Genomic DNA, 72,089 nt, shown 5'->3' on the forward strand with positions numbered 1-72,089 from the left:
ATCTTCTGTTCTTGGTGCCATTTCGTATCGCTAGAGCGAACTACTCATTTCTCAATTTAAAAAAAAAAATGATCTCCCACAAAGATAACGTGTCCCGCGTGAAGATTCCAAATCTTCTAACGCCAAGACAATCGCGCTACGCATGCAAGCTTAATAATGGGGTTCGGTCCTTTCCACAGTGTAACAGCTGACGCATCAAGAGTCGCTGTGGCCGCACGGCTGGCCGTTGCCTGTGTGGCGTCCCTGGCCGCTGACTGGCCCGGCCTGCCGCTGCGCCGTCCGTCGCAGCGGCAGGCCGGATTCTGTCTGGCCAGCCCTTTATTGCTGCGTCTTCTTGCACAGCCAATAGCCACATTCCGGTAGCCAGAAGCGGGAGAATATACTGCTCAAACGCGACTCAACTGCGCATGCGCATGAGCCCGCTCATAACTGCTAAATCGAATCTAATGTAAACAGTTGTGACTTCACGCTCGTCGGAGATAATTTGTTATTATGAAGTATTGCATAGTCTTGCTAAAGCCTTTGACTTTTTGCTGTTGGCAGACCATCGCATGAGCACTGCGTGTCGTTGTATATGGCGCATTTACTTTGCAATTTAAGTTATTTTCGTTTTTTTTTCTCTCGTTTATGTTTTATTGTTGAAGTATAAAGCTGCAGTAGCGGGATACAGTAATATCCTTTGTTAGAGTATCGCTTCTTACCAGTCAAAATTACAAAAATTTAACTGAAAACTAAAACAATGAAAAATTCCCGGGTTTTTCCCATATCTCCCAGTTGTCCCGGGTCGTATACACTCTGCGGCCACAAAGGACCTCTACAAAGACTTCACGGTTTAACATTAACACAGGAAGTAGTCAGATACATATGTACAAGCATATATTCAACAACCTGCCAGTGCATATAGATTGTATATAATGAGGCAGCGTTTAATACTGATTTAAAGAATTTTTTGTTGGGCAACAGCTTCTACTGTATAGCAGAGTATCTTCACAAACTCTAAATTTAAATGTTTTAGGTTATTTTATAATTAGAATTACCACTGTGATATAAGTCTTTCGTAATGTTAAGCCATTTCATTGAATTGTACTTAAATAAAATAAAATTTACACCTTTGGCTTTTTTTCACATCCCCCTATCGATGGAATCCACAGAATAGGACTAATGTGATGTAATGCTCTCAGTTGTTCTGATTCAGCTTGAGCTATTGCCAGATTGGATTTCACTGTCACGATCAGATGGACCTTTTACATAATTGAAAGACTATACTCTATGAATAAGCTCAATTAAGCATATATTGCACTTATAATTATCTTTGAATCATAAATTCTCATAAAGTGTTAATTCAGCAACAGTGAGCAGTAGGAAAACTGTTAAAGTAGAAAACCACATATGTTGCAGAGAACTCTTCAAAGATCTTTGTAAAATCCTATGAAAATGAGGGGGCATCAAATAACTGTAAACATATATTTGAAATTTTGTCCTTTGTTACTACTCTTTCCAATGCACAGTATTTTGTTTAAAAACCATGTTACAAGTGTAAACAAGCATGAAATACAGAGTAGATAGCTTCTGCACGGCTGTCTGTGCAGAGACAGTCACACTTTCTTGCTAATTTGTTTCTCAGTTTCTTTGCTAGCACAACAGAGAGTTTTCCTTTAGAGGAAATGACATATTTTCTGCATCAGCTCTGTTATCACCAAAGTTAATTTTAGTTTATTTCAGGAGCTACTAAAGCCAACATGTTCTCAGATTTGCAGACAGGTCTGCAGAACTTCAGATTCTTCCAGGGACCAGAAGTTTCCTTAACATTAAGGCATCTGTTCAGAGGACTTGAAACCTGGGAAGATCAGCAGTGATTTGCAGCCCACTCTGAAATATAACTCAAGGAAGAATTACCACACCTTATGGCAGAAGAAAATTGGAGTCCACCAAGATAGGTAGTTTATGAATATTACAATCTGTGGTAACACAGCTAATTAAAACACAAAAAATAACCTGAAATTAGACTCCCATTTTGTGCATCTTTCATTACCACTGTGGTACATGAAAGGAACCTCTGAGAAGATAACGATCTGTGATCAGGATGATAAAAGCAATCGGGCTTATCCTGGGCAAGGTCAGAATATGATTCAAAATAATATGACGGCTGATCCTTTCACATCAGAAACATATATACATGAGCAGCCACAGTTAACAATTGTATCTATTAACATAGAAGGCATAACACCAGCTAAAGAAGAATTCTACGAGAACTATGCAGTCAGCACCAGTGCCATATACTGCGCATACAGGAGACACATAGCAGTTGTGACATGCGCAGACCAAAAATAGATGGAATGTGTCTCGCCATCAAAAGACAACACGATAAATATGGAAGTGCTATCTTTGTTCATCCAGATCTTATCCACAGGATTCATGGAGGGAAACAACATTGAAATTCTCACTCTAGAAACAGTTAATTGTACCATTACATCGTTTTATAAACCACCTGGTGCTGAATTAATTGTTAACAAACCACCCAATTTTCTAAATAAATGTGTGCAGATTGTGATCGGCAATTTCCGCAGCCATAGTACTGTTTGGGGCTATGATCATGAAGATGGGAATGGGACAGTAGTACAAATATGGGCAGAAGCAAGTCACCTGAATTTAATCCATGATGCAAAACTGCCTGGATTTTTTAACGGCGGCAGGGGGAGGCAAGCTTACAATCCTGACCTAATTTTTGGTAGCAGCAGTATCAGCCAACAAAGTGTAAAATCTGTCTGCTCCCCAATATCCAACTCGCAGCAGAGACCAATAGTGTGTCAATTATTTGCTGCTGCCAGACCTCAGAAGGTATCTTTTCAGAGTAGGTTTAATTTTAAGAATACTGATTGGTCAAGATTTGCAGAAATTCTGGACATCGAAGTATCTTATATAGAACCAATACCCGAATGTTATGACACCTTCATGGTGTCTGTAAAGAGATGTTCGATAATTTCTATCCCTCGTAGCTATTGAATATCTTATATCCCTGGGCTTACTTCAGACCAAGCCACACTACTAGTGGAGTCAGCTGTAGACACACATACACATACACTCTCACACACACACAGCTCTCTGAGACTGCAGACGTGTGTGCAAGTTGCGTTTACATATATGTGTGTGGGGGGAGGGGGGGCGCGCGTGCATGCCCATGTGTGTATGGGTACTGCTGTCAAAGGCCTTAATGGCCTATCACGACTCAGCATCTCCGCTATATGGTGAGTAGCAACTTTCCTTCTTTGGTATTGTTAATGTTGATTATCAATGTTTACTACAACTTAAAACATATAAATCACTGTACAATTGAAGTGCAACTACTCACAGAGGTCCAGTGTGGGTTGTAATCATAGTATGTCAGAAACGTGGTAGACATTCTAGTGTTTTAAAGTGGAACCAATTCACACCGGAAAAAAACTGGTTCTAATTTTGCTCACCAGGTGCAAATCAAGCAAGAAAGATACATAGAAATGTTTCCATACGTAATGCATTATTGACAGTATGTGCACGGAAAAGGCCAAAGAAGTGTGAAAGGCATAATGTTGATTTAATTTTCAAGCACTGCTTACACAATTTGTTCAATATGAGCACCAATATGTGCTGACCAAAATCTGAAGTCATTTTTTTCCAGCATAAATATGTTCTGAATTAACGCATCAGCATAACTACCAAACTTCGGTGTCATGTAACTAAAGTCTACACTGGACCTTCATGAGTGGCTGCACTGTAATTATAACCAACCCGTATTATGGAAAACAGCACACAATTTACAGAAAAAAATTGAAGATGGAGAAATGTGAGGATATAATGTCACATAGAGGAAGGTGTAAGTAGATGAGTGACGAACACTAACTTCACTTAACGAAGGTTTTTCAGCACTTGTACAAGAGCATGGAGCGAACTGCCTCCAGCCAGAACACATAGGGTATATATACAGCTACAGAACATTCCAGTACAATGCTTCTTGCCATTTGTGGATACTTCTAGAATGTACTCAAACCGAATTTAGAAATTAAAATTTTTCAGTTCAGGTGAGTTTTGAACTCACAACCCTAAATGCAACAGTCTAGTATCATAACCACTTTCTTTTTTTTATTCATTTTGTTCCATGTTGGTCGTAGCGTTTGGTCTGCGTGGACGTCACAAGACTTCCGTTCAAGTTGATCGTTGATTCTTTGCCTCAGTTTTTTTATTACAGAGAGCATGCAGCCCTCTGACTGAATACGCTGAGCTACCGTGCCGGCGCCACTAGACTATGGTGACTGCACCACTTAGCTTGTTCTGCGACAGTATTTTATTCAGAAAACTGAAAAGGGGACAAATAAACAGAACACTTATGTCTACCAAAGATGTACAACAGCAAACAGATGAGTTTATTCAGATCTCAATTTTGTCTTTTAACAGGATAAATTTAAAATAATAATAATAATAATAATAACTGCTTGGGGAAAGACAATGACATGCCACAAAATATAAATTTTGTCCAGGAGAGTGCATTGTAAGCTGTGATTGCCTGTCTAGGTACATATACCAAAAATCATGTGTATGTCAAAAATGTGGCTTGTCACTATCTAGCTCCAAGCCCATCTCACATACCGTTCAGATATGTCACTCACCAGAATCTAATCACTGCAGGCAGAAAGTCTTAACTTAAATGTCAGTGCAATAATCACACCTGATTAGGCATGTTTCAAGTCAACTGTCAGTTAATTTTACAATAAAACCACAAACAACTTAACAGCACTGTGATCTGTAATGTGTCTCACTGCACATTGAGTTTCCTCTTAAAAAAGCACCAACTTGCTTCCACTAATTTAGCAGAGACCTGACTTAGAGTATAAATACATCCAGCCACTGTGTTGATTCTACCTGACATAAAATATGGGAGAATGGAACATTACAAGTGTCATTTTCAGACCAGTATAAGGATGATGATGGCCCATATCCAAGCATAAATCTAACTGTTGCATCACTTTCCTTGTATCATTCACTTTCAAAACAATATCTTGATACCAGAAAGAATCATACATACAAGTAACATAGCAGTTAGCATGTACATGAACTTCAGGCATCAACAGCACACTTTGAGAGGAGCCAAAAGTAGCACTGAATCTGGTGTCACAGCTTAAGCATTGGACTCCAATCGCAGTTGCTGAAAGTGGAAAGAACTAGTGCATGAATCTGGTTCCAGGAACAGTTCTTGCAGATGAAAAATGTGCAGAAAGACAACTAGAAACTTCCACTAGCTCCTAGTTTGAAACAAAGAAAACTGACACTTATTTCAGGTTTTCTTGACAAAATTGAAAAACTTGTCCAGCGCTATTTGTCCATGAATAGTTCTTTGCAGACTTGCTTTTGTAACAAGCCTTTTCAAATTGCCACCAATTCTGTCACAGGGAGGTTTACTGTGTCTAGTTGCAAAAAATGACCAAATACATTTAGTTTTGAAGTCATGTTCACGATAGCATATGTTCAAAAATTCTTGCAGTTTTTGTGCTTTTCAGCACAACCATCTGTGAAAAATTCAGTGTCGCTTACAGGCAATTCAAGTTCTTGTTTCAAGAACTCCAATACAGTCTTCTGTGTTTGATGAGCCATGGCTACATCATGCTCCAAATCATCAAAAATAATGTAGAAGCTTTTAGATAGCAAACTTTGGTCTTTCTTATAGCATGCACAAGCTGTGTGAAGAATACAACTGCCATTATTCCAGAGATAACCTTGTGCTTCTCCTTGGACAACAAAGCTGAAATTTTCACTGAAGCCCATCAACATTAAAACAGGCCATTCTTGAAGAGTTTATTTTGTCATTTTCAAATAATTACACTAAGATTTTAGGCTGAAGGAATGAGGTGCAAGTTTCTCATCTTTTGTACCATACCAGCAGTTCACAAATTTCTGACAGTGTATTTGCTTGGAGAATCAAATTAATCCTATCTGCTGAAATCCACTGGCTTTATTAAACTCTTTCATCAGGCTTAAAATATTCTACCTGATTTTGCAGGCATTCCTGAAGTAGGGATGTAGGACAACATTTGTCACAGAGATGAAGCACACAGGTTCTGTGATTAATGTTGCAAGTTATTACTCCTATAGATCTTTATAGGTTTATTTTATTTATTTATTTTTAAACGATTAATGGCATGTAGCAGAAACTGAACCTTTTGATAAATAGCACACAGACATACAGAATGAGTACCAGATGCTCCTGGTAGTACTCACTTTTTTGGCCGAAGGTGAGCAAATGTAGAAATCTCTACTTTCTTTTCACGAAATCTCTGTTTCTAGAGAAAGTACAGTTCAGTTAAACTACTTTAACTCCTGCCCTTCAGTTAACTCAGAAATAGTTGTCAGGGAACCATCACATTCATCTGCAATGTAACATCTCTGACAACATTCTCTACATGAGCATCCTTTCATTATTTAACCTAGAAAAAACTGGAATGCTATAGTTTTAATTTAGTGAAATAATACTTCAGTAATTTTTTCAGTCTGTTAATGAAGGCTTTGGAAGGAAATAAAATTATGTATATTTACAATATTGCTCAAATCTGTCAATAAACTCACTAATGTATAGTGATATCATGAGCATGCATGACTTTCTCAGTACAAAGAACACTTAACAGAGGAAATGTTGTCAATCCAATGAAAATAAATGCAACATAAATATACTGTAAATTTAAAACAACAAAAAAATCCCCTCAACTTCACAGCTGGGGTGTATTTTTATTATTACTATTATTGTTGATGACTGTCTATTGTTGGTAGATATTTTCCTCTAATGAAACAATTTCACAACAAGAAAATATTTCCAATATTTCCAGAATACAGAAAGCTTTATGTACATCCACCCATCTCTCTCAAAAATTGATTGCTTTTCATTGCAACAAAATATAGCAGTGAAAATAAATCAATTTTTGACAAAATGATATAACTGGATAGGTATAAGATCTACTCACCAAGCGGTGGCAGAACACACACATAAAAGGAGGTTGGAATTAGGCAAGCTTTTGGAGTCAGTGGATCCTCATTCTGGAAGAAGGGGAAGGAAGAGGGGCGTAGGAAATAACTTACCTTCTCATCCCATCTGGTAAGTCTTCCCTGACCTGCGGTTCTGGGTGAGTTTCCTGAAATCTACCCCTTTTCTTAGACATCTCCGGCCCTTTTCCTTTGCCCCTCTTCCTTCTCCTTCAACCCTTCTGCCTGGAGGAGGAGGAGGCACTGGCTCCGAAATCTTGCCAGTTGTAACCTCCTTTTTTGCATGTGTTCTGCCATTGCTTGGTGAGTAGATTTTTTATCTATCCAACTCTATACACACAGACTTCTGCTTTCTTGACTCATGACAACAGAATGTAAATAAACTGCACTAAACTGATAGGAGGAAAAAAAAAAAAGGCAGTCATTGTCTTTCAGTACATACGTTGCAGAGGAACTTGTGTGGGAAATTTTTATGTAAAACTGGAAAGTTTTGACAGTTAAATATTTTTTTAAAGTCAGCAGTTGATAACATTATGTAAAAACCATAACAAATAATATCAGAATGCGAGTGGACTACTGATTTCATTATATGTTACCCATAAATGGTTTACTGCACTCAACTGCGGGCCGGTGTGGCCGAGCGCTTCTAGGCGCTACAGTCTGGAACCGCGCGACCACTACGGTCGCAGGTTCGAATCCTGCCTCGGGCATGGATGTCCTTAAGTTAGTTAGGTTTCAGTAGTTATAAGTTCTAGGGGACTGATGACGTCAGAAGTTAAGTCCCGTAGTGCTCAGAGTCATTTGAACCATTTTGCAGTCAACTGTTTATTTACTGGGGCATTTTCAGTATAGCTTTTTATTTCTTCAAAACAGTTTTATTTCTTTTGGTGTCTACATTGGTTCCTAATGATACTGTGAAAGTTTGAACAAAATATGAAGGTGGGAAATTGGAGAAAAAACATTAATTTGTAGACAAGGGTTTTTATGTCATCTTTATAGAGACAAGATGTAAGACAAAAGAAATGAATGTCTCTTACGAATGCAGCTTTCAACAACCACACTACTCTCTTTCAAAAAATCAATATTCTACTAAATTATAGGAACTATAACAGTATGTTCTCAATGACAGGTAAAGAATTCTAAAATATGTTTACAAAACCCCCTAACTTACACTTATTATAGCACTGCAATAATTTAACCAAATTCAGTAACATTTTGGAATGTGTCATAGTGGTTCCTAAACTTTCGTCAGACAAAATTTGTAAGTTTTCTGTGGGGGTAATGTTTCATTTTCTTAAATTTCCAGATGATTTGACATGGAATGAGCCACACAACAAAATAATTGTCACACATTTTAGCTTTTGGCCAAAAGGCCTTGTTCTGAAGAGGAAAACACCCACACATTCACAGAAGCACAATTCACACACAAATGACCAGTATCTCTGCCCACTGTGGCCAGGCCGAGTAGTAACTGCAGCTGATGGGAGCAGCAATCCTGTGTGAGTGATAGAGTCGAGGAGAAGGCATGGGGCAAGTAGGAGAAGGATGGGGAAAGTTGTACTGCTCTTTGTGGGTGTGTTGGTGGTATCTGTGTTATGCTTGAGTAGGAGCAATGAAGGGGATAGTCACAGGGAGGACAGGGATTATCCATGTGCTGGCGAAACATTGAATTTGACAGTTCAAATTCCTTAAGATAGGCTGGCTATACTGCAATAGTGATGTTGCAACAGCAGTCACTAGACATGTAACAGCTGATACAGTTTTCCATTTCATCTCGTAAATCTAACCTATACAGCAATAACAGTTCGTATAGAATTCATTTCCGAGATGCTACCACAGTGACAGCATATAAATGGCCTCAAATGCTTCCAATAATGAAACAAAGTTATACAGAAAATAAGCATTCGATGATGACCAATACCTTGAAAACAATGCAATACATAGTTTACAAAACAAACAATATCTAAGATTGTAATTTTTTCACTCTAAGTTTTAAAATGACAATAACGCAATAAATAACCAACTTTCATAACTTTTCATGCATGAATTTACAATAACAACAGTACAATTCAATCCAGCTCATCATCATCACAAGTGTCAATATCAGTGCCAAAACCATCTTCACTGCATTCATCACCATGACAAATCATTAGCTGTAATGGTCACTGATGACCTCTTCCATCGCCTGTGCTGCTTGAATAACTTTTGTGACATGCCTGACACTTTTCTTCTATGAGACTTTATGCAACAGCCGTTCCACCTCTGTCATTGTAAACGATGTTCTGCTCTTTATGTGCATCACTATATTTCTCCATACTACTAAATGTGGTTGAAATGGTAGCGATTTGGTGGCAGCCTTGTTACAGTACCACGCTGCTCCTTGACTATTTGATCTACTACATACGTATGCGCCATAGGCTTAGTTTCTTTAAAAGAGAATATAAAAGAATCTTTGTCACACTAATAACTGCAGTAATATTTTGCGCTTGCAACCATAGCACCATAACTTCTTTGCAATTGCAGGTTTTTTTTAAATATCACTGGATCATATGGAGCATTGTCCATTATAATTGTTGTAGGGATGGGAAACTCTTTTATAAGACTCTTGAACCACTCAGCAAATTGTGTGTGGTCCATGCCTTTGTGGTAATCACATGTCTTTTTGAACCGAACAACAAGAAATCCATCAGGGCCAAAATCAATGGAAGAGTCTGCATGGCCCACCATTAATGTAGCTCCTCTTCCCATTAGTTGATGATTGCTACTGCTATGCCTGTTCCTTCGGACATGCATGCATGTTTGAAGGAACTTTGCATTGTAATTCTGAATAACACAGGCACTGCAATATTGCAGCTACTGCTTAGAGTGCCATCTATCCAGCATTTACTGACAGAATCCCTGGCATTTACCCACATTTCTTTCAGCTATACTGTGGAATGAGTGTCTTTGCCCACAGTATACTGCAAGAAAATGCTTTGAACCATAACAAAAAGCTTCTTTTCCAACAGGACTTTGAGCTCATCTAGCATTTTGTAATGGGAACCCATACTTTTGAGCACCATTTTTAAGTGACATTTTCCCCACACCTGAAAAGTCAACTTTGTTTTAAAATCACTAATAACTTTGCTAGGATAGGATAATCTTTCCTGCTGCAGGAAGCATAAACATGCCTATTAATTGCATCAGTCTGGAAAGACAGAAGTTGGTGACAGAGACTATTTTTTCTTCTTTCCAGTGGCCCCTAAAAATATATTATCTGATCCAGACAGCTCAAAATAATTACAGCTCATGTATATATCTCTCAACTTTTGCAATGACACTACCTTACTTCTGTTCCCGCACTAATTCCAAAAGTTTTTGATGTTTGTTCCACAACTTTATTGTCAGCAATTGATGGCTGTCCATGAATATTTATATATTCTTTCTCCTGCTCACAAAACTCTATAGAGTTCTCCATAGCAACTCCAACGCCTGACCGTTTAGCAGCACACCTCGCCATGAAAGAATGTCACTAGGCCAATGATGTCAGTGGCAATTTTCATGTGTCAGAGCTTTGCACATTCCATGTATCAGAGCTTTGCATATTCCACCTATTAGAGCTTTCTAACCCAGTGGAACAAAGCACAGTACTTACAAGCACACGGTAGAAACCATACACAACACATAATTGTTTATATTCAAACAAAACAAGGCCAGTGACACAGGAGCTTCAACATAACAGCATGTCATGACCGACAGTGATTACGGCGCTGCGACTGATTTGCACCTCAAACCTAGTGTCTCTCATTCTTCACTAGGTAAACTGTTACTCTTTCAACATCAAATGCATATGTCAAGTGCAAATGTTTCAGAGGGCTGGGTGTAGCGAAGGTTAAGGCCAGGGGGGTTACAGGAGAGTTGTCACCTGCGCAACTCAGAAAAGGAAGTGTAGGTACGAAGGATTCAGATGGCACATACTATGAAGCATTCAATGAAGTGAAGCACATTTTGTTGGGCAGCATGTTCTGTGACTGGGTGGTCTAGCTGTCTCTTGGCCACTGTATGTCAGTGGCCATTCATGTGGACAGACAGCTTGTTAGTCATAAGTAGCACAATGGTTGCAGCTCAGTTTGCAGATCACATGCTGGTTTCACACTTCACCCTGCCTTGGTGATATGGGAGATGCCTGTGATTGGACTGAAATATATGGTGGTGATGGGAGGATGTATGGGAGAGGTCTTGCATCTAAGTCTACTGCACAGATGTGAGGAATAAGGAATATCCCACACACTATCCTTCCCTTCCTCCCACAGTCGTATTCTGCCACCTACCAAATGTATGTGATACCCCTGTCCATGCCCACTCCTAACCCCTTGCCTTCTGGCTCACATCACTGCACTTAGATGCAAGACCCATCCCATACATCCTCCCACCATCATCTATTCACTGCAATATATGCCATGTTCCTGTAAGCCCCCATGCCCTCAACCTTCGGTAGTCCTTGTCCTCCGCTTACCTATTCCCTTCCCTGCTCCCACTCCAGCAGTACAAAACCCACCCACCAGTCCTTTTACTTGTATAATATCCGGCAAGAATCACCAATAAAATATCTTGTAAACATATTCTTATTTTACTGTGTGACAGTTTCCTAAAGTTTTTGTTCTTCTAATGCTCTACATGTTCCAAGTTATTACAGGGGGAGGGGGGGGGGGCTGACTTGCAGTAATTCAACCACACAAGGTAATACTGACCTTACAACTTATCTTGGAAGGTAGGTTGAGGAAGGGCAAAGTTACATTTATAGCATTAGTAGATTTAGAGAAAGCTTTTGACAATGTTGACTGGACTACATTCTCTCCAATTTTGAAGGTAGCTGCTGCAAAATATAAAGGTTACTTTAAACTGTTATAGAAACCAGACTGCAGTTGTAAGAGCTGAAGGACATGCAAGGGAAGCAGTGGTTCAGAAGGGAGTAATACAGGGTTGTAGACTATACCCGATGTTATTTGATCTGTACACTGAGGAAGCAGTAAAGGAAATCAAGGTGAAATTTGGAAAGTAATTAAAGTTCAAGTAGAAGATCCTGAGATTTGATGATGACATTGTAATTTTGCCAGAGACTGCAAAGAACTTGGAAGATCGGTGAATGAAATGGATCGGGTCTTGAAAAGAGATTATAAGATTAAGATGAACTTCAACAGAAGTAAAACAAGGGTAATAGAATGTAGTCGAAGTAAATCAGGCAATGCTGACGGAATTAGACTATGAAATGAAATGTAAAAGTAGTAGAAGAGTTTTGCTATTTACATAGAAAATAATTGATGATGGCTGAAGTAGAGAGGTTATAAAATGCAGGCAGGATATAGCATTTCCAAGAATGAGGAATTTGTTAACATCTCATATGAATTAAGTGTAGATGTAGAAGTGTTAGAAACACTTTTCCAAACGTATTTGTCTGGAGTGTAGCCACATATATAAAGAAGTAAACCCTCGGATAATATGTAGTTCAGACAAGAAAAGGACAAAAGCTTTTGAAACGTAATGCTCAAGAATATTACATGTTGTTGGTTTTATACACCGATGAGAGACTGAACTGGAAGATACACATTGATAGTCTGCTGAAACAGTTAGGTTCAGTTGCTTATCCTATTCGGGTTACTGCACATTTTGGTGATAAATATAGGTAAATTAGCTTGCTATGCCTACTTTTATTCAATGCTTTTGTGGGGCATCATATTTTAGGGTAATTCACCATTAAGGAAAAATGCATTAATCGCACAAAAGTGTGTAATCAGAATAATAGCTGGAGCCCAGACACAATAATCTTGTAGGATTTATTAAGTAACTATGGAGAGAGAGAGAGAGAGAGAGAGAGAGAGAGAGAGAGAGAGAGAGAGAGAGAGAGAGAGAGGAGGAGGAGGAGATACTGAGAATATCCGTAGTTACTTAATATCCTGCAAGATGATCTTGTCTGGGCTAGAGCTATTATTCTGATTACACGCTTTTGTGCAGTACATATTTGTTTCCTTAATGGTGAATTAACCCAAAATATGATGCCATACAAAAGCAATGAATAAAAGTAGGCATAGCGAGCTAATTTACATATACATTTATCACCAAAATTTGCAATAACCCAACTGTTTCAGCAGACCATCAGCGTGTGTCTTCCCGTTCAATCTCTCATCAGTGTATAAAAGCAAAAATATAGAATATTCTTGAGCATTCTCCTGTAGCACTACATTTCAAAAGCATCTGTTCTTTTCTTGTCTGAACTTTTTTTGATAAAATAATGTAATTGGATGGATAATCCAATCAATTTTTTTCTTTTCCAATCATTTTTCCTTATCATATAGATCACCCACTCATTACCTCTTATTAGCGAATTTTATACACTTTTTCTGATTTTCTGAATTTTTCCATGGTTTTCTTCCATTTTTTTTATCTTTTCCACCTTCTGCTTATTTATTTATTTTCGCCACTCCTACAATTTCTAACTCTTCAAATCGTCCTCTCTTGCCAAGATGAATCCCATTTCATATTACATCTAAAACATGTTTTTGCACTATCAAATCTAAGGTCCCACATGCTGTTTCTTGAAACCTGCTTGTCCCTTAGAGTCACTCACAAATGTCTGACATTGAAAGTCCTACTCTACTTCAGACTCTTTTACAGTTTCAAATACAGCAATCTCTTGCTCTTACCCATCTAATCTGCGATCTATGTGTCTCATCAGCCAATTTCCACTTCACCAGACTTCTCTCCGCCTACAAAACCCTTCAGTTATCTGTTCCTATTCCTCGCATCCACATTGCTTCAAAACCTTCCTCAGGTCCCTACAACATAACCCTAACTTGTCCTCTGCAGAACTTCAGACTCTACATTCCCTAAAGCTGATGACTGCATCATTATCCTCCGAGCAGACTTGACTGACAGGAGTATGCCAGTAAAGGTCTACGTCAGCTGCCTTAACACCTCTACATACAGCAACTGCCATCAAGATCCCATCCCTGTGATTCAAACTGACCTGCAGTCCCTCCTTAAAACCACAGGCCCCTCACAAGGACTAACACCTCAATCCATAGAACTTCTCACTCCACCCAAACCACGCACCCCCACCTTTTCCCTTCTTCCTAAGATCCTCAAACCCTATCATTCTGGCCATCCTATAGTTGCTTGCTTCAAAGCACCCACCGAAAGTATATCTGCCTTAGTAAATCAGCACCTGCAACCCATAGTACAAAGACTCCTCTCCTATATCAAAGATACCAACCATTTCCTAGATCGTGTGAAATCCATACCCGTCCACTCCCACCAGACACCTTGCTTGTCACCACTAATGCCACCTCCCTCTACACCAACATCCCCCATGCTGCTGAACATTTCCTCAGTAAGTGCCCGCCTGATTCCAAAGCTATGACATCCTTCCTACTCACCTAAATCAACTTTATACTTCACCTTTGAGGGGCAGACAAACAAACAGATCAGGGGTATAGCCATGCAAACCAGGATGGCTCCTTCCTATGCCAACCTTTTCATGGGTCACTTGGAGGGGGCTTTCTTGGGATCCGTAAGTCTTCAGCCCCTGGTTTGGTTTAGATACATTGATGACGTCTTTACCATATGGACTCACGGTGAGGCTGATGTGTTAAAATTCCTGGAATCTCTGAATATCTACTCCCAATTAAATTTCACATTGTCCTATTCCAATGTTGATCTCGTCCTCACTGAAGGCCAGCTACACACTTCTGTCCACATTAAACCTACTAACAAACAACAGTACTTACATTTTGACAGTTGCCATCCATTCCCTCCCATACAGTCTTGGCATTTGAGACAAATTTATTTGTTTGGATGCAGACTCTTTACAGTAATACACTACCATTCTCACCTCAGCTTTCACTGTACATAATTACTCCATCAGTCTAGATCGGAAGCAGATTTCCCAGGCCACCACATCCAATCCTTGTACTGCTGATCCCTCCAAAAAACAGCTTCGGAGAACATCACTGGTGACTCAGTAATGTATTAAGCAGCTACTTCGACAGGGCCATGACTTCATAAAATCATGCCCTGAAATGAGATCCATTGTGTCTGAAATTTTACCCACCAACCTAGAATAGCTCTTCATCACCCAATCTCCACAACATTCTTGTCAGACATTATGCTCCTTCTGCACCCATCTCCCTCCCCTTTGGCACCTACCACTGTGACTGTCCCAACTGCAAGACTTGCCCTATGCACCCTGCTACCACCACCTATAGCAGCCCAGTAACTGGTAAAACATATACTATCAAAGGGAGATCCACCTGTGAAACGATACGTCATATACCAGCTGCTCTGTCAACACTGTTTGGCCTTTCATTGGCATGACTGCCACCAAATTATCAATTAGGATGAATGAGCATAGGCAGAGGGTGTATACTGACAACACGCAATATTCTGTTGCACAGTACATTCTACAACATTACAATCATGACCTCGGCACCTGTTTCACCATATGCGCCATCTGGATTCTTCCCCCAGACAGCAATTTCTCAGAAGGCCACAGATGGGAACTAGTGCTACATGTCCTTGGTTCTCACCACCGACCTGGTCTTAATTTACATTAATTTCTTCCATTTCAGCATTCTTCACAGTAACTACTCTTTTCTTTACTCTGTTTTAGTTTTCTTCATTTTCATTGTCTTAACCATCTATTTTTCACTATCCCCTTCCACCTCTGTTATGTACAATGCTCTTACCTTTTCACTCTTATTAACTCATGCATAATGTTTAAGAGTAATTCCTGCCTTGCATATTACCATTTTCCATCTTTAAGCTCTCAGGTTTTCAAATCTTTCCTTCTCATCCTGTGCAGTAAGTCTCTCCTGACCCGCAGTTCCGTGAGACTTTCCTGAAATCTACCCCTTTGCCTAGACCTCTCCAGTCCTTTTTCTTCACCCCTCTTCCTTCCCCTTCAACCCTTCTGCCTGAAGAAGGAGCAACTGGCTCCGAAAGCTTGCCTAATTACAACCTTCTTTTATGAGTATGTTCTGTCGCCACTCATGAAATTTGTTATTGATAACCCACCCTAATACAAAAGCAAAAGCAATGTGCATAACTGCAACACTAGGAGAAAGGCTGATATTCACTGCTTTGGGTAAAGTCCAACTCTAGCACAAAAAGGGTTTAATTATGCTGACAAAAAAATCTTTGGTCACTTAACAAACAGCATCGCAAGTCTGACAGATAGATAAAAACAAATTAAAAGAATTTCTGTATGACAACTTTCAGATATAAATTAATACTCTTACACAAAGAGAGAGAGAAAGAGAACGAGAGAGAGAGCTGAATTATGTCAATTAAAGAAATCTTCTGTTAAACTGACATGTTGCACATCATTATGAAGTGTCGTACTCAATATTCATGATCTATGGAACAAGTATTAATCTAATCTAATCTTCGAGTTGGTAGTGGAGAGTAGTGTGAGGCATACAAAATGTAGAAGAAAGCCTACACATGAGTACAGTAAGCAGGTTGAAATGGATGTTAAATTGCAATAGTCATTCAGTATGTTTGTAGACAGTAGAATAGCATGGAGAGCTGCATCACACCCATCTATGGACTGAAGATGACAACAAAAACAACAGATTTCAAATTCCTAAGTGGTCTCGGCATCTCATCGTTTTCCATGGATTCCTTGGAGAGGATTCTCTGGGATGTGGAAAGAGTCAAGGTTTTTTTTTTCTCTCTCTTTTTTTTTTCTCAGATACATGTGTATTGTACAATTCTAATGCAAACAGAGTTATGAGCTATAATCCTTGTAAAGATATTCATTGATGGAGTAGAAGGAGTTGGCCAACAGGAACTTCTTTAATTCACTCTGAAATCGATCTTTATTCACTTACAAGACCTTCGATATGCTCTGGTAAGTTATTGAATATATGAGAACCCATGTATTTGACTCCTTTTTGTACTAATGTTAAGCTTTTATAGATCATATCAACACAATCAAACGCCTCAGTTAAATCAAAAAATATGCCTAGCAATTCGAAACCTTTTGTTTAATCCAACCAGTACCTCACAGAGAAAAGAGACTATAGCGTTTTCAGTTGTTGAACCACTTCTAAAGATAAACTGTACATTTGACAGCAAATTATGTGATATAAAATGATCAATTATCCTTACATGCACAGGCTTTTCAATAACTTTAGCAAGCACTGATGGCATAGAAATAGGTCTAAAATTGTCTACATTATCCCCTTTCTCCCTTTTTATAAATCTGTTTTACTACTGAGTACTTTAATCATTCATGAAACTGACCATTCTTAAAGGAAAAAACACAAATATGGCTAAGTACAGGGCTACCATGTGCAGCACAGGTAATATTCTGCTAGGCACACCACCATATCCAGAGTCTTTGGTTTTAGGGATTTAATTATACACTCAATCTCCCCCTTGTCATTATCACAGAGGAGTATTTCAAATATAAATCTTGGAAAGGCATTTTCCAAGACAGTTATACAAAGGGCGTTCAAAAAGTTTCACACAGTCATCTCTAATTTTTTTATTTTATTTATTTATTTTTTTATTTTATTTTATTTTATTTTATTTATTTATTTATTTATTGAGGAAGAGAATGAAATTTTTTCTGAACATACTTGGAACATTTAGCTATAGGTTGGTATACAAAAGTATTTCCTTTTATTTACAGGTGAGCCATAATGGACCATGAAGTAGATGTCAGGTTGCGACAACAGTCGGTGACGGAGATACTCTTCAAGACTGGCGATGACTGCCACGTCGATTCACAGGAAGTTGCTCCCTGTTTATGGGGAAGGTACAGTGGATCACAGCAGTACACAGCGGTGGTTGCAGAGGTTTAAATAAGGTGATTCCTCTCTTAGAATTCTAAGTCCACCACTCTTAACACACTAAATACTTTGATCCTTTTAGGATGCCACATAAAAAGTGAAGGAAATGACCTTAGTTACAATGAAGATCCAAATCCAAAAACACCACTTAAGTTAGATAGTGGCACTGAAACAGAATCAAACATGGGTACTTAGTTACTTGTTCCATTTATCAATCTCTTTGTAACCATTATGATGTGGAACACGTCAAGTTTATAAGAAATGCACACATGAATCAAGGTTCTTTAAGCTTAAAATTTTTATTACCTACCCCATTTCCTAAAAATGGCACAAAATGCATATATTATACCTATAGATTTATTTATTCCTATTCAAGAATTCATCTATGGTATAGAAGAAGTTGTAAAGGAGATATGATTTCAATTATTTTTGGAACTAATACTGCTTTCTGTCAGGTATTTTATTTCATCTGGTAATTTATCAAGAAGTTTTCCAGCAGTATATTTTACCCCTTTCTGTGCCAAAGATAGGTTAAGCAGATAGTGTAAGTATTTCTTTCTCCTGGTATTATAATCATGAGTGTCACTGTTGTTTTTAATCTTGTCCATGTTGTTGAGAATAAACTTCATTGCTGAGTAAATGTACTGTGAGGCTGTTGTAAGAATTCCTTACCTTTTAAACAGATGCCTACAATATATGCAACTATTATTCTAACCACTTTCTTTTAAGCAATGAATACTTTTTGCCTATGTGTTGAGTTACCCTAAAACATTATTCCATATGGCATTAGAGACTGAAAGTTGTGAAGTATGTTAGCTTATTAATTCCTATATCCTCAAAATTGGCAGTTATTCTGATTGCAGAAGTTGCTGAATATAGTTGCTTTAGGAGATCCAAAATATGAATTTCCCAATTAAGGCTCTCATCTATATGTACAACCAAAATCTTGGTATGCTCTACCCTGACTTCTGTTGATGTGTTATATTTCAAACTGTACCTCTTGCAGCAGAAAATTGGATGTACTGTGCTTTTTCAACACTCAGAGCAAGCCCATTCGCAGAAAACCTATTAATAACTTTTCCAAAGACATTATTTGTATCATTTTCGATTGGAGTTTCTTTTACTGGATTAATAATGACGCTTGTATCATCAGCAAACAGTATCAGTTCAGCAAACAGTATCAGTTCAGCTTCTTGTTTCAGATTAGAAGGGAGGTCACTCACATATATCAAGAACAGAAGTGGGCCTAATATCAAACCCTGTGGAATGTGTAATTTCACCTCAGTTACATGAAGTGGGAAACTTTCTTAAATCACTTAAACCATATAAAGAAAATTTTTGCTTCCTGTTCTGTAGATATGACTTAAACCACTCATATGCTGTTCCATTTATACCACAGAATTGTAATTTCTGAAACATAATGTCATGGTTCACACAATAGAATGCTTTGGATAAGTCACAGAGAATTCCTACTGGTGACAGTTTACTGCTTAAAGACTCTATTATGTGGGCAGTGAAATTGTATATGGCTGTCTCAGTGGAACAGCATTTTTGAAATCCGAACTGTAGTTTAGTAAGTATCCTATTACTGTCGAGATGGCTAACCACTCGAGTACATTACTTCCTCAACAATTTTTGAAAATGCTGTAAGCCAGGATACTGGCTGGTAATTATCAACATCTGTGCTGTCCCCTTTTTTTGTAGAGGATCTTGACAATGGGACATTTTAACCAGTCTGGAAAAATATCTTGAGTTGGTGATGCATTACCACAGTTGCCACAAGTTTCCCCAAGTGGAATTCCCTGATTTCCAGTTAAGTTTCAGCAGTTTTCTCTGACAAATTTTGAGATCTCAAGGGTGAATTAAGATGTAAGTTGCCAATCTGTCTTTGCAGCTACAGTACAAGAAACAACAGTGCAAACAAGGAAATATCTAAATAAAACTTGCAAGCAGATGGTGTTTCCTAATGTGAGTAAACATCTTCAAGTACTAACAACATAACATCTTTTGTAATGAATTGGAGAAAGCAAGCCAAATGATGTGAGTGTTTCATTAAGACCACTGATGTTATTTTATTTCAATAAAATGAAACACATTTGGCAACAAAAATATGCATTTCCTTGGTGTCACAAGACGGATATAAAATACCTTCACAGGTTTCAGAAATAACCTCAGAAAAAAAGTAAGCCTCAAGAGAGTGTATAAGGTGGGGAAGAATTGGGTAAACCAAAGCTGTAGGTGTTCGTTATTGTCAGTTATTACCCACTGTGTTATATCTATTATTTTACAACCGAGCAAGGTGGCGCAGTGGTTAGCACACTGGACTCGCATTCGGGAGGACGACGGTTCAATCCCGTCTCCAGCCATCCTGATTTAGGTTTTCCGTGATTTCCCTAAATCATTTCAGGCAAATGCCGGGATGGTTCCTTTGAAAGGGCACGGCCGATTTCCTTCCCCATCCTTCCCTAACCCGAGCTTGCGCTCCGTCTCTAATAACCTTGTCGACGGGACGTTAAAACAACACTAACCTAACCTAACCTATTATTTTACAGGTATTGTGTGATTCTTCTTTCGAGAAATACATGAGTACATAGCGTACAAACCATCAGTGGCTGACAATTTTCTTCTTCTCATCATCCATATTTTCTAACATATAAACTATTTTGAAGTGCCAAAATGTACTAGAACAAATAATATGTCTATAAAACACAACACTGTACAATGTGCCTGCAGAGTGACAGTCACAATTGCTAATCTCCATCGCCCATAGTCTCTGGCCTGCTGAGGAGCACCACAGTCCTGGGCCCATGGGTAAACCATGAAAATCCACTGCATTATGCCACACACAAACAGAAGCGGCCTGCAGACAGATCGGTAAGACTAGATCTGACGAGCAGGGCTTGCACATCAGTGGGAACTGAATGTGCTTCAGATCAGCTGGTTCGGTCAATTACCGATACCCGCAAAAAAGGCCTTTGATTCTGGCCCGGCGTGGAAGTACACTTCTCAGCTATTCAAGAGCCACAACAGTGTGTTGATGAAATAAGACCATGGTGAGAAATCCATGCAAGAGATAACTTGTTCAAATACTCTGAGAATCAATAATAATGAGGATAGTTAACAACTCACAGTAAAGCTGATTGCCGAGCTGCAGACAGGCAGACAGACAATCTCACTCACAACTAAATTTTCACCATAGCTTTTGTCAGAAAACAAGAGCAAACACACATTCACACAATCACTGAGACAACCTACACACACGACCGCCGTCTCTGGCTGCTGCACCTCCAATCTCTGAGAATCAGATCTAAACAAACCACTCCTCATGCCTCCTTGACTCTCCTCAGCAGCTGCTACAGTAGTGGCAAGAAGTGGTGGCAGCACTGACTGCAAGCTGAGGGTAATGGCAAGAAGGGGAGAAGTAGTAGGAATGTGGGAGAAGGGAAGCAGCACACAAAATCAGCTGCACCCAGCCAGCAACAATGCACGACACCTCAGTGAACAACACATTTCATATACTGAGACAAAAATGAGATTTTTCCAGTGGATCTTTTTTTTCCAAATTTTCCTGGCGTATTTGAAATTCCCTGATTCCCCGAACCTGTGGCAGCCCTGATTACATATATGACACAGAACATCACCTGGAACTGCTCTACATTGTTTTAGTATCTTGTTAGAGATGCCATCTACTCCAACAGACCATTTATTTTTCAAATATTTAACGAATTTCCTTATTTCGAAAGACATTGTTAGGTGAAAATTAATCTAAGATTTCTCAAAACTGACTCTTCCATGTACTGCTTGGCCTTTTTTTTTTTTTTAACTATTCTCACCAATTTCTTCACCAAAACTTAAGAAATGGTTGTTAAATACATTAGCTATTTGTGTACTGCTGGTTAAGATGGTCTCATTCTCTTTAATAGTAATACTACCTACCCCAGTGATTACTTTTCCTGTCTCCCTTCTAACAACATTCCGTACTGATTCCATTTAACTGCCCGAATTGTTAATTTCATCTCTTATATACATATTTCTTGATTTTTCTGACAATTTTTCTCAATAAATTATAATAATTTTTGTAGTGTAATATTACTTCTGGGCCTGTACTAAGTCTTGCTGTCTCACACAGTTTTCTTTTTCTTTCTGAAGACACTTACCTGTAGTAATAAAAGATTTCTTTGAAAACTGTTTGGTGTTACATTTAGTAATTTTTTTAGGCAATAATGTTAAAAAAATTTATCAAGAAGTATGTTGCATGTATCATTAGCATTTGGCTCATTATATACCTCTCCCCAATTAACATTTTAACTTTCTCTGAAGTGCTCTGTAGATACTGGGTCGAGCAGCCTTACACTTTTACTTAGATTAGATTTACTTTCATTAAAATTGATCCGTAGTGAGGAGGTCCTCCAGGATGTGGAACATGTCAGAAAAACAACAAAACATGACAAATATTTACAACTAAAACAAATAAGCTAATGTACCATTTCACAGGTCCCAAGTGGAATGATCGTCATTTTTTAATGAACACTAAGAGTCATTTTACAAATACTAATGCACTGAATTTAAAATAAAAAAGTTTTTTATTTATTTTTAGGGTAATAAACATGCAATACAACTATTGTAATACTTATTTACAATGAACACATTACTGCACTGAAATGGTGCAGAAGTTATGTTGTACTTATATACAAATCAGTTGGTTTTACTGAGAAATTCATCAATGGAGTAGAAGGAGTTGGCCACCAATAAATCCTTTAGGCTTCTCTTAAACCGAATTTCATTGGTTGTTAAGCTTTTTATGGCTGCTGGCAAGTTATTGAAAATGTGTGTTCCTTTTTGTACAAGACTAAGTGACTTTAAATCCTTGTGAAGATTATTCTTATTTCTAGTATTGATTCCATGAATTGAGCTGTTGGTTTGAAAAAGTGATATATTTTTAATGACAAATTTCATTAAGGAATAAATATATTGGCAAGCAGTAGTTAGTATCCCTAGTTCCCTAAACAGGCTTCTGCAGGATGTTCTTGAGTTCACACCACATATAACTCTTACTGCACGTTTTTGTGCCCGAAAAACGTTAGCTTGGCTTGATGAATTACCCCAAAAAATAATCCCATATGACATTATGGAATGAAAGCAAGCATAGTATGCCAGCTTTTTCATTTTTATATCCCCTATGTCTGACAAAATTTGCATTGCAAACAGATCTGTTAAGACACTTCAGCAGTTCTGTGGTGTGCTCCTCCCAGTTGAATTTATTATCAAGCTGTAATCCCAAGAATTTAACACTGTCCACTTCTTCTATCTTCTTGTCATCGTATGTTAGACATATACTTTGGGACACCCCTTACAAGTTCTGAACTGCATGTAGTGTGTTTTTTCAAAGTTTAGTGACAAAGAATTGGCTAGGAACCAGTGATTAATGTCCACAAATATTTTATTGGCTGATCTTTCTAAGACTACACTTGATTTGCTATTTATTGCAATGTTTGTATCATCGGCAAACAAAACAGACTTGGCATCTGGTAATGTTACTGATGAAAGGTCATTGATATACACAAGAAAAAGTAGGGGGTCCCAAAATGGAACCTTGTGGGACCCCACATGTAATTAGTTCCCAGTTGGATGATGCCTGATAGCTTGATACATGTCTCTTTCCTAATAACACCCTTTGTTTCCTGCCAGAGATATAAGATTTGAACCATTTTGCAGCATTTCCTGTTACACTATAATATTCTATTTTACTTAAAAGGATATTTTGATTTACACAGTCAAATGCCTTTGACAGATCACAAAATATACCACTTGCCTGCAATTTTTTGTCTAATGAATTAAGCACATTTTCACTGTAAGTGTAGATAGCCTTCTCAATATCAGTACCCTTTAGAAATCCAAACTGTGACTTTGACGGTATGTTATTTGAGATAAGATGGTTATAAAGACGACTGTACATTACTTTTTCGAGAATTTTTGAGAATGCTGGCAACAGTGAAATTGGACGGAAATTTGATGCTATTTCTTTATCTCCCTTCTTAAACAGTGGCTTAACTTCAGCATATTTCAGCCATTCAGGAAATATTCCACTGATAAACAACTGGTTACACAGATAGTGTAATATGTTACTTAGCTCAGAATCACATTCTTTAATTAACTTTGTTGATATTTTATCATACCTACTAGATGTTTTTGATTTTAAAGATTTTATGATGGACATTATTTCTGTTGGGGTAGTGAGGGTCAAATTCATATTATGGAAGTTACTTGAAATGTCTGGTCTAAGGTAATCCATAGCAGCATCTACCGAACCTGACAACCCCATCTTTTCAGTAACAGTTATAAAATGTTTGTTAAAAAGTTCTGCAACACTATACACATCTGTCACCAATGTATCATTTACTCTTAATGCTATTTGTTCCTCTTCATGTCTGGTTCTACCGGTCTCCTCCTTCACTATATCCCATATTGTCTTTATTTTGTTATCTGATATGACTATCTTTTCCTTGTAATATATTTGCTTTGACATCCGTATTACAGTCTTTAATATTTTGCAGTATTTCTTATAATGTGCTATAGCATCAACATTGGAAATGTTTCGGATTGACAGATACAGTTTTCTTTTTGTTTTACAAGATACCCCTATTCCTCGAGTAATCCATGGCTTCTTTGTAGACTTTGCTCTAACCTTGGTAAGTTTTGGGGGAAAGCAGTGTTCGAATAAGGTAAGCACTTTATTAGCAAAAATGTTATATTTTTCATTCATGCCATGAGCACTGTAAACATGTGAATGACTCTGAGGAGTGTCCTAAAATAATCAATTTTTGGCTTACTGATTACCCTCTTCAGCTCAGATTTAACAGATTTTATATCCTGTTCAGTATTAACATTTAACAGAAGGAACTGCACGTCATGGTCTGAGAGGCCATTGACTATTGGTTTTGTAATATAATTTTGTGCATTGGACTTTTCTATAAAGATATTATCAATGGCTGTTTGTGAGCAAGTGCCTATCCTAGTGGGGAACTTTACAATGGGAATTAAGTTGAATGATAAGTGTTACTAACTCAAATAAGTTCTTATTGGGAGAGTCTTTAAGGAAATTTACATTGAAATCACCAGCAACCACTATTTCTTTGTTTTTGGTTGTTAAATGGGCCAGTACAAAGGTGGTTTACAAACAGATTAAAGTTACCTGCCGGTGCTCGATATACACTTAATATTATGAAGGATTTTTTGTGAAAATCTAATTCTGTTGCACATGCTTCCATATGCTGTTCTAGGCAAAATTTATGAATGTCTATGTTCTTAAATTTATGACAGTTCCTGACGAATGTGGCAACTCCTCCTTTCTCCATTTCTGACCTACAAAAGTGAGATGCTAACCTAAACCCTGTAACACTTAAAAGTTCTATACCAGTGGCCACATGATGTTCAGAGAGGCAGATTATGTCAGCTGGGTTTGAAGACTAATTCATCTATGCAGATAGTTAATTCATTACTTTTATTTCTCAGTCCTCGAATATTTTGATGCAATAAAGATAGCTGACATTTCACATTGAATGAGTTAAAATTGGGTGGAGTTAAAATATCTGCTGACAGTTGAAAATTCTTAACCAATGGCTGTTTATGCTGATGTAATAAGCTGGAATTATGTTTTTTGATTTCTTTCTCAAACTGAAGGTTTGTCTCAGTTCTAACCCCTCTTAAAATTTGCTTTCTTTCTGTCCTCCCTACCCTAAAAAAGGGTCTTTTCTGAATCCTATAACCACTCGTATTTCCCCAGCCAATTTACCCTTCCCCTACCTGTTGAGGTGAAGGCCATGCCTAGTATAATCCCACCTACTGAGAGAATCAACATGAACTACACCAATGTGTGACCCCACACCCGACATGAGCAGCCGTTCCAGCTCCAAATTAACTCTCTTGACAGAAGAGTTCAAATGAGGTCGGTCATGGCGCCCAAGAACAGATACAAACTCAACACTAGTATGCTTCGATGCTGATGCAATCTTCGCCAGGTCACACTCTATACTGTACCCAGGATCTCTGTCAATACTGTTACCTGCCCCACCCACTATACCGTATTTACTCGAATCTAAGCCGCGCTTTTTTTCCGGTTTTTGTAATCCAAAAAACCGACTGCGGCTTAGAATCGAGTGCAAAGTAAGCGGAAGTTCTGTAAAATGTTGGTAGGTGCCGCCACAAGTAACTTTTGCCGTCGAATATATGTAGCGCTACACAAGCATGCTTTGAAGGCACAAAGATAAATACTGGCGCCAAAACCTCTGGGCCAGTAAATAAATTTTAAAAAAAGAAAAAGGTGGAAGACTAGCTTTTTATCTCCGCCCCGAGTTTCGACCATTTTTATACATTATCCAACGAAGTAAATACAAATTCCGTATTGTTCATCTTCGAATGTAGCAGCCTTTCAATGTACTACGAAAATCCGACTGGCAAGACTGTTTGGGATGTTTGTCAATATGGCCAACTCTACGTTCTGAATTTTTTCCTATCTGTGACAAGAGATGGTTGCTAATAGGAACTTTTATGAATTGTGAATCACATGCAGTATTCTCTTCATCATAAGAATAGTACAAATATAAACATTTTGCCATGTATTCTTTTGTGTTTGCTGCTACTTCATTTAAATCCTGTCTGCCTAATAAACTTCGAAACTAGAGTGAGACAACAGCAATCGCGGAAGAATATACATATCATGCCATGTTTATATTAGTATTATTCTTGCGCCGATTAGAGATACAGTCAGAAATGAAGCACGACAACTGACTGGATTTTTAAATCTAAGATGACTCTAATTTCTGTGCAGAAGGTACTGTACTAAAGAGGCATCTGGAAAGATATTCAAACGGAGAAAAATTTTTGCTAAACTCTCCTTCACAACATCTTCTATCACGCGCAGTCTATTATTTGGTTCTTGTTGATCATTATCAAAGAAAGCAGCAGTGTAAGTAACAACAAATTGCAGTCTCTTGCCATTGTTTCGCTAATGAGACGATTTTATTTATTTATTTATTTATTTTCAATTGGAAGCGGCGGTAGCGCGTACAAAAGCAAGCCATGCCGCGAGCGGCGACAGGTCGTAAACACTCACTATCAGAATGCGACAAACAATGCGTGACACAGTACAATAATGCATTTTCAGCTTAGAGTGACGAAACACCTATAACAAAGTAACGGCACTTATCAGATCAAAGAAAAGTAAGCAATCAATTCAACCCAGACGAAGCACGTGAAAAAGAAAGGGTACCCGTATAAATATGGACGGAGCACCTGACGCATAGCAATGGCTACCTGGTAAAGCTTAACTGCTAAGCTTACGACTCGAACCAAACTACTGTAGCTGTATCGTCATTCATTCGACCTAAATTGTATCTCATATTACAATGGACCAACTTTGTTTCGATTTGGAGGTGCGGCCTAAAACTTTTCTCTACCCTTGAATTTCGAATCTCAAATTTCAGGTGTGGCTTAGATTCGGGAAAATTTTTTTTCCTTGATTTCGAGTCTCATTCTTCAGGTGCGGCTTAGATTCGAGTGCGGCTTAGATTCGAGTAAATACGGTAACCACGGTGTCTTCCTTAGTGAAATCTTTGCAAAGTGATCCTAAATCCTCTGTCACCTGCTCCAGACCAGCACTAGGTTTAAAAAAATTGGTGACCTGGTATTCTGATCCTAGTTCATCCTGCAAAAGTTGGCCAACACCTCTTCCATGGGAACTACCTAACAACAACACTTTCTTTCTCTTTACTGATTTCTCTACATTCTTACTTTTCAATTTGCTGCTGAAAGTTTGTTGTGCCCTGTCTACACCTGCAACTGCTTGAGGCTCACCAGCTTCTAACTGAAGCAACAGGTCAAATCTATTTTCCACATTCACCATAAAGCTGTCAGACAAAGTTCTAGGCCTGTTCCTCCTGTTGCCACTTCCCACCTCTCTTTACCCTTCTCCCTCCTTAACCTGTCAAGTTCTCCCCTGGCCTTGTCTAAGTCAGCCTGAAGGGCAGCAATTTTCGCCTCCTGTTCTAGTATCTTCCTATCTCTACTACAAATCCTACAAAACCACTGATGAGTCTCATTTACTTCTGACTTATTCCCACGCCACTACAGTCACCCACATGGAAAAAACTACAGCACCCATCACACCAAAGCCCCGACCTAACAATTCTACGGCAAGTCAAGCACTTTTCACTCATGATAAACGTAATAGTTTATTAAGAATAAGTCAGTTAAATTACAGATAAACACAAAAATATGGTTACACAAATTTGGCCTATACGCAACTGTGTGTAAACAAAACAAAAGTGCAAAGTTTCTGAAACAACAACTTAAACTTTACGCTACTTTCCGGAAATGCTAGTTAAATAATGAAGAGATATGCTAAGTTAAATTGCTGGGGAGAGCAAGGAACAACTAAACGAAGTTCTATAGATTGGCTGCAGCAGAACGTAAACAGAAAATACAACTGTACGGTCTTTTCGCGTTTTCTGCTACATTACGTAAAGAAAAACGAAACCTTTAATGGTACACTTAAATGGCACACTAATACACTTATTTACCACATAATCAGTACTAATCTATATGTTTTATAATCTAAAATGACTTATCTTTACGAGAAGACCAAAACTCGCGCTAGTCGCCGGGCTGCAGGGCTGCCAACAACTTAATGGTTTCTGAACCCTCCTAGGTTTTATAAGCTAATCAATTATACATCATGGTCTGATAATCTATCTATCACAGGGAAAGTATTTAGTTTTACATCCACTTGCTGTGCAAATACATTATCTATTGGAGTGCTACTGTCTTGAGCTATACATGTAGGGAAATTGATTACTGATTCTAAATTATATGTCATTAATAACACTAATAGTTCACTTTTATTATCCGAATTGTGTAGGAAGTTTACCCTGTAATCACCACAGATTAATAACTTCTTCTTTTTGTCTGACAGACAGCATAATAGGAATGAATAACTCCCAATCTCCTAATGGGGACCTCTACACTGTTGCTAATATCAACACTACATTATCTAGCTGTAGTTCACATGCACAAACTCCAATGTGCTAATCGACCGTATTTTCTCTTACTTCTACAGTTTCATATTTATATCCTTGTTTTGTGTATATGGCAACTCCTCCTTTATCTATGCTAGATCTGCAAATGTAGGACACTAAATTATACCCACTCACAGTAACATATTCTATCACCACAGTTACATCTGTTCAGACAGACAAAGTATATCAATCTCATTCTTATTTTTCAGATCATCTAAACACACTAACAGCTCATTTACTTTTTTATTCCATTGATATTTTGATGAATTAAGTTGGTGCTACCCATAGCTTCTTCCCTATTTAGTGTACATTAAGCTTTTTTATTCTGTTTTCCTTTATTGTTGTCTGATTGGACTTTGGTTTTAACCTAAAAAACATGTCTACCTGGTCTCATTAACCACAGGGATCATACCTTGTGCAACTGTGGCCCCCTTTACAGTGTCTGCTAATTGAGAAGCTAATTTACCTTTTACCTTCCTAATGAGATGCAGGCCATGTGTAGTGTATCCCCACCTACCAATAGCATCAACTGGAACAACACTTATGTCAGAGTTTGCTGGTGTCTGAAGCATCCTGTTCAGCTCAGTGTTAACATGCCCCACAGCAGCGTTTATCCAGGGTCGATCATGGCATGAAAGACCCCCCCCCCCCCCCCCCAAAACCCACATTTGTGTGCCCAGTTTCTGCCCCTATTTTGTCCATGTCACTTCTAACACTATATCTTGGATTCATAGCCAGGCTATTTCCTGCTCCCCAACTACAATTACCTGATCTTCCTTCTTAAAGCCCCTGCATAGTTCACCTCAAGTTTTCTGCCATTTTGCTAACACTTGGTTTCACAAAGCTTGTGACCTGGTAACCAGCACCGAATTTCTCCTGAAGCTGCTGGCCTACACCCCCACCATGACTGCTACCTAGAAGCAAAAGTCTTCTTTTCTTATTCTGATTTTATCCCAACCAGTCTTTTATCTTTAAGCTAATATTCTGCTTCAATCTACATTTAACTACATATGGATGAGGCCCTTTCTCCACTACTTCAGACAGCAAGCCAAACTGATTTAATAACTGAATTTCTAAAGTACTTTCAACAGTTCCCCTTTTTCATCCTTTGCTTGCTACCTTTTCCCAGCACCCTGTCTCTTTTTCCTCCCTTAGTCTATGTAATTCCAAATTTGCGTTTTCTAATTCAGCCTTAAGGGAACAAGTTTTAGCCTCCTGTTTAGCAATTTTTCTGTCTTTTCCACATAACAATGGAAGAGTCTTCCTTGCCATTACATTCGCCCCAACAAAACCATAACCTACAGTCTTCACAGAACAGCCCCTGCTTCAGATTTCTATGGAAACTACCAAATTTGTCACTGGCGGTTTGATGGGAAAAGTTACACGAAAGCAGAGAATAACTTGGCACAAGAGCACTGAAGTTTTGTAAACTGTACTAATACATAACACTAATGTAAATTAACTTTTAGACTTACTTTCAAAAGTTTTAATTAACAACTTAAACGTTATGTGACACCCATGAATTAAACGTTGAAAAACTAAGTCTAGTCAAACTCACATGAAATTAATAATTAATGGCTCATTAAGTTTAGGAGACAACATATGGGGAACACTATGATCATACATATATAAGCAAACAGTGCAGATGACAAATTTAACATACCATCAAGTATTATCAGTTCAAATCAAATTTTTATTCTCACATAAAAGCCGCATACAATCAAAGACCAACATTTATTTATTAGTTTATGTATTACTTTACATGGTTATCATTTTTTTTTTAAATCTATGGTCATAATAGATATGGTGTTACTGTTGTTGAGAGATACTATATTACACGGTCGTCACTCAACAAATCTTCTACACTATAGTAGCATTTGCTTTTAAAATATTTTTACTGGTCTCCTTCAGTATTATTATTTTTTTTTTTTTTTATCTGGGTCACTTTTCCCCATACAAATCTTATTTAGAAATTTCATGCCATGCAGTGTGGATTTTTCATATAGTCTGAGTCTGTGGGTAGGTACCACGTAATCTGCAACACATCTAACACAATCAACAATGTAACATAATCAACACTATAACATAGGAATCAGCTTAATTTTTCAAGAAACTCCTCAACTAAATAGGAGTGACCCATGAGGAAACTCTTCAATTTCCACTTGAAAGCGCATGGATTCCTGCTAACATTGTTTTTAATTCTTGTGGTAGCTTACTGAAAATATATGCAGCATTATACCGCACACATTTCTGCACACGAGTCAAGGACGTGCGATCCAAATGCAGATTGGATTTCTGCTTAGTATTAAGTGAGTGAAAGCTGCTAATTGAGAATAAGCTGATATTGTTAACAAGAAACGACACTAAAGAATATAAAGGGTGTTCCAAAATAATGTATACTGACATGCGTTTCCTCTGTTACACCATAGACACTTCCATTGTCTGTTGAATGTCTGTTTCTTTTGCAACATCCCTTCTTCATGTCATGCACCGTTCCTTCGACACCAAACTTATCATGGATTTCTGTAATTGTTACCGTTGTTGGTGGTGGTGTTCCAAATTAAACCATCCAACGTCGTCGCACTCACATTCTCTGTTTTCCAGTAACATTTGAGCAGCCATTTCTGTTGAGCCAACCAAATGCCATGTTTGTTCATATTACTGAAACAGAAGACATTGTTGTTGTTATGTTTTTCACCAACTTCAGCATTATTGCCCGCAAAAATTATATTTCTACCTCCTTTAATTACAGAAATATTCAGTTTCAGAGTGTGCATACATTATTTTGGGACACCCTGTCTATATTGAGATGCCAATGTCAGAATACCCAGACTAGTGAACAGGGGTCGACAAGACATTCGCGAACTTGCACCACTTATTGCCTGAACTGCCCATTTCTGAGCCAAAAATATCCTTTGAGAATGGGAAGCGTTACCCCACAATCTAATACCATACAACATACGCAAATGAAAATAAGCGAAGTAGACTAATTTTCGTGCCAAACGATCACGTACTTCTGATACCATTTGAATAGTAAAAATAGCAGTGTTAAGCCATAGAACATGTCCCTGAATGTGGGCTTCCCATCACAGTTTACTATCTATATGAACACTAGAAATTAGAACTGTTCAGTTTCACCAATCATATGCCCATTCTTGTGAAATTAAAACATTAGGTTTTGTTGAATTATGTGACAGAATCTGTAAAACCTGAGTCTTACTGTGATTTCGCATTAGTTTATTTTCTACAATCAACGAACTTAGGTCATGAACTGCATTATTTCAAACAGACCCAATGCTGCACACATCTTTTACTATCAGGCTGGTGTCATCGGCAAATAGAAATAATTTAGAATTACCTGTAATACTGAAGGGCATACAACTTTTTTTTTTTTTTTTCTCTTCTCAGATACACGTGTATTGTACAATTCTAATGCAAACAGAGTTATGAACTATAATCCTTGTAAAGATATTCATCGATGCAGTAGAAGGAGTTGGCCAACAGGAACTTCTTTAATTCACTCTGAAACCGATCTTTAATCACCTACAAGACCTTCGATATGCTCTGGTAAGTTATTGAATATATGAGAACACATGTATTTGACTCCTTTTTGTACTAATGTTAAGCTTTTATAGATCATACCAACACAATCAAATGCCTCAGATAAATCAAAAAATGTGCCTAGCAATTCGAAACCGTTTGTTTAATCCAACCAGTACCTCACAGAGAAAAGAGAATATAGCGTTTTCAGTTGTTGAACCACTTCTAAAGATAAACTGTACATTTGACAGCAAATTATGTGATATAAAATGATCAATTATCCTTACATGCACAGGCTTTTCAATAACTTTAGCAAGCACTGATGGCATAGAAATAGGTCTAAAATTGTCTACATTATCCCCTTTCTCCCTTTTTATAAATCTGTTTTACTACTGAGAACTTTAATCATTCATGAAACTGACCATTCTTAAATGAAAAAATACAAATATGGCTAAGTACAGGGCTACCATGTGCAGCACAGGTAATATTCTGCTAGGCACACCACCATATCCAGAGTCCTTAGTTTTAGGGATTTAATTATACATTCAATCTCCCCCTTGTCATTTTCACAGAGGAGTATTTCAAATATCAATCTTGGAAAGGCATTTTCCAAGACAGTTATACAAAGGGCGTTCAAAACGTTTCACACAGTCGTCTCTAATTAATTAATTAATTTATTTATTTGAGGAGGAGAACGAAATTTTTTATGAACATACTTGGAACATTTAGCTATAGGTTGGTATATAAAAGTATTTCCTTTTATTTACATGTGAGCTATAATGGACCATGAAGTAGATGTCAGGTTGCGACAACAGTCGGTGATGGAGTTCCTCTTCAAGACTGGCGATGACTGCCATGTCGATTCACAGAAAGTTGTTCCCTATTTATGGGGAGGGTACAGTGGATCACAGCAGTATGCAGCGGTGGTTGCAGAGGTTTAAAGAAGGTGATTCCTCTCTACTGGACAATCCACGATGCGGTAGACCATCGATGGCCGTGAGTGATGTGAATAAGGAGACCACTGATCAAATCATCTGAAATGACAGATGTGTGATGACAACAGTTTGCTGAAATGACTCATTCATTACTGGGTAGTGTGGTATCACTGGTACAGTCACTAGGGTACAGAAAAATCTGTGCATGTTGAGTGTCTAGATTATTGACACGAGAAATGAAAACGACGAGGAAGAATGTGTGTGAGGGTCTCATAAAGACCTTTACTGAAGAGTGGAAACAGTGTTTTATGGCGTCATTACCCAGGATGAAACATTGTTGTTTTTCTCCAAACCTGAGAGAAAAATCCAATCCATGGAGTGGCATCATCCGGGTTCCCCTCGGAAGAAGATACCAAGACTTTCACAAAGACTTTTTCAGTGTGGTGTCATTTTCATTGACTTTTTGCAACCTGGCTCCACAATTAACTGAGATCGTTACTGTTTGTCATTGGACAAGCTGCGATGTGCCACAAGACCCACAGACCACGGCTTCAGGGTCGGCTCATCAAACTACATTATGACAATGCCAAACCCCCATACAGCCCTTATGACGCAGGAGAAAATCAGGAAAATGGGTTGGAAAATTGTTCCTCATCCTCCCACCAGTCCGGACTTGGCTCTGTCTGATTTTTCTCTCTTTGGTCGTCTGAAGCCCCACCTGCGCAGTAAAACATTTGATAGTGAGAAAGACCTTATTTCCTGTGTCCAGCAATGATGTAAGAGTCAATCCCTTGATTTTATAAAAGTGCATTTACAACATGGAAAGAACGTTGAACCAGACCCATCACAGCTGATGGAGACTACATTGAATAGGCTCAATGTATAGCTAAATGTTCCAAGTATGTTCACAAAAAATTTCATTCTCCTCCTGCAAAAAATTAAAAAAAATTAGAGACAATTGTGCAAAACATTTTGAACATCCTTTGTAAAAGTCACCACATATAACTAATTTTTTGTACTTCCTAGAAAGTGAACCCTCTCTAGTTGGGCAGAAATGCTCTGAAGTCACAGTTAGGAGACCTATAAACAAATAGAAGTTTGGTTTCACTAAATTCAACTGCCTATGCACACCATTCAAATACCTGTTCATTGCAGTGCCGTGATACATCTATAGACTTACGTACATGCCCAGCATGGCTCAGATCTTATTTGTAGCCTAAAGGCTTTGAGCAGATTAGCTTTTCAATGATATTGTAAACTGGGTTTCTTCAAATGGTCTCTCACTCAATACAGATAAAAACCTTTATATGAGATTCCATACTGGAAGAAATTAACATTAAGTGTAGAGATAAGAAATACAAAAATCTGAGGTTACAAAATTCCTGGGTGCTTATATAGACAGCAAATGTAACTGGTCAGCACACATTCTTCATCTTTATAAAACACTTAGCTCAGCAATATTTGCACTACAGGTTATTGCTTCAGTGGCTGAAGTAGACACCATTAAGGCTTTGTACTTTGGCTATTTTCATTCATTAACGTCATATGCTATTATATTCTGGGGGAACCAGCCTCTCGCAAAGAAAATTTTCACTGCACAAAGAAAAGCCATTAGAATAATGGGTGGTGTCTATCACAGGCACTCTTGCAGACGCTTGTTTCGAAAGATGGGGATCCTTACCACCTCCTCACAATATATCTTTTCCTTGTTGATCTTTGTCTGTAAAAACCCTTCTATCTAAAAAGATACCAGCCAATTTCATGACTATAACATAAGAACCAATAACAGTCTACACATTTAACTGAAAAGCCTAACTATGGTTCAAAAAGGATCTTATTACTCCAGCATTAAGCTGTTTAATGCTCTCCCACCACACATCAAATGCCTTCACAAAAGACTGCCAGTATTCAAGCACACTCTCACAGAGTACCTGATAGAGAAATCTTTATAAAAAGTTGATGAATATGTGAAAGAAAATGTATATAATCACTAAATTTGTAAGTGTTGTAAAATTAGTATAATTAATTTTATTCTGTGTACTATCATAGATATATGACAATTATTTATTGTTATTCCTGTATTTCCTTTGGAATATTTAGTTTATTCCGTCTCCTGCATATATTACACATCCTTAACATGTAAAAACAATTTTTTGTTAATTGATTGTGTTGTTGTTTGGTTGATTTTTATTTACATTGTAACTTGTTATTGTATTTATATAAGTTACATATGAACTCCCCCACGAGCCATGGACCTTGCCCTTGGTGGGCAGGCTTGTGTGCCTCAGCGATACAGATGGCCGTACCGTAGGTGCAACCACAACGGAGGGGTATCTGTTGAGAGGCCAGACAAACATGTGGTTCCTGAAGAGGGGCAGCAGCCTTTTCAGTAGTTGCAGGGGCAACAGTCTGGATGATTGACTGGCCTGGCCTTGTAACAATAACCAAAATGGCCTTGCTGTTCTGGTACTGCGAACGGCTGAAAGCAAGGGGAAACTACAGCCGCACTTTTTCCCGAGGGCATGCAGCTTTACTCTAGGATTAAATGATGATGGCGTCCTCTTGGGTAAAATATTAAGCAGCTAAAATAGTCCCCCATTCGGATCTCTGGACGGGGACTACTCAAGAGGACAACGTTATCAGGAGAAAGGAAACTGGCATTCTACGGATCGGAGCGTGGAATGTCAGATGCCTTAATCGGGCAGGTAGGTTAGAAAATTTAAAAAGGGAAATGGATAGATTAAAGTTAGATATAGTGGGAATTAGTGAAGTTCGGTGGCAGGAGGAACAAGACTTCTGGTCAGGTGAATACAGGGTTATAAATACAAAATCAAATAGAGGTAATGCAGGAGTAGGTTTAATAGTGAATAAAAAAATTGGAGTACAGGTAACCTACTACAAACAGCATAGTGAACGCATTATTGTGGCCAAGATAGACACGAAGCCCACGCCTACTACAGTAGTTCAAGTTTATATGCCAACTAGCTCTGCAGATGACGAAGAAATTTAAGAAATGTATGAGGAGATGAAAGAAATAATTCAGATAGTGAAGGGAGATGAAAATTTAATAGTCATGGGTGACTGGAATTCGATAGTAGGAAAAGGAAGAGAAGGAAACTTAGTAGGTGAATATGGATTGCGGGGAAGAAATGAAAGAGGAACCTGCCTGGTAGAATTTTGCACAGAGCATAACTTAATCATAGCTAACACTTGGTTCAAGAATCATAAAAGAAGGTTGAATACATGGAAGAAGCCTGGATATACTGACAGGTTTCAGATTGATTATATAGTGGTAGACAGAGATTTAGGAACCAGGTTTTAAATTGTAAGACATTTCCAGAGTCAGATGTGGACTCTGACCACAATCTATTGGTTATGAACTGTAGATTAGAACTAAAGAAACTGCAAAAAGGAGGGAATTTAAGGATATGGGACATGGATAAACTGACAGAACCAGAGGTTGTAGAGAGTTTCAGGGAGAGCATTAGGGAACGATTGACAAGAATGGGGGAAAGAAATACAGCAGAAGAAGAATGGCACAACTTCAATGATCATTAGCGCCCAGACTACGTTAGGAATGCACCGCGAGGCACAAGTTTAAAACCGCAACTAAAAGGGAAAACACGATAAAAGACAGACTGACAGGCATAGGATTAAAAAAACAGCATAATCAAATGTCCTTAGAGAGGTTTGTCAAGTTGATAAAACGAAGAACGCGAGCAGCTGCTCGTGGGTCATTCGCTAAAATGGCGAAGAAGAATGGGTAGCTTTGAGAGATGAAATAGTGAAGGCAGCAAAGGATCAAGTAGGTAAAAAGACAAGGGCTAATAGAAAGCCTTGGGTAACAGAAGAGATACTGAATTTAATTGATGAAAGGAGAAAATACCAAAAATGCAGTTAACGAAGCACGCAAAAAGGAATACAAACATCTCAAAAATGAGATCGACAGGAAGTGCAAAGTGGTTAAGCAGAGATGGCTAGAGGACCATTGTAAGGATGTAGAGGTTTATCTCACTAGGGGTAAGATAGATACTGCCTACAGGAAAAATAAAGAGACCTTTGGAGAAAAGAGAACCACTTGTATGAATATCAAGAGCTCAGATGGAAACCCAGTTCTAAGCAAAGAAGGGAAAGCAGGAAGGTGGAAGGAGTACATAGAGGGTCTATACAAGGGCAATGTACTTGAGCATAATATTATGGAAATGGAAGAGAATGTAGATGATGATGAAATGGGAGATATGATACTGCGTGAAGAGTTTGACAGACCACTGAAAGACCTGAGTCGAAACAAGGCACCGGGAGTAGACAACATTCCATTAGAACTACTGCCGGCCTCGGGAGAGCCAGTCCTGATAAAACTCTACCATCTGGTAAGCAAGATGTATGAGACCGGCGAAATACTGTCAGACTTCAAGAAGAATATAATAATTCCAATCCCAAAGAAAGCAGGTGTTGACAGATGTGAAAATTACCGAAATATCACTTTAATAAGCCATGGCTGCAAAATACTAACACGAATTCTTTACAGACGAATAGAAAAACTAGTAGAAGCCGACCTCGGGGAAGATCAATTTGGATTCCGTAGAAATGTTGGAACACGTGAGGCAATACTGACCTTACGACTCACCTTAGAAGAAAGATAAAGGAAAGGCAAACCTACATTTCTAGCATTTGTAGACTTGGAGAAAGCTTTTGACAATGTTGACTGGAATACTCTCTTTCAAATTCTGAAGGTGACAGGGGTAAAATACAGGGAACAAAAGGCTATTTACAATTTGTACAGAAACCAGATGGCAGTTATAGGAGTCGAGGGGCATGGAAGGGAAGCAGTGGTTGGGAATGGAGTGAGACAGGGTTGTAGCCTCTCCCCGATGTTATTCAATCTGTATATCGAGCAAGCAGTAAAGGAAACAAAAGGAAAAATGGAGTAGGTATTAAAAACCATGGAGAAGAAATTAAAACTTTGAGTTTCGCCGATGACACTGTAATTCTGTCAGACACAGCAAAGGACATGGAAGAACAGTTGAATGGAATGGACAGTGACTTGAAAGGAGGATATAAGAAGAACATCAACAAAAGCAAAACGATAATGGAATGTAGTCGAGTTAAGTCGGGTGATGCTGAGGGAATTAGATTAGGAAATGAGACACTTAAAGTAGCAAAGGAGTTTTGCTATATGGGGAGCAAAATAACTGTTGATGGTCAAAGTAGAGAGTATATAAAACGTAGACTGGCAATGGCAAGGAAAGCGTTTCTGAAGAAGAGGAATTTGTTAACATCGAGTATAGATTTTAGTGTCAGGAAGTCGTTTCTGAAAGTATTTGTATGGACGATAAATAGTTTCGAGAAGAAGAGAATGTTCCGAGGCATCAAGGGATCACCAATTTAGTATTGGAAGGCAGCGTGGAGGGTAAGACTCGTAGAGGGAGACCAAGAGATGAATACACTAAACAGATACAGAAGGATGTACGTTGCAGGATAGAGTAGCATGGAGAGCTGCATCAATCCAGTCTCAGGACTGAAGAAGAAGAAGAATAAGAAGAAGAAGAAGAAGAAGAAGGAAGAAGAAGACGACGACGACGACGACATTTGAACAATGTAGAATACGACACGCACCATATCCTTGTGATTCAAAATGGTTCAAATGCCTCTGAGCACTATGGGACTTCACTTCTGAGATCATCAGTCCCCTAGAATTTATAACTACCTAAACCTAACTAACCTATGGACATCACACACATACATGCCCGAGGCAGGATTCGAACCTGCGACCGTAGCGGTCGCGCAGTTCCAGACTGTAGCGCCTAGAACCGCTCGGCCACTCCGGTCGGCCCTTGTGATTCACTCACTACCAGGATCTACGGAATATGAAATGAAATAGATAAATAAATAAATACTACAAAACACATTTTTATTTATTAACACACCAAGAATCTGACGCAGCTTGCCATGTCCAATTTTTTTGTCCATATAGATTATTTCACTTATACATCATACTGATTGTTTTGTGGTGAAATGAGCAAGTTTTGTTTTTACAAAATTTAATTCCAAATTATTATTTTTTATCCATGCCTCCACTGCTAAATATAGCTGACTAACGCTATTGAGTTATCTGCATGAAGTGTGGTATATGGATCAACCTGGCTTGGCTTATCATCAATGTAACACAAAAATAGTAGTGGCCCTAATAACGAACCTAGTAAAACACCTAATTATATGTGTTTCCAGTCAGAAAGGAATTCTGAGTCACCATTATTAACGAGTACTCTTTGTTTTTTGTTTACCAAGTATGATGACATCCAACTTGGAGATTTTCCTTGAAAACCATAGCTAGTCAGCTTTTGAAGAAGCCAGTGATGATTTATAGTTTTGAAGGCTTTGGCAAGATTGCAAAAGATGTCCGAGACACACATCCCATTATCAAGATAACTGCTAACTTCTGTGACCAATTCATTTATCGTATGGGTTGTGCTGAAGATTTTTCTGAAACCACACTGATGGCATGAAATACTATTGTGGGACACATTGTAATTTTATATCTGGTCACATGCAGCTCTTTCAAATATCTGCAACAAGTGAGGGTCAATGGAAGCATCCAATACCACACGTCTGCTCTGACCCACGACGTAATGGCGTTGTGGTGTGTGATGTCATTACAGAACGGAGTTTTTGAGTTGGTTGTGTTTGTAGATGTCATGTTGTGTGTTTGATGGTGCCCCTCCGGTCATGTACGTGTATGGGCTGAGTGTAACATGTACTGAATTCATTCGAGGTTTCATGCTGCTAGTTCAGTGTTGCTGGGAGTGTTACATGTTGGTCATGTGTCGTGCATTGGAAGTGCATTTAGTGAGGGTCCTCCCTTCACTGTTATGTATTTAGCTTGTCTCCACCCTACACCTCCAACTTCCCGCGGTTGTGCCATTAGTTTCATTTTATTTTTGGAGTGAGACATTATTGGGTTTTCGCATTTGTTGGTGTGTGTACGTAATAATGTCATAGGCACCATACCGGAGACGCTGAAAGTAGCAGTTTCCACCATATTGATGACATCATGGGTCAAAGCAGGTGGTGGAATCTGACACTTCTGTAATGCCATAAATGAGAGTACAATTTAACAAAAGCTAAGATAATATCTGGATAACACCTACTGTCTGAAGCATTATTAATCGAGAGGCAAATAAAAACAGTGACAGGAAAGAGTTCCACAAAATCTAATAGGCCTACATATTCTAAGACTGTCAGCATGCATGCATACAATGCATACATTACATACATACATACATAGGGATATTAAACCGATTCCAGCAGACAATTCAGCATCAAGGGCAGACAGCTAAAAAAACCTCTTACAGTACAAAACCCATTAGAGCACTAAAAATTGGCAATTCATCACATTAAAATAACATTTCTAGCAAATTAATATATTCTTCCCTTGAACTGACCATCCTTACACTACTTTCGAAATCTATGATCAACTCTAAGGATAATTCCTGGCGGATCTAAATGTGCCTCAGTTACACCCACCCATAAAACTGGAAACAGGTAAATCACTGACAACTGGAGACTCATTTCACATGTAAGTTTCCTCAAAAATGTTTTAGAAAATATCCCATAACAAATTTGCATCAGACTCTGCATTTTGGTTCTCTCTGAGAGAGAGAGAGAGAGAGAGAGAGAGAGAGAGAGAGAGAGAGAGAGAATGTTACAAATGAATTCCTTGCAGAATTATCCAATTAAAGAAAAAATAATAATATTAGTGCCAAAGCCTGTGTTGTTTGGCAGATGCAATTCTAGTCAGGAAACCGAAATATTAATGGTGGTGTTCTTGTGAGGACGGGGTGTTGCTTTCTTAACACAAAGTAAATGGTCACACTGACAAACTGCACTGTCCAAGTACAATTAGACACAAAAAACTGTTTGTAAATGACATAAGCTGGCTAACTATAGAGTGCTGTAGATTGATTTCTTGATGCATGAAATTATCCTTCATTTTAGGATAAGTACTGCAAAAATCAAACATATAAATGGAAATGTTTTGGCAGCAGTGAAAAGTCAATATTAAATTCTTACTTTGTATTTTATTAATAAATATTTCTGTTAGTTTCAATGAGAGACGTATTGCATCAGAGAATGACTGAACTGTGCACCTGTTTATGCAACATACCACTCATTTCATCCACACCTTGGGTGCCCAGTTCTCATTTGGTAGAAACTGCAAACATATAAAACAAATGCAAAGCTTTGGAATTAAACACATTTCAGCAGATAAGCAGCCATTGTTTAATCTTTCTATTCTTATTTCAGATTTATGTGAAAATGTATTTACGATGCAACAATACATAACATTGTCACATTATTACTTTGTAAAGCAATTTAAACTTAGACTCTTTAAAAAGTTGGGGCTTGTGCTATGCCTGCATAATATTTGTCTTGTTGATAACATAAGTCTAAAATTAATAAAAAAATAATTTTCAAGATCGTAAACCTAGTTGATGAACACAGTTCACATGTTAATATTTTGATGTACACTTTAATTCACTTGACAACTATCAATTTCATAAATTCATCTCATTGGATATTTTCTTTTCTCTTTGCTTTGGTTGGAGTATACAAATGTTGCTGGTTTTTACTTCGTGTTACAAAACATTTATGAATTTTGTTAAGTCAATAACGAAATAACTGGACAGAACCATTGTTTTTTCCCTCTCTCTCAAAGGTGGTAACAAGTCTCCATTCCATGGAAAAACAGTCTTTATGAACACTGCCATAGTACTTGGTTTTATTTAATTTTTTATGTGCTATTACAAATATACACAGTGTCTGAAGTTTAGGTAATGCTACTCAAAACAATCATTTCTGAGACTAGTAGCCGTCACATTAAAAATAAATAAATAAATAAATAAAAACAAACAATTTATATCATTTAGAAATTCTGTCATGCTAAATTAACAGGCAAACAGATTTGCCTTTACACTGACATAACAGCCTGGCTGTTTCTAAAACAAATAGAAACTACTATACAAGCATTTGAAAATGCAAAGATTTTTACATCTCAACTACAATTGAGTTTCTCTACAAAGATCCCTGACAGTTGCTCTGTACTAGGCACAGCAGCTCCATGTGACTACTGCAACCAATCATGTTGCACATTTTGTGGAGGGGGAAGGGGGGTAGGGGCAGGCACAATTACTGCAACAACAGAAGCTACCAAACCCTCACTATATACACATACTCTTTGTAGTAGGAGCAATTTTCATGAAGAGTGATAAAAAAAGGAAGTACTTTCAGAGAGACGATAGGTAGTTAGATAAACGGTCTAAGCTCCATATACCAAACAACACAAAAAGTATTACTTGTTTATAATAAACAAATACTTATATTTCTCGAAACATGTTCTGTAACTATCTCAAACCTAATGGGCTGGGGGAAGTGGAAAGGTGAGAGAGAGGGGGAGGGGGACGATATTAATATGTGTGAAACTAAGGTTTCTGTTTAACTCACCTATTTTCAAGTGATCATTTTCCTATCCTGTCTGAGCTAATATACAACTACATAACCATGACCATTAAAACACTTATCTACATATATTAACATATGTTATACAGGAATAAAGACAAAGTGGACAACAAAAGACCATTTAAGTTCTACAGAATATCTGATTTTTCCCACAATGAATGTGTTATTGTGGGTATTAGATCAAGTACAAAGGATATGACCTATGTGCAAATTATGTACACGAACTGTAAAAATGTTTCGACCACATAAAAAAATAGGAACAATGCATACACAGATCAGTGCTTTCTATTACACATGTTCACAACTAATTTAATGTCGTATGTTACATTTCTAGCAGCCTAATGTCTCTTAAATATTAATTTAGTTATTAAGGAAAGTTCTGTTACATTCATGAAAACTCTGCAAGAGGGAAACTGAAAACTGAGTTTCCTGCTTTTTACATTTATTGAACATGAAATCAGATCTAGCGCACAGTTTTCCGGTTTTCTTGGGCACTGCTTCCACAATGCCAAACATACATGAAAACCTCTTGCCAAATTATTAAAGTATAAGCATCATTAATTTTTAAATCGCACAAACTTTCACAAAACTGCTTAATGAAACAAATTCATAACCATCATTTGTGTGTGGTAGCAAGTAAGTGTTCTAGAAAACTCGCGCACGCCAACAGCAATAAACGACTTCTAGCATTTAGCATACTGCAATCCTATGTAATAATGCTTTAAATACGCGGCTAAATATGGAGTTCCATAACGTTCGCAAACAAAACTTCGGAACTGAACGTAAACCAAAACTGCTTTCGTCTACACTAGCATTAAATAGTAACTAATATCAGCACATAAATGACATTTGCTTTTCCCTGTAACTGACGACTAAACTTAGAAAAAGTCCTTTACCTGCCCATCCTCTTTCTAAAATAGTTGCAACAGGAAATATTGGAGGTCACGAAATATACTACCTACCTTCCTCCCACACTTCATCGAGTGACCATAATGAAAAATATATACAGCACAACAAAAGAAAGGGAAACGTTTCACCGCGGGTATCACATTTTACCTATTTTCTGGAACCATTATAGGCACAGAAATTCACGACAAGCGATCAATGCTTCTGGAAGGTTTGAGCAATGCATCGAGATTTCTAGAACCGTGAATCATATCGTCCATTAAGAACCGTGAATCACATCGTCCATTAGCGAAAAATACAGAAATTAGATCCAAAAAAATGAAATATGGGCAGAAACTATCCTATTAGGTCACAAACGCAGACGAATACATCAATACATCTGAAAATTTCAACAACGCATCTCTCCAAAGCTACAGCCGTTTATTGATTTTCTCTGAACAGTCTCTCACTCAGCTGCTAAAATATTTCTACAAATAAAGCAATCAGTATGTTAACCTATAATCAACTGGATATACCGCACTTCGCTAGCATTAACCATTAGTAACCCATTCAAATTATTGGTAAACGAACCCATGATTTATTGAAGGGCATATCCGTTGTATAACATGCACTATTTGTGATCGGTAACTGATGGATTTCAGATCACTTGACACAGATTCGAGACAGCGTACAAAAATAAGTTTCATGTAAATATCATGACGTGGATGTCGATGAAGTTACTGTGGCTATTTAAGCGAACAGCAGCGATTGAACAGAAGTTAGTAAAGTGCCTGGGAATTGGAATATAGCATTTCTGAATTAGGTTGCAAAGTTACGCAATAAATATATCATAACGCGGTCGGAATTATTTCAATTACGTCTACAATTTAATTTCTTTAACACAAAATGAAGCCCACCCTACACCAATACACTAACATTACCGATACAGGTCTTCCAAACAACCTTCGGCATAAATAATTTCGTTCGACATACATTAAATAACTTGAAATTAAATATTTTGTCCATTCTAACAACTTAAGTCGCTATTGATCCATTCACACAAAATCTATAATCGGCACAAGGTAGCAGCATGACATGCATTATAGGAAAACATACTACTGCTTTCACGATCAAGTTTTTCTGTATAGTCACTTCAAAAACTGATAATCGCTTTAAAATGACCATTATTTAAAGCCATAATATTGAAAACAGCTAAATATTTCTGGAAATTACTAGATCCGGCGCGAAGGCGTGCAGGATGTTTACACAACACTAGTCAAAACACAGATTCGCAACGATTTTCATTGGGGACTAAACAGCTAAACGGAGCTGAAATAAAAGTTGTGAGCATACCAACATACCTTCCAGCTTTTGAAAACTTTTACGTTGACATAATGGCTTCATTTGATTCTCTTGGAATTTTTTTGAAAACTGTATTCGCACTTTGAACAACAAATGTTCTAGAACATGCCAGAACTTTCTGCTTTCCGGTGCGTCGAATGTTCCAGAGAGTTGGCAAAGTCTATATAAGTGTCAGACGGGGCCCGGTCGGCATTACTTTGCTCGGGGACACTCGCGAGAGGCGGTTGCTGTTGTTTGCGTTGCCATAGTTTCTGAACCGCGGCTGTGAAGGAGCTGTTAAAGGTATGCTGAATTAGACTTCTGTTAGTTAACTTGCTTGTGAAGTTAATTCTGGTAAGGTAAACTTAGTATGTAATTATAATTAACATTATTTTACAGATGCCGGAGGACGTACAGATGCAAGATGCGGCAGAAGTCGAGACCTTCGCCTTCCAGGCGGAGATCGCTCAATTGATGTCACTAATTATCAATACATTCTATTCGAACAAGGAAATATTCCTTAGAGAGCTGATCTCTAACTCTTCAGATGTAAGTTCATGGTAGTATGAGGTACATGGTTACTGCATACTGGGTTCCCGTGACAACTTGATTAATTTTCATTTGTCTACAGGCCTTGGATAAAATTCGTTACGAATCCCTCACGGATCCTTCGAAACTGGATTCTGGTAAAGATTTGTGGATAAAAATCGTTCCCAACAAGAGTGAGCGGACACTGACAATAATTGATACGTAAGTATTTAATGTAACTTTTTGTATTAGTTCGTGATTGTTCCAGTGGCAATGTAACTGTGTCGCTATGTTCCATTGTAGAAAAAAATCCTGTGCTATTGTACATGTACCTCTGTACTCTAAACCACCATGAGGTGCATGGCGAACTGTAAGCCTCTTTGTAGCGGTTATTTGGGTGTACTTTACATGTTATAATGAAGCGCTTGGTCAGTCGCCATGACCGTTTTCGGTGGTTGCTGTATAATTTCAACCTCTTCCTCACGGTTCCCACTTCAAGTGGGAAGATATTGATTTGCATGTAGGGCTCGTTGCTACATATTGTTACATTGTCAGCGGAACATATTAGAGTATTACATTGTTTGCCGGAATGTGAGTAGACGTAACTTTACGGCCATGTTCCATTTCAATGCACAGTGAGACAGTCAGTTTGTAGTTTGGTAGGGTGACGTTCGGGCTAAGATCGAATTCATGGGTTATGTCCTCGCCATAGCCAATTTTTAAGTTGCGACTTGAATTTGCTCAGTGATTGCCTTGTGGAATCATTATCTTTGGTACATGGCAAGAAAACATATCTGCCTGACTTACTACTCAAAATACATTCAGGATTAAGTGATAAATGAAATTTTTTTGAAGAATCTAGATAGCAGCAGTTACAGTATGTAAATTCGGTTAACAAAAAGCGGGAACTGCAAGGTGCATTTAATTAAAATACCAGAATAGGGGCGCTTGTATTGTGGATGAATTTTAAGTCATGGTGGGATGATACTGGTTCCATAGTTTTCAATATGGAACTCCCTTGTAAAGTGCAAGTTACTATTGTGCAAGGTATAGCACTGTATTGAAGGTGCAGAGTTATTCATTGTTTAAGTTGAAATTACATTAGTTAAAAGAAAGTAACAGTCTGAGATTTGTGATGCAAGAGATTGAAATTTACCTTGAAGTTAGTTTAGGAAACATAATTTGGGAGTGGCAAGATCAAAGCACAGTTCATATCTCTTCATGTTCCACTAAATATTACTGTTTGGAATGGGTTTTCAGTGTTCAAGTTGCTGTCTTAGGAAGAATGAATTTTCAAATTTTACATGCCATTTATTTCTGGACTTTAGAACTTGAGCCATATACTGAAGTTAATTCAGTGCAAACTTTCAGATGGCTGTTACTGCCACACATCAAATTACTATTTATGGCAGATTTTAACTACTATAATTCATCAAAGCTTAATGATGAGCTGCCTCATAGGGAATTGAAGGATTTGTGGAAGGAAGTGGTAACCCACAATAAAAGTTGGAAAGTGGACTCCCTGTACAACTAAGCTGTAGGATAGCTTAAGTCTGGATTAAGCTGGAAGGTAATTTGGTAAAGTTAGCAGGTGTGAATGCCAAAGATGGACTTGCAGCAGACTGTAATGTTTCCATTTGTGCCATATATCTAGTAATTAGGGCTGATAGGTAAACCTAGAATATCTGTATATGGTTGAACAGTTCAAGTTTGCCCAAACTTGAAACCAAATTGCCTTTTGATCCTACCTAAGGGTTGTGCTACAGGAAAGTCTTAAACCAGTATTTCAGGGGTTCTAGTGTCTTCATAGGAAGGGGAGGGTTGTTCTTTACTTAACAGTTCTGTAAGATCCTGTATAAGTCAGGCCCTGTAAATCATATGCACCAAAGTGATTCTTGAAGATTTTGAAGTTATTTCTGAATTTGTTGCAATTAGTCCATAAATACATGATAAATCATAAGCCTCTTTGCACTGAGTTTGGTCTAAACCATGTGGTCCGGTTACATCAGATTGACACTCGCTGTGCATTTATCTTAACGTTGAATAGCTGATAGTTGATGGATCAGGAAACTTGAACTACTTAAGTCTATTTCTATGTAGCATGGAATTAGTGTCTAGATTCCACTTCCTTCTAAAGTTACTAGTTCCATTAAATGGTCTTGATATTAAGGGCTGATAATCTGAAGCAGTGGCCTTGTATTGTCAGCATAAAATGACAATAGCAAACTTGAGATATTGAGTAAATCAATGCATACAGTGTCACACTTGGGGCTGAATCATTCTTGTAGGGGTGAGTATGATATGAGAAATGATCGGCTGTGTAAGTACTATGTGCAGATAACAGATTCCATAAGAATTATTAATGTCTTACGTAAGTGACAGCTTCAGTTGACAAAACACAACTGCAGTTATTCTTGAGATATTGGTTGTTATATCCATGGACAGGTTGCTCGCTGTGCATCCGAAACTTTCCTGCAATTTGGTACTCAAGTGGCCGTAAAAATTCTCATAAAAATAAGTTAAATTTAGATGACGAATTTTGGGAGTGACAGCACACGGGAGGGATTATTTAATCATATGATTAAATCAGATCCATCTTGTAAACACGTAATCAGAGTGAAAACAAAACAAGAGTCCCTGTAACTTCAACCATGAGGTTTTGTCCAAATTTTCATAGCCAAACAAAGAGAAACGGGTAAATGGAGTATCAAAGTGACCAACATGAGGTCTAGTTTAGAAGGTAAATATTTAACTGCTTGAAAGTAATCAGGGTAATTAACAAAAAATTAGTAAGCTGAGGAGATTGAAATATTTCATGACTATCTGCTATAAATAGTGTCAAATTTCAGCTGTTAGACCTAGCTATTTTGCATGTAAAGATAAATTGGTGCAATATTTAAATGTCGAAAAGGTTTCCTATGAATAAATTCCATTAGGAAGGCAAAAAAGGAGTCAAAAAGATCATGCTTTCTGAATAAAACTTGAAATCATAAAATGAAAGAAGTCAAATATTTTAAGAATCGATTTGTGTAAAAGTAGATAAGAGAAACTTTCTATGTGCCTTTGAATGATGCTTGAAATCATGAACAGAAAATGAGGTCCCACAATGTTTCCATAATATTTCTTTTATTTCATACTTCTAGACAAATCAGTACACAAAATGTTTGACTTTATTTTCAAAAATTTGTAAGTTTTACTAAGACTAGAGTAATTGAAATGAAATGCTCGGCCTTAACATTGACTGAATTACGTTAGTTATTACAAATTGTGTGATATACTGGGATAGGTGTGAAGATAAAGACCGTAACAATATCCGTAGCAGTGTAGTGTAAACAGTATGCAGAATTTAACTGAGTCAGTAAAAATTTTAAAGTGGCACGGAATTGCACCCAGGACCTGTTCCTAACATATAATCAAACTGTACATGCTGCCCCTTAAATCACTGCTAGCTTCTGTTTACTAGTTTCAATCTGCAAACTTATGTTTGTATTTAGCATACTCAGTCACATTGTAGTCATTCCTCAGCATTTATTGGCTGTTAAGTTCTTGATCATGTAAAAAAAATCGTATTTAATGTATTGATGATAGTTGAATGCACCTGTGCTCATTCATGTATATTTGAAGAATTTGTCTGGTGATTTTTGTAGTTTATATTTATGAAATTCTCCATAGATTCCTCCCTTAGTAAATTTCATGCACTGCATTCCTTATTGCTTTTTCTATGAGTGAACCTAATTTTATAGCCCGACTCCAGCTAAAATATTCTTCAGGTTAGGGACGTAGTTTTCTAGAAACAGCTGATTAGCACTAGGCAGCCATCTTGTAGCATGACATGGTTACTCGCACACAGGACACCCAAGCTTTGCACCCGATGCTGCTGCATGTTGCTAGTTTCGCGTATCCAGTAGTCGCTTGCTGTCACTCACGTAGGACAAGGCCTTAATGTGATTAATGCATTTTAAGCACTGGCAGTATATCGGGATTCTGAAACATTTGCAGTAACAAATTAGTTTAAACAGCAACCAGTAACAGTTGAACATGCAGAAATTTATCAGGTGGTGGTTGAGCTCCTTAGAGTACAGTTTGTAGGGTTTGTCAAAGTTCCCAGAACTTTTCAGTTTTGCCATTTCTCTCTAGCAGTATTTAATCTGCGAGTTTCAATTCTTTTAAGTTCAGGGATCAGGATAAAAATATAGCATAGCAACAGCTGTAGCATTGAGGTAACAAGCACACAGTACAGTGAGTGCAAAAGTCAGTAGACAAGAGATTTACCTCCCAAGTTAAAAATTGGGTTATAGTGTGTTTGAAACCTTTCCTTTCCATTTATTTTAGTCCTTAAATATCTTTGTTTTGTCTATTGCTCTGTACAGTCCCTCTGTAATACCCTCATGAATGACGAATATTCAGTCAGTCTCATTTACTTGTGTGAAAGAACTGCAGCTCTTAATGGTTGAATCTGTAGTGTAAGAAGGAATATGTACTACCTTCACATGGAAAACTTTGTCCAAAAATTTATTAGAGCACACTAGAATCTATGCTGAGTGCCATGTAGAACTGAGTGGAAATGAGAACAAATTGTGGCTTGGGCTTACAATTAGTTTGTCCACTTTCTTTACCAATATGTGACATTAAAACAAGTAAGTTTTGTCACTTGTTTCAGCTCCTAAATGCCACCTAAAGATGCAGGGTATGTTTTAAACTTGATCATGTGCTAATGCTTTGTTGGTCCTACCCTTAATAATGACATAACTGTTTACAAACTTTCTTTAAAAATTTGTAGCTGTGTTCTGCAAATTAGTAAACAGCTGCCTCTTCCCTGCCTTTTCTTCGTTGCCTGTAGTAACTTTGTATTTGCTGGCTATTGTCTTTGCATATTGACCCAATAACAATTTTCATAAACAAATCCTTTTGATGTATCTGGATCCCACTCCACTTACTGCTGGGTCTGGGTGTAAAGTCCTCCCACCTCTTCTTCCTACATTTGCTGCCGGGTCACACCTCTCCTTTCCAGATATTCTCCCATTTTCCAGTGTTCTTCGGTGCCCTCTAGGTCTTTTTCCATCTGCCTTTAGTTATTTCATAATTTTTGGGAGTCTCTGCCAACTCATGGTCTTAACATGCCTGTACCATCTTAGTGTGTCTCTCAGGTACTTTCAAATATCTACATTCCTTACTGTCCATTCTTGTTCTCTCTCCCCCCCCCCTCCTCCTTAAGTGTCCTGAGAAACTTTAATTTCCCCCACTTGGGGTCTGCTCGAGTCCCTTTTGTCATGGTACATATTTCTCCTCCATAGGTGACAATAAAGAAGTGATAACACCTACGTATAAGGAGTTTCACTTCTTCTGAAACATTCTGTATTCCAAATGAGATGTTCAACTGTTTTGTAGAAATTGCCTCCCTTCTGTAACCTCAACATTAATTTTGTTGGTTTTTCTTCTGTCAATAGATATTTCATTCCACTTCGAAGGATTCTCCACTCTAAGTAATATTCCTGTCGATCCCTCTCTTCCAAATACCATTACTTCGCTCTTATTTTTAATCTGTACCTCTTAAATATTTCCTTGTGTGCATAATGTTGTAATTGTTCATCTACCTTTTTATTGCTTCATATTGCCATACCACCTGCAAAAATCATCTTGATTTAGAAAAATTCTTTCAAAAAAATCTTCCTTGTAGGACTTGTAAGGGCTATTCCTCTAGTTTTTATGAAGTCTTTTTATTGCCATTTTGAAGATAATGACAATGTCTCCTCTTTTCCAGTTGTCAGGTATTTTATTATCTCCACACATGACAGTATTCTATACAGCCACTGCATTCCCACTGGACCTGCTGCTCTTACCATGTCCACTGATACTTGATCAGGTCCTGGGGCTTCCCTCCCCCTCCCCCATTCATCTTCTTCATAACTATTTCAATTTCTTCCCATGTAATTTGTCCTAATTCTGAGTCCTGCTTCTCAGCTTCTCCAAATTTTTCCATTATTTGTTGTTTCCCTGTTAACCTGCTCCTCAGTTTCTTAAAATGTTATCTGAAGAGACCTGTTTCCTTCTTTACTGTTACTTTTTTCATCATTTTATAGAACATTGCTCTCCACATTTTAAAGTTTCTTTGTAAACTTTTCCTGTGCTGTTTCTTTGCTGTTTCCACTATTTATTTGCACTTATTTTCCTGTATCTTTTTTGGTCTTCATGGTTTTTCACCACTTTCCCCATGCTCCATTTTCTTCAAACTGCATGGATTGTGGTTTCATCCCACAATGTCTTACCTTTCCTTTCCAGATGCTCTACCACATAACTTTCGTGCTGCTTTGACTACAAATAAACTCCACTCTTTTTTTCTACATCACAGTAAACTTCTTTTGGAAAATTTTTGTGATTCTCTTCACTTCTCAGCACTTTAACTCTCCTTCAGTTTCCAATCCTGTATCTGCATCACTTTCTTTCCTATTTTTCACACTCATTTTCCATTATCCCACCAGTAATCTATGGTCTCCATCTGCACTCACACTTGGAATTACCTTCTCCTTATACTACACTTAATTTCTCCTTCCCTTAAAACACATGACGTGTGTGTGTGTGTGTGTGTGTGTGTGTGTGTGTGTGTGTGTGTGTGTGTGTGTGTGTGTGTGTGTGTGGTAAGATTACCTGCAGTAAACATAGAATATGCCAGAATGTGGACAAGCATCAGACCTGCTGGTCCAGTATTAACTGGCAACCCAGGGCAGAAAGAAATCTCCCACCATTAAGCCACATTGCATGTGGTGTGGGTTGTAGGTTGCATGGTGCTTTGTTGTAAAATATCTCCTTCCATGAAGGAGAATTAGTTTATCTTGTAACAGATGTAATTACATCTGAAGACGTTTAATGGAACTAGTCAAAACTTCAGAAGTGTATGCAACCCACATAGACAATGATGGTTACAAAACCATTGATTTGCAGAATATTCTACTGACTTTAGTATAGGAAAGTGTCCATACAGTAAAATATTAATTTGGTTTTTCTATTCCAGTGGCATTGGAATGACAAAAGCAGACCTAGTCAACAACCTGGGAACTATTGCCAAATCTGGTACCAAGGCCTTTATGGAAGCATTGCAAGCTGGAGCAGATATTTCAATGATTGGTCAGTTTGGTGTGGGATTCTACTCTGCATACTTAGTTGCTGACAAGGTGACTGTTGCTTCAAAGCATAATGATGATGAGCAGTACTTGTGGGAGTCATCTGCTGGAGGATCATTCACTATTCGCCCAGATCCTGGTGAGCCATTGGGCAGAGGAACAAAAATTACACTGTACATTAAGGAAGACCAGACAGAATTCTTGGAAGAGAGGAAGATTAAAGAAATAGTCAAAAAGCATTCTCAGTTCATAGGCTACCCAATCAAGTTGGTTGTTGAGAAGGAAAGGGACAAGGAACTCAGTGAAGAAGAGGAAGAAGAAGAAAAGAAGGAAGGTGGTGAAGAAGGTGATAATGAATCTAAGCCAAAGATCGAAGATGTTGGTGAGGATGAAGAAGATGAGTCTGGAGACAAAAAGAAAAAGAAGAAGAAAACTATCAAAGAAAAATATCTGGAGGATGAAGAGTTAAACAAGACAAAGCCAATCTGGACAAGGAATCCAGATGATATATCTCAGGAAGAGTATGGTGAATTCTACAAGTCTCTAACAAATGACTGGGAAGATCATCTTGCAGTGAAACATTTCTCTGTTGAAGGACAACTTGAATTCCGGGCCCTGCTGTTCATTCCTCGACGAGCACCTTTTGATCTCTTTGAAAACAAGAAGAGGAAGAACAATATCAAACTGTATGTCCGCAGGGTGTTCATTATGGACAATTGTGAAGATTTAATTCCTGAATACTTGAACTTCATTAAGGGAGTTGTGGACAGTGAAGATCTTCCACTGAACATTTCAAGAGAAATGTTGCAGCAGAACAAAATCCTGAAAGTAATCAGGAAGAATCTAGTCAAGAAGTGCTTGGAGTTGTTTGAGGAATTGACAGAAGATGCAGACACTTACAAGAAATTCTATGAGCAATTCAGCAAAAACCTTAAGCTTGGCATTCACGAGGACAGTACAAACCGCAAGAAGCTTTCTGATCTTCTGAGGTATGCAACATCAGCATCTGGTGATGAAACTTGTTCACTTAAGGATTATGTTGCAAGAATGAAAGAAAACCAGAAGCACATTTACTACATTACTGGTGAAAACAAGGACCAGGTAGCTAACTCTTCATTTGTTGAAAGAGTGAAGAAGCGTGGCTTTGAAGTAGTGTACATGACAGAGCCAATTGATGAGTATGTAGTCCAGCAGATGAAAGAATATGATGGCAAACAACTGGTGTCTGTTACAAAGGAAGGTCTTGAACTTCCAGAGGACGAAGAAGAAAAGAAAAAGAGGGAAGAAGACAAGGCCAAATTTGAGAACCTATGCAAAGTCATGAAAGACATACTGGACAAAAAAGTGGAGAAGGTTGTTGTTAGTAACAGGTTGGTGGAATCTCCGTGCTGTATTGTAACATCCCAGTATGGATGGACGGCAAACATGGAACGTATCATGAAGGCACAAGCATTGAGGGATACATCCACAATGGGCTACATGGCTGCAAAGAAGCATTTGGAGATAAATCCTGACCATCCTGTTATGGAAACTCTCCGTCAGAAGGCTGAAGCTGACAAGAATGACAAGGCAGTTAAGGACTTGGTGATGCTGCTGTTTGAGACTGCTCTTCTGTCCTCAGGATTTACTCTGGAGGAACCTCAAGTACATGCATCGAGGATTTACCGAATGATTAAGCTGGGTCTGGGCATTGATGAAGAGGAGCCTCAGGCTGCAGAAGAAGAAAAAGTAGATGCTGAAATGCCACCACTTGAAGGTGACAGTGAGGATGCGTCGCGAATGGAGGAAGTTGATTAAATTTGTTTCCATGTGTAATTGTTAAAGACTGAATATCATTCCTCATTCTATGAATGCTGTAATTGATGACTGTAATTAGCTGTCGCCTTATTTATGTCATGTTCATTATAGGCTAGTCATTTTTGTTATTGTTTTTTGTAAAATAAAGTAATTATTTTACAGTATTTATTTTGTGTAGAAATCATTGTCCTGACCAAAGCTATAGCAAGTATCTGTATAATGTTATGAAGTTTGCTGCAATAACAGGTGTTTAATGATAAAATGTAAGGACATACTTATTAGTTGTCAGACATAGCTTTTTTGAGTTGGAAAACTTAATGTTCATTGTACAAAGTAGTTCCCAGTATATGTAAGGATGTGATGTATGTTAATGGCATGCATGTTTTGAAAAAGTCTATGGTCATTTGGTTACAGGATGGCTATAAAATTAAAAAACAGGATTTTATTGAATTTTGTATTTAATAAGGTAAACCCAAATGTATATACAACATCCAAGGTACTTGGTTAGAGCCACTCTGAAATTCTAATGCTACAGAAGGGGTTAACTTGTTTTTTCTAGTAGGCAACTAATTCAGTCATTTTGACTAATGCTGGAGAAGTAAAGCTATTCTAGTACTTTAACAAACCTGCAAAGGGCATCAGCTGTTGCTTACTGCACAATTAGAAATGGAATGCACACTTGAAATGGTTTGCTGCCCAATGAATGAGTTGTACTACCCTTTGTATTTGTTCCCATTTCCCTAGGAAATTTGCTTATTTCCATTAGAATGTTTATGGGATAATTATTCCAGCTGATAGAGGTGGGATGGGTGAGAGCAACAATAAAGCGTCACTTACAGCTTAACTTAAAAAAGGATAAGAATGTACTTGTGTAAGGATTGGGCAAAGAAAGAGCAGAAACTTAATTTTTCTTTCTTACTTGCTTGCCTGGATCAAAAATTGTTGGTTGGATCTTTCCTCAATGGCAATATGAATTAAATTAATAAAGTTTACTCCTGGATAAATTTTTGAGAAGTTGGATAAAGTATAGTAAATAGGAATGAAAGTAGCAGTGCCTCAAAGTGCAGTCTGTTCAGTACCTGTAGTGCTCATCTTGGGATGAGCTATGGGGTGAAAATAGTAATAAGCATTAGCTTTATAAGCGATGAGGTGGTAATAGTAATATACATGATATCACACATGTGTAAGATATGTCATAGAACATTTGAGACCTGAAAATCTCAAAATTCATGTTATTGTATGATATATGGATCAGTAGCATTTCTCGGTAGAGGTTTTCAGGTATCTAAAGTGCCAATGGGTAGCAGGTGAAGCAGTAAATCGTGTGCAGCCAACTGCCTTCCACTGTTGGCTGTATTTCGAGTGATTGCAATGAAGGTTAAGGGTGTTGCCAAGAAAAATAATCGTACAGAAACCTTGTAATTCTTCCTGCATTTATGCACCAGAACATAAACACTTGAGTGTTAAGGTGGTGAGATGACTGGGTTTTCATAACATTGATATCCCTAACCTGAATACATAAATGTACTAAATCAAGCACAACTGAAACTTGTTAGTGTGACTGGCAGTATATAGTACAAATGATAGGTTACAATTTAATACATCTCTGCAGGTAAGAACAAGGAATCACTGAATTTTTGTGTGAAATTAACCTAATCAGTGCCTCAACATACTGAAAAACCTAGAAAATTGGTGTTAACAGCATGGCAAGTAACTATCAATAAATCACATAATTGTCCATTTATGAAGGGATTAATAAGGCTGACACTGGTTATTTGATAGTTTACCTTCAAAAAGTGATTATCTCCTGTATTCTTGCATGATGGAGAAAGTTGCTGCCTGTGGACTTAAAACCAGTTTAAAGTGGCCTTTTTCATTTCAACATATCTTTGTTGCATGTGAAAGAGAGAGGAAGGAAAAGACGGTAGGTTTAAATGGAGGTTGGATACCCAGTGATCAGATAAAATATTCTTATATTGTTCTCTAACGACTCTGAATTATGTAATGAACGTGTTGCCCATGACAAATAAGGATATCTTAATATGAACAGACAGGATATATAAAAAAGTTAAAACTAAACAGAAAATGTCTTAGATACATGTTCCAGGTATGTTACCCGTGTACTTAAGTTATAGATTTGTAAATCTTAAAATTGTAGGGTTCATGGTAAGTAAGTCTAAAGTCATTCACTACTTCAGAATTGATAAATTTCTACAGGATAAAAATATCGTAACTTTACCTTAGATGCACAATATCTGTGTACTTCTATTACAGAAGTTGAAGAATTTTCAATATCAATCAATGGATATTGGTGAAATTTTGTATGTTGGTGCATGTACTTAATGGTTTTTGTAAAATATTGAACATTTAAGTATGCTACAGGTGGAGCATGCTGAAGAGATTCTACCCTCTTTAAATCGACCAGATTTCTTAATTGTTATAAATGAGAGAAGTCAACAATATAAAAATAAACATTTTGATAAATGTGTCCAGTGATAAACCATCCAAAATAAAACTTTTGTGCGCTCCCTAAATTCTAGTATCTCCATTTGAATTAAAACATACTAAAGTCAGAATTTCTGTCAAGCTCATTTTCATCTTTCCCTTGAAATATTGCCACATTATAGACAGCTATTAAAATTTAGCTCTTCTTGCTCCAACCTTTTGTTACACCCCTTTGAAATCAGTGGCCTTGGTAGTTCACAGATGGTACTCTTATAGGTCTTTTAACAAACATTGATGTGTAGCAAACTGTGATACAATTCCTCATCACAGAAGCATAATTATGCCATTTTCATCCCTGAACAGTTGTGGAATGTATATGCAAATGCAACAGCAAATATGAACCATGCTTACCACTCACTTTTGCTCCAAAACAAGTTAGGAAAAATATCTGTAAGTCTGCTTTCAGTGAAAAAATGGGAAGTCCAGGATGGAATAATGGCAGTGTTATGAAAAGGATAGATTGCTAATCACCATATGGTGGAGATGCTGAGTTGCAGACAGGTACAACAAAAGGACTGCTAACAAATTAGGCTTTCAGCCAAAAGGCCTTCCTCTGTGTTAGACAACATACGCAGACATATTCACACAACGTGCACTCACCTGACCACTGATCTGGCAGGCGAGGCCAGACTGCGAGCAGCAATGCATGACAACCAAAAGTTGTCTGCATGAATGGCCACCAACAAGCTATGGCCAAGATAGATGGACTATGCAGTTGCTGAGCACGCTGCCCAGCCCAACATTCTTACTGTAAGCGACTGGTTCACAGCCTGTGCCATCACCAGCTTTTCTGAATTGCACAGGTGGGCACTCTCCCTTCTCTTTTTTTGGCTCCCCTCCCTCTATCAGCATCTCCACTCTAGTGAATAGCAATCTATCCTTTTCTTGGTATTGTCTGCTTTCAGTGAAGATGAGTTGTTTCTTTTGTAAGTGATACATTTGCAATACTCTAACTCATCTTAGTTCTCAAATCATAAAGAAAATAAACCATTGACTTTTTTTCCGTATCAACACAAGACCATAACTTGTTTTAGGTATGAAACGGTAAACTGCAAATTTTCATACCATGTTTTGCCCAATTTCTCATACAGTCAATCACACTCAAATTTTTACCTCGTTGGGCTAATTAAGGCATGTAAAGGTGATGGCCTTGATATGAGGTATTATATTGTAACTATCCTTGTGTAATTAACTGACCATTCCTCTTCCGCTAAATTTATCGCACTAAAACAATAAATAAAATAAGACTTTAGAAAGGGAAATAATATGAACATGTTTGATTTAGATTTGTTCTCTCCTTTCCTTCCTCATCCTCCTACATTGATTCTGTGAATGGAATAGAAAGGAGAATTAATAGTAGTGGTCAATATACACTCTATATAGTGCCTTGTGTACAAAAATGGATGCAGATGTAGGTTAAGAGGATGAAAAGATTGGATGACATTCAAGAAATGTGCACAGTATTTGTTGTAGAAAGGGGTAGTGTACTCTGCCTGTCAGAGAATCAGACAAGAAAGAAAATAGCCGAAGTCTCAAAGTGTGTGAAGAAGAGATAGCTGTAATTCATCAGTCATTTAAATGCTGGGATATGCAGTGTGTAACAGGCTTCCTCTTTTAGAAGCAAACATGCCACCTTTAGCTTGAGTATGATTTCACTTTTCATTTGTCTTAAGAAAGTGTATTTAATGAATAAATGTTAAATGCCATTGTGTCACCATATTGCTTCTTGCAGGAGGCCCTATAAAACCAGAGTTCATATCTTTACTTTGTGGTTGTTGAGTTATATTTTAAGTAGTACCAGTATTAGAATACAAGTCAATAGTTCTCCATATGGAGCAATCGCCCAGAAATAGCACAAAAAAGTAGAAAGCAAAAGCAAAGGAGAACTATCCACTCCATCCAGCAGATCTTTCAAGTTCCTTGCCAACATTTGCAAGTAAGGGGCAGTCAAATGAAAAAGAGAGAGACGGAAAAAATAAGTAAACTTAAATATTTAAATTGCCATAACTGTTAATACATTTATCTCACTATGAGTCAAGACAGTCACCCTCCATGAAAAATTGTTTGCAGTTGTCTATGGAACCAAGATTATACCCAGGCATGCACTATCTCTCTCATTTTCATTTGGTTATCCCTTATAGAATATGAAGGAACCATCCAGGCATATTTGCCTGAAATGATTCGGTAGAACCTAAATCAAGATGGTCAGACAGAGCAAATTCTATCCTCCAGAATATGAAGTCAGTATCTTTACAGTTGCACTGTGTCAGTCTGTTGGTTCCTGTTGTTCCATGTTAGTTTGATAATTCACAATTTCCACCAGATAATTTATAATACAGAACAACTGACTCCAGGCCTGCACACGTGTAATCTACATCAGTTGTCGTGTGTCATCTTCTGCACGTATGATAAAAATGAACTTTTTCGCACCCAATATCCAGCGCTGTAGCCAGTCTGTCATGGAAGGGTCGTCATGTACGCTCTTGGTTGTAGCCCCGTAGCAACATAGGGATCGCACTGCTGATACCTGAGCTGCAAATTCCCCATGTATGCTAAGGAGTAGATGCCTGTCTTGTTTGGGCATCAGGACTCCCGGCAACAGCTGTTGTGCCAGGCGGCCTTTGTTGTGGCTGGGTTGCTCGCATGGGGAGAGCCCCTTGGAGTGGGTGGCATCAGGGCAGATGACCCACAATGAAGCAGACCATGTCTTCTTTTCTGGTGACTGAATAGTCCCAGCCGTCTCTAAGAAAGGAAGGCTAGAGGTCAATGCCAAGAAATTCGAGGATGGTTTGAAAAGTTCTCAGAATGGAAAGGAAAATATGTACTTACATCACTGAAACTTTTTTTATTATTCAGTGTAGTCTCCTTGTAGATTAATGCACTTGGTCCAATGATGTTCCAGTGCCTTGATCCCATTTCAAAAATGAGTTTCCTCCATGCCTGCAAAATAGTTGTCAACTCTGGCTATCATTTGAAGTGAATCTTCGTCCACCAAGAAAAATTTTCAGTTTTGGGAAGAGATGTAAGTATGGTGGAGCCATATCAGGTGAATGAGGCAGCTGTGGCAACAGTTCATACCTTAGTTCATGTAATTTTGCCATGGCGATGGCACATGTGTGAGGGCACACATTGTCTTGATGGAAGATGACTGTCTTCCTTGATAAACTCGGCCTTTTCTCAAGTATCTTTTGTTGCAATTTGTCCAGAAGGTTAACATAGTATTCTCCAGTAATTGTCTGCACACTGGGGAGATAATCTACAAACACAATCCCCTTTGCATCCCAGGACACCGATGCCATGATCTTTCCTGCTAAAGGATTGTCTTTGTTTTCTTTGGTGACGGCAAATCAGCATGTTTCCTCTGCTTTGACTGTTGTTTTGTCTCTGGGGTATAGACGTGCACCCAAGTTTTATCTGTGGTCACAAACTGGCGCAAAAAATCTTGTTCATTTCTCCTAAAACCGGCCAAACATTGTTCCGATATGTCCATTTTCATGCATATTTGATCCAGCATCAAGAGTCGTGGCACTCATCTTGCAGATAATTTTTTCATTTCTAGTTCTTCAGTTAAAATGTGATATACCCTTTCATATGACATGACCATTATGTGCACTTCTGCAATGATTTCTGGAGTAGTGACACATCTTGGCCGACCACTGTGCAGATCATCATCAAAGCTCTCCTGACCAAATTTAAATTCATTTGTCCACTTGGCAACAGTTGAATATGAAGGAGCAGAGTCCCCCAGTACATTCTGGAAATGAACATGAATGTCCTTTGCTTTCATACCTCTCTTTATGGAGTACTTAATCACTGCTCGAATCTCGATTTTTTTCCATCTTCGCAAATCACTAGATGGGAACAACAACAGAGCCACATCAGCGCCACAGCTCTCTTCCAAGAGCACTGATGTGGCACATGTTTACAGGCAACAGTCCAATGAATATCCCTTGAACAACTCATTGCACTAGCGCTGACCTCTTGTGGTGATTACGAGAACTTTTCAACCCACCCTCGTATGATCCCAAATTGTTCTCCTCCATAGCTACACCACGGGAGTAACATAAGGCTACAAAACCAAGAGAGCCATATTTGCCTCAATATTTAGTTTGTAGCAGAACTGATGGGGACTCCTTTCTGGCTACAAAGCCTCTATTTTTTATTGAAAACATGGAGAATAAATGTGGATAACTGGTGGCACTGTCCAAAATGAGAAACAGGTCAGTCCTGATTAAGACAGCATCCCCAGCCCAGTCATGGGTGATGCTCACCTTGACATGCTGGGTGATATTCCCATGTTGGCCACTCCCCATAGAATCCTAAACATGGTCCGGGGTATAATTTTTCATCGAGACCTTCTACAGCAGTCCGGTGATGAGCTACGCGCAGATTTAGGACAATGGAATGCTCACTTTGTCCAGTGCATCTAGGGGGGAGCAAAAGATAGTAGGGTTGCTACTGTTGCTTTTGTCTTGCCCTTATTGGGTGATCCATTACCTGAAAAGGTCAACATGATGATATGCCTCTGTGACGTATAACTATACATCCCTCCCCCTATGGAGTGCTTTAAGCACTGGAAATTCAGGCAGTCCCTCCCCAGTGCAATTCCAGAGCCAAACGTAAAGATAGTGAATGTCCACTGCATCCGAATACTCCATGTGTCCCTCCTCCCACCTGTGTCAGCTGTGGAGAGCATGATTACCAGTGCTCCCCAGCCACCAAGGTGGGGTGGTGGGGGGGGGGGGGGGGGGGGGGGGGAGTCGGGCGGCCCTGAAGGGCCACTGTATGAAGCAGAGATGAGGGGTCTACTATCGCCAGGAAAGGTGACCTTTATGGAGTACAAGACCCTGTACAGGCTGACTTTCCAAGAGGCTAAAAAGAAATATTACCAGTTGAACCCCATTTGATTGACATCATCCTATGCTGCAGCTACAAAGGTCACCTTTCCTGGCAATAGTAGACCCCTCATCTCTGCTTCATACAGTGGCCCTTCAGGGCCGCCCGACTACCCCCCCCACCCCCACCCCACCTTGGTGGCTGGGGGGCCCTTCTTCTTCTGTCACTCCCAAAGCATGTACTTTGAGAACAATGCCTCCCCCAAATGCTGCGGACACCAGTGCCCTACTCCCAGCCAGAGAAGCAATAGCTAGCTCCTTTCATACGGAAGGGGTCCCTTGGGACTCTACCTTCCAAGATCTCCCCCCCCCCCCCTCCCCAATGCAAAATTGGACACCAGCCAGTAGCTGGAGATGTCACAAGCTGCCTCACACTGCTGGTCCAAGGGCTTCACAGTCTTCATCAGTACTTGAAGCTACTTCAAAGAATCCCTTCCCATGAGCCTCTAAAGAGAAGCAAGAGGGCAAACAGACAAAGTAGAAGTCTGCTAAGAAACAAGAAGCTCTGGTGGCCCCCTGCAACATCATTTCCAACCAGTTCGGCATCTGAGGACAAGGTGGAGATTTTAGCATCCTCCGAGGACCTAGATCTCACTGATAACTCAGCAGTGATTGCCATAGATACAAGCACTCAACTGGTGGCCGTAGATGACCCTGAGGTTTAAACTGTCTCATTGCTTTCATGCCTTCCCAGACTACAGAAAGCATCATCCTCCAGCAGAACTGCAGCGTTTTTTTCCCTGCCTGGCTGAGCTACGACGACTCTTAAGCATTACACCTGCTTTCTGCATTGTCCTTCATGAACCTTGGTTTCCATCCACCCTTTGTGGCTGTTGGAGGCATTACAAACGCCACATTGACTGTAACAGGATGTCAGGTGTAGTATGTGCATATGTTCGTACCTCCATCTGTAGCAAACCTGTGCCCCTTCAAGCACCTTTAGAAGCTGTGGCTGTCAGGATGAGGACAACACAGGAAATTACCATCTGCAACCTCTACCTTCCTTCACCTTTCCTACTTTTGGGTGTTTACAAGTTCCATAACCATTTGTGGGGTGGAACCAAGATTACTGGCCATGGTAAAGATGTCAAGGATCTATTAACTCAACTCAACCTGTGCCTCCTAAATATAGGTGCCCCACTGCTTTCAGTGTGGCACATGGCACATATTCGGCCATTGATCTCTCAGTTTGCAGTCCTGGCCTTCTACCATCTACACAGGAGAGCCCATGATAACTTGTGTGGCAGTGATCACTTTCTGCTCTTCCTATCCCTCCCCCAGCATCTCTCACCTCGGCAGAAGACAGTGCTTTGGTGGTTGCCAGATATCACTGGGGCCATTAGAGATCGTAGGTGGGCCCTCCAACATCGTAAGTGGCACCCATCAATGGATCACTTCATTGCCTTCAAACAGCTCTGTGCTCCAGTCTGTCAGCTAATTACAAGACAGAAGCAGGAGTGCTAGGAATGGTACATCTCCACCACTGGAACAAGAACCTGTCCTTGCCCGGTTTGGACTATGACCAAACACATTTATGGATATCGGACCCCTGCAGGTATACCTGGGATTTCCACACATGGAGCTGTATATACCAATCCAGATGCAATCTCAGAGGGTTTTGATGAGCACTATGCTCGAACCTCTGTGTCTGATAATGACCACCCCACCTTTTGTTCCCAAAAACAGCAGATGGAACGACAACATCTATCTTTTACTACACACCACACTGAACCATATAACGCTCCATTCAGTGAGTGGGAATTTCTCAGTGCCCTTGGACATTGTCCTGACACAACCCATGGGCCAGACTAATCCATCACCATATGTTTAAACATCAATCAGTGGATTACCAGTGCCATCTACTTGCCGTCTTCAACTGCATCTGGAGTGATGGCGAATTCCCATCACAGTTGTGAGAAAGTATAATCATTCCAGTGCTTAAACCTGGTAAGACCCTATTAGATATGGAAAGCTGTCATCCTATTAGTCTCACCAACATCCTGTGTAATCTACTCAAATGTATGGTGAGCTGGTGGTTGTGTTGACTCCTTGAATCTCAGAGCCTTTTGGCTCTGACCCAGGGTGGTTTTCATCAAGGTTGCTCCACCACTGACAACTTGGTATACATGGAGTATGCCATCTGAATGGCTTTTCCCCATTGTCATCACCTTATTGGTGTGTTTTTTGACTTGACAAAAGCCTATGATACCACTTGGCGACTCCACATACTTGCTACATTACATGAGTGGGGTCTCTGGGGCCCACTCTGACTTTTATGCATAACTTTTTTCACTCTGCACCTTCAGAGTTTGAGTCAGTGCTTCACACAGTTCCCCTCATATCCAACAGAATGGGGTCCCGCAGGGCTCTGTACTGACCATCCCTCAAAGGCCATTAATGGTCTCACAGCAGCTGTGGGTTCCTCAGTATCACCCTTCTTATATGCTGATGACTTTTGCATTTCCCATTGATCATCTATGATTGTTGTGACTGAATGTTGACTGCAGGGAGCCATCCGAAAGGCTCAGTTATGGGCGTTCATTCATGGCTTCCAGTTTTCAGCCACCTAAACTTTCGTCATGCACTTCTGTCGCCTTTGTACAGTTCACCCGTACACACAACTTTGTCTTGATGATCATCTCCTTAATGTATTGGACTCTTATCACTTTTTAGGACTGGTTTTCAACATCTGCTTAATTTGGCTTTCCCATCTTCATCAACTTACACTAAAGTGCTGGCAGCACATTAGCGTTATTCAATGCCTGAGTCACACCAACTGGGGTGCAGATCACCCTACACTGTTGCAACTGTACAAAGCCCTTGTACAGTCCTGTCTTGACTGTGGGAGCCTGGTATCTGATTCAGCATCACGCTCAACATTTCGGATGCTGGACCTTATACACAACTGTGGAGTTGATCTTGCGACGGGAGCTTTCCGAATAAGCCCTGTGAACAGTCTACTCGTGGAAGCTGGGGTTCCTCCATTATGGATCCAGGACAAAACTGCTTGTCAGTTACTCTGCGCATATTTGCAGCTCACCTAAGCATCCAAATTACTGTCAGATCGCCATGTTATGGAAAAAGAGTCTCCCACAACAGTGGCCCAAAGTGGGGATTACAAGTGCAGTCCGTGTCCGGACCCTTCTCACTGAACTCTGGCCTTTTTCTCTACCATATGTCCTCCAGACTCACTCACATACATCTCCATGGTGTATACCTCAACCACAGCTTCATCTGGACCTGTTACAAGTGCCAAAAGACTCAGTTCATCTTTCAGCCCTCCGCTGCTTATTTCTCTCTATTCGTGATGCATGCCAGGGTTCAGACGTAGTTTACAAGGATGATTCGATGATTGATTGTCACACTAAGTTCAGTTATGCTTATGCAGGACATACTCGACAGCGCTGCTTGCCACATGGCTGCAGTGTTTTCACTGCAGAGCTGGTAGCCATCTTTCACGCTCTTGAGCATCTGTTCCTGTGCCAGGGAGGCCTTAGTCCATTTACATTATAAAGGGGCACCATCCTCTATCATTACTCTCCTCAACAAAAGTAGTAGATACCAGAAATATTTTCGAATTGTAGACCGGTCAATATTATCTTAGCTGGTTTTCTGAAAAATTACATATAATTTTATAAACAATTTGTTATATTTCAAGCTAAAAATCTATAAAAAACGATTACTTTATTTTCATTGTTACAATCAATATGTAGTAGCTCTGAATGTACAATTAAAATTACTTTTTTTTTGGAATTCTTTTGTTTTTGGAAACATTCAAAATTATGAAATATTCGGTATACTTAAAATTTCTATTATTAATTATGCAATCTGGTACTGTTTATTATGTTTATTTATGGATTCATTTATAAAATAATAATACAAACTACTAGAAATTCATTTGTCAAGAAAGATTGTAAACCCTATGGAATATTGTTATTACTGCAGAGTGAGGAAGTAGTGGGCATGCCTCTGATGTGATCGGACATGTTTTTCGGCTTTGTTAATGTAAAATTCAAAAGAGAGTGTGATATAATAAAATGTGACACAAATAAACATAATAAAAACAAAAGTCTGCACAGGCATTCTTCAAATTTATTTACATCAGTTGGAACGTGAGAACCTAAAATGTGAAAATTTCAGCTTCAAGAATCAGACCCTAGACATGAAGAACTGAAGCCAACTGCTTGAGAAAAGAAAATTAGTAAAAAGTTTATTGTAACTCTTACTCCTCTCAAATCTTATGAGAAGACTTAACCATAAATACAGTAGCGACAACAAAGGAGGGAGGGGTAGATTACAAGTGTGGGTGTCATCCAGGATCAATTGACTAATAATGAAGTATTGTCTGTTGCAGAAGGGAGGGTGATTTGTGTCATTTGCAGTTTATGTATTAATGGTTTTCCAATCACACTAAGAAAGCAGACTGAGGGCTGCCCAACAAAGCAAATCATATCAACAGTGACAATGTACTACCAATAATGATGGACCAGATCGAATGAAAGAGGACTTTACAACTACAGTGGGGATGTCAAAAGAAAATATAAGTACAAACTATTTATAAAGTTAATTTGTTTTTGGAGTTGTGTGCTTGTTAACAAACTGAACAGGGACAAGGGTAGGAGTGAGGTAAAACCAAAAGCTGTAGGATCCATCAGGACATGTCTGAGCCAAGTGAAACTGTATTCAGCAAAGAAGCAGTAAAAACTCATATTTTGCTGTTAATTTCGGCAAAAATAGAGGAAATGAAGACAGGTAACAATAGTAAATTAGACAAAGTATAATATCAAATGGACGAACTCAGCAATCAAGTTTCAGAGCTAAAAAATGGGTCGTCAGAGGAGTTAAAAAGTGTGAATGAAAAAGTTGATGTTTTATAAAATAAAGTTACTGTTTTGGAAAATGAGTTGGAAGTTGAGTCAGCGAAACAATCAAAGAATGTTGATGGCGTCAGAGTTGAACAGAAGGCTGTAGCGGAAAAAATGGAACAAAATATTGCCAGTTTAAACCAAAAAGAATTTGAATGTTGAAAACAATATGCAGATTAATGTAACTGTTTTAGATAAAAGGAATTTCAGCTGTTTAGGAAATTTATGTGAACCAAAGTTTGTGTGCAAACAATGGTACAGCATGGTCAACACTCCTATCAAAGTTTTCCATCAAAAAGTTTACATCCAGTGGATTTTCTGCACCACTGTACAGATAGTTTTGTGCCAGGCATGAATGACAGTCAAAAAATTAAATTTGTTAAAAAATGTCTCGAAGGTGAAGCTCTGTCATGGGTAAATTTAAATTTAAGTCAGTGAGAAACATCAAAGTTTTGAGAAAAGTTTTTTAAATAAATAATACTTGACTTGAAAAATCCTGGTGGCCTTATACTTTTCCCCTGATTTCTCCTGTAATTGAGGGCCTACACCCCTGCAATGACTGTCATTCGGCTGACTTGCAGTAGCAAGAATAAGTTACCTGAAAAAGTGAACTTTGTTAGCATCTAAAATAAATGTAATTCAGGTAACATAGTGCTAATGGGGATGGAGAAGGGGGAGAGAAAATATTTTTTTTTAAATACGATGGAACAATGTGAACTACTTGGTGTAATGGCATGCAGTATGTTCAGCAATCTGGTCAATGAGTTTGCTGTTAGCCACAATTTAGCGATGGCATTTGTTCAGATAGACAGCTAGTTGCTTATCTTACCCAAATAGAATGCAGCATAATTACTGCAGTGCAACTCAAATATAATGCAGGTACTTTCACGTGTGGCTCTGCCATTTGTGTGGCCCTGCTTTTTGAACAATACAAAATACTGGTGACTGGTACAGTAAAGTATGGTGGGTGGCTATACATAAATGGCATGGGTACTGATAGGTCAACTCCCTGTGTATTATGTTCTGCTCTCAGTGTTTCACCAAAATAAGTCTATAGATTACCTGTAACACTGGCTTTATGGGAAATAATCCAATAATGTACACTACACAATTTGTGATTAATGTGAGTTGTTCCACACTTAATACCACTAAATGTGATAAAATAGCCAGTTTCACCTCTCACATAATATGTGATGCAATATTTTGCAATTAAAGCTGTGCCCATTTGATTGGTTTCTGTTTCTGAATGACGATATACTTCAGCCTGCTTACTGTCCTCATACTATGCACATCTGCAGATAAACTCCACAAGAGTGGATAAATGTAAATTGTTGCACAAAAGCACATAGCTTTCCTGTGATGCACCACATTGTGTGCATCTCAGCAAAATTATACATCCTCATAGCTGTTCTATTGTACTAAGTTGCACAATTTCCAAATTGATAATTATAGTTGCTCTTGTGAGAAACTTTTAACTTTTTTGTCTCTCACTGTGAGACAAGAGAGCAACACCTCAAGGATTTGTAGGTGGACATATCTGACAGCTGGCTGAGTCTCTCCACCAGGTAATTCCATTGGTTCAATAACACAGCAGTGGAGCCTTAGTCGAAATCAAATGGTTCAAATGGCTCTGAGCACTAGGGACTTAACATCTGAGGTCATCAGTCCCCTAGAACTTAGAACTACTTAAACCTAACTAACCTAAGGACATTACACACATTCATGCCCGAGGCAGGATTCGAACCTACGACCATAGCGGTCGCGCGGTTCCAGACTGAAGTGCTCAGCCACACGAGCTGGCAAGCCTTAGTCGGCAGGTATTATTATAATGTTGGGATAAGTTTTAGGTGGTGAATTATCATTATTCCTTACCAGATTTATAAAGTGATACATAGTATTAACCTGATATTTACAACTCTACAGCTACATTAAGAGACTTAGTAGGAGACAAGGCATTCAGTTACTTTAAAAGAGTTTCAGAGTGAGGAGGCGTCCCGTGACAGAGGTATAACAAGCTCTTAGAACTCTGTCATGAGCCAAAACTAGTTGTGCAATGCATGATATGAAAATATTAAGCAAATAAGAACAGATTTCTTTACTTCATGAGCGAATACCTAGAGGAAATATAGCCTATCCTTACTGTTGTACAGGATTTTCACAACAAGTAACAATACTTTAGTGATGTGAAAATGTGTGTATGCTCAGATTTCTTCTGACTTTGAAAATAACTGATACAAAAGGGAGGAATTTTGCATGAGAAATTTGAGGTTCATTGACAACAACATCCCTGTTTTGGATTGGGGAAAGTAAATTTTTTAAATGGGGAGACTATGTGCTGGGGATGGAACTGCAGTTGGAATAGTACATGCAAGCCACACTTGCTTGTCTCACAATATGCAGTAGCCCGCAGAAGGAGTGGGTACAAGGCCTTGCTTGACCAGAGCTGTGGCTTAGCCTCTTGTGACCAGTGGGTGCAAAGAAAACTCTGACCTATCAGGTCTTGCCCACAGCTGCTGGGACAAGTCCCAGTGGCAGCGCTCTCTGGATGTCTGAATAGTGAAGCAACCAGTATGCTGGTTGAGCAACGATGGAAGTTGACATGTGTGTTGCAAGAGAAGGTTCAGGTCACCAAGTGGACAATTATTCCCCCCCTGTAAACTGATTGGTTGACTGCTTGGTGGCCACGATGGCAGTTTCTCTGGCCTTTGAGCATCTGGCACAGATGGAGATGTGTGTGTAACTACCTGATTGGCTGGTGCAAGTGGGAGTCACTAGTTCCCTCTTCTTCTGGTGTGGCTGCGGCTCCCCGGCAGTCAGCAGACGGCACATGCTTCACGATCACGATTGTGTGCGATTGGTGTAAGGTGGAAATATTGTGATGGAGGAGGGTACTTGCATTCTCAAACGTTGGCACTTACAAGACCTTGGAGATATTTAGTGCTAAAATCTATATGTGGCAGAAATTTAATTAATTGATTTGCAAAATGTTTGTGTGTGACAATCAAAAATCGAAAATATGTTTTATTACAAAGAAGAATCGTTGTGAGTTAGTGGTGAGTGTTTCAAGCAATCTATTTGACTCCTGTAAATTTTTAAACAATTAATTTGATAGGGTCGTGCAAATGGGCTATTTCTCACCATTTTTGATATTGCAATTGCAATTACAAATAGGGGAGTGGGGGGAGGACTGGGGGAGGGGAGGGCTGGAAAGGATTTCCGAGGAGTGTTAAAAGTGGCTCGAATTGGGGAGTGGTGACGAGAACAGTGTCCCTTTTGCCAGAGGACTCAGAGAGGGTGGATTTCTCAGGACTGATTATCCTCATGGAGACATAAATCGATCCACAGGGGGTCGTACATCAATTAGCATAACAGTAGGTTAAGGGGAGGTGACTAATTTGCCCCTGAATGCATGCTTGCCCCTGAATGTATGCAACCTGATCAAAGAAAATGGCCCATAACTCTCTCTGCCCCAATACTGCCCTCCTGACACAACCCTGCTGCTTCGGCTCCCGGTCTCTCGTCCCGTCTTGATTACTTGACAATCTCTGCTCATATGAGCTCACCTTCAACCAGTGCTGCTTTCCAGTGGCAAAAACAGGAGTCACCTGGGCCCATCTTCCAAATTTATTACTCATTTTCAGGCTGTTCTTATGAAATTGATGGTTTTTGTAGTATGAACATGGAGATTCATTGTATGTTTTTGACTTTACTACAGACATTCAGTTTATTGCTATTATTCCCAACAGACTTGCATTAGATGTTCTGAATATGTAGACACTGCCAATATGTGCAATATGAGAATATTGGAAGACATGTGCCTATCGGCTTTATAACAATACGGCTGGTTGTTCCTTCCCATTCAAGACTGCAAAAGTTAACATTTCACTTGATCAACTTAGAAAATAGATGCTTAGAACTTCTCCATATTTGCTGTGTGTCTTGCTCTTGCTGATGTAGTTCCTTGAAGCAGCTCTCATAGTGTTTTGTGGTCATCAAGAGATGCAAATAGTCTACCTGTGGGTCTATAAATGGAAATGCAGCTAGCTAATTTACTTTAAATAAATTCCAGGTTGGCATCATCGTGCATTTGTTAACAGGCACCATCAAATAATTCACAATGACTCCAAAACCTACAGAAAATTGAGAGCATTGGCAATAGAGAGAACAGATCTGAATTTCATCCTAATATCGACAGAAGTGATTGCTGCACAACAAAGTTCTTTACTGTTGTTGTTGTGATCTTCCAACTCAAAGACTGGTTTGATGCAGCTCTCCAATTCCTTAGTACACTTCATATAACACTGGAACTATTTGTGTACTGTCAGCAGAATAGTAATTGTCATTTGTTTCCTGATATAGTTTACTGTATAGGAGCACTGTAGTAGCAAAGCTTTAATGATGCTTTGGTTCCCACCAGCAGTTACTCTGGAATTCACTCTTACAGCTTACTCAGAGTTTCTCACAGCACTGGTGCACTTTAATACATATGGAGTGGCCAGTCTCACCCTCTGCTTTCCAAACATGGGAATCAATTCCTACTTGTCACTTTAACACTCTACAGTGCTCTTCAAGAAAGCAAATTATACCTGTTAACTGCAGCATCTCAATACAATGTTAAAATTAGTAAATAAAATGTCCAAACTAAGAGGAACATCACAAGGTGATCATTATGATAATAAAACACTATACGCTACCAATCAATAATTTACCAAAGATTGACAATCTGTAAATTTAAAACATAAACGACTCTAATATTAAGAAATAACTTTAAGTCTAGAATAGGAAGTAACACACTGATGTTGAAATATGTGTTGTGATCACAGTTTTTTATTCCACATTACTATTTCAATCACTTTCGGGTAAACATGTTCTTATGTACATACATTTAGCAGTAGCAGATTAGAATAGGAAGTAACACACTGATGTTGAAATATGTGTTGTGATCACAGTTTTTTATTCCACATTACTATTTCAATCACTTTCGGGTAAACATGTTCTTATGTACATACATTTAGCAGTAGCAGATTGTACATTATGTCATACAAGAAACAAAAGATTATGAGAAGCTGACATGGCCTTCGACTTAACTGGTCAGTTTAATGCCTGATCCCATGTGGGTTAGATTAGGAAATGTTGCGACCAGAAGTTGGGTTGGTAGTGGGGTTTGCTGCCAAAATTGATTAAATTCATCTGCTGTGATATTTACAGCACTTGTGGTTCCTTCATAATTTATATCTGTGCCCAGCTCTGCTTTCATA

The 72,089-nt window shown here is 38.6% G+C and overlaps 1 protein-coding gene and 2 long non-coding RNA genes across 4 annotated transcripts; 2 read left to right on the forward strand and 1 right to left on the reverse strand.

Moving 5' to 3' along the window:
* The first annotated feature begins 17,051 nt into the window (after window positions 1-17,051).
* On the forward strand, window positions 17,052-34,302 carry LOC126094580 (uncharacterized). Its single transcript, XR_007521853.1, has 2 exons — window positions 17,052-17,342; window positions 32,928-34,302. It is a non-coding gene; the product is annotated as an uncharacterized LOC126094580 (long non-coding RNA).
* LOC126094570 (uncharacterized) lies at window positions 30,605-44,708 on the reverse strand. 2 transcript variants are annotated; one of them, XR_007521850.1, is made up of 3 exons: window positions 44,374-44,708; window positions 41,452-41,593; window positions 30,605-31,567 (listed from the first exon to the last, which is right to left on the reverse strand). It is a non-coding gene; the product is annotated as an uncharacterized LOC126094570 (long non-coding RNA). The 2 variants fall into 2 exon arrangements; XR_007521852.1 differs by lacking the exon at window positions 44,374-44,708 and adding an exon at window positions 43,860-44,364.
* Window positions 44,709-45,290: 582 nt separating this feature from the next.
* Window positions 45,291-54,730, forward strand: LOC126094564 (heat shock protein 83). Its single transcript, XM_049909025.1, has 4 exons — window positions 45,291-45,426; window positions 45,523-45,672; window positions 45,755-45,873; window positions 52,661-54,730. The coding sequence occupies exons 2-4, from the start codon at window positions 45,523-45,525 to the stop codon at window positions 54,564-54,566; spliced, it is 2,175 nt and encodes a 724-aa protein (XP_049764982.1). The 5' UTR covers window positions 45,291-45,426; the 3' UTR covers window positions 54,567-54,730.
* The last annotated feature ends 17,359 nt before the right edge of the window (window positions 54,731-72,089 follow it).

The sequence above is a fragment of the Schistocerca cancellata genome, chromosome 1 (assembly GCF_023864275.1).
Source record: "Schistocerca cancellata isolate TAMUIC-IGC-003103 chromosome 1, iqSchCanc2.1, whole genome shotgun sequence".
In the NCBI taxonomy this organism is placed as follows: domain Eukaryota; kingdom Metazoa; phylum Arthropoda; class Insecta; order Orthoptera; family Acrididae; genus Schistocerca; species Schistocerca cancellata.

Excerpts from the sequence above, each read along its gene's own strand:
- LOC126094564 (XM_049909025.1), top strand. The coding sequence starts at position 45,523 with ATGCCGGAGGACGTACAGATGCAAGATGCGGCAGAAGTCGAGACCTTC. Across the intron at positions 45,673-45,754 it reads TGATCTCTAACTCTTCAGAT|GCCTTGGATAAAATTCGTTA; the intron begins GTAAGTTCATGG and ends ATTTGTCTACAG. Across the intron at positions 45,874-52,660 it reads ACACTGACAATAATTGATAC|TGGCATTGGAATGACAAAAG; the intron begins GTAAGTATTTAA and ends TTTCTATTCCAG.